This window comes from Sceloporus occidentalis, unplaced genomic scaffold (genome assembly GCF_023333645.1).
Source record: "Sceloporus occidentalis isolate IW3139 unplaced genomic scaffold, rSceOcc1.0.p SCAF_43, whole genome shotgun sequence".
In the NCBI taxonomy this organism is placed as follows: Eukaryota; Metazoa; Chordata; class Lepidosauria; order Squamata; family Phrynosomatidae; genus Sceloporus; species Sceloporus occidentalis.
In genome coordinates, this window is record NW_028317023.1 from 4,936,511 (window position 1) to 5,008,599 (window position 72,089).

The 72,089-nt window shown below is 39.3% G+C and overlaps 1 protein-coding gene across 1 annotated transcript; it reads right to left on the minus strand.

Moving 5' to 3' along the window:
- Positions 1-1,619: 1,619 nt before the first annotated feature.
- On the minus strand, positions 1,620-48,565 carry LOC149289748 (spermine synthase-like). Its single transcript, XM_089490263.1, has 11 exons — positions 48,154-48,565; positions 45,343-45,472; positions 35,802-35,892; positions 35,304-35,368; positions 32,813-32,988; positions 31,797-31,951; positions 30,541-30,630; positions 29,698-29,812; positions 21,728-21,807; positions 7,213-7,328; positions 1,620-1,659 (listed from the first exon to the last, which is right to left on the minus strand). Exons 1-11 carry the CDS (start codon positions 48,563-48,565, stop codon positions 1,620-1,622), a joined length of 1,470 nt encoding a protein of 489 aa, XP_089346389.1.
- Between the last annotated feature and the right edge of the window lie 23,524 nt (positions 48,566-72,089).

The following is a 72,089-nucleotide window of genomic DNA, read 5'->3' on the forward strand; positions in this document are numbered from 1 at the left end:
TCCGCTCCTAACTTCCCGACTACATACATTGTTGTATACTATATTTAGCTTTATCTCTCAAAAGAAAAGTAAATCACTTCCTTAAAAACAGCAGGAAATGAGTAAAGAAAGATGCCTGTTTACTTCCTGGTGACCTGCAATTTATTTTTTTCTTGAAGCCATTTATGCGGGATTGATGTAAGATTGCCATGAACACGTTAAACAGGCTGTAGAGATAGTTATGTCACCAAAATATCACATTGGCCTAATGGCACCATAAATCAATATGGTAATCCTGGTGAGAATGAGTTAAAAGGCACAGGGCCCAAAATATTTATCCTCCAAACCACAAAACCGACAAGACGTCCACTCTTTAAAAACCTTCATCAAAGGCTACGTCAAGCCGAAAGTTTGGATTATTGCTTTTTTAAATAAATATGTGGAAGTACATTTTTAGTAACATAAAAGTTGCTGCATTCACCATTAGTAATGGGACAATGTATAAGGAGGGTGCTTGCAAAACCACAAAATGCGTTTAATTACCTACTGATCATGTGTCCTTCTAAAATGAACTGCATATTTGGCCAAGGGTGCTTTTTTTTCTCATTGCCAACAAAACCCCTTTTTAATAAAACATATAAGAATGAAGAAGTCTCTTTAGTACAAAGAACTGTACAGCACAGTAGAAACAACTACAATGTTGCGCAATGTATGCACGCAACCTCATAAACAAGGACTCAAGTCTTAATGGAAGCACTATGTGCGGTCTGTGCAATAATGAATATTATGTCATAGCACCAATGTTAGTTATAACATAACTAATGTGCATGAAGTGCTACTTAGATCATGGGTTCCCTTTAAGTAGCGCAGTAGATACAATTAACTGCTAGGTTTACTGCTAGGTTGGGCACATATTCTAAATCAACTGGCAGAACATACGTTCTTTTAAGCAGTTGTCATAACGAACAATGGTCTTTACTCAATTTTGTGTGTATAATAAAGGAAGTAAAAGGTTTGCTATAACTGCCTATAATCCCTCACATTTCTTGCGCTAAATGGGTCTCTAGCAATCTATAATTTATAACAAGATTTCCTTTGTAGGCTTAGCTGATAACGTCTTCATCCTGATTTCATACTTTTATTGTTACAGAAATAGTTATGATAACAGCTTGCATCAAGATACGCTAGTGGTAGTTATAGTCTGTCGGATCTTAAGATGTAGAAAGTGCAAAGAGTCACAACCATAGATTTAGGGAACAATACAATTAAAGGAAGGAAAGCTTTCGTATTTCTATTATGGACTTTTTAAGAAGACGTCTGGTGTAACCTAGTAAAACAGAAAAAATAAAAATAATCACATTCTTTAGGTTCAGTGCATCCAGCAGCCTCATATATGCTGCAAATCCCAAATTGTCTTAAAAAAAATTAAAATAAACATACCAGCTCATCAAAATATTCATTTTTTTCAAGCCACTCCTACTTTGTCTAACTTAAGTATTTTAAAACCTCTACATACATTTAGTACTTATCTGAGAATTATCTACAGAGTATAAGTTAAGGTTTTGCAATGCCCACATGCAGCAGGTGCTAAGCGTAGTATGCGCCATGCAGCGTGGAAGATTTTGATCGTTTTCGAAGGTTCAGGAATTGTTTGTCTTCCAAATTGTGTAGAATACCCATCTGAGAGGAGTAGTTAAGGAGATCTAAAAATGAACAGTGAACAAAGCTCATGAGTGAGTCCCATATAAGCCCACCATTCTTGCCATAAACGTTCTATCAAAGTTCCATAAGGGTAGATGTCAAGCTCATGGACAGGGTCCTCAACTCCTGTTGTCTCTGTTTAGGTCAATGTGTATTTGTTATATATATTTGTTAACCACCACATCTTTACATTGTACTGTGCTGCCAAATATGTCAGCACTAAATAAAGGATAAAAGTAATAATAAACTGTGACAAGGTAGTATACCATTTTCTGTTCATCTGCCTAAAGATTACTTATATACGTCAATATTGGTTTTATTAATACATTGCTTCCCAAAATAAAGAAAATAAGCTGAAAATGTTAGACACAAAAATGTGACTTTTGTATAGGGTTAAGTACACATTGGAATACTCGGATCAATCAGCTGTTATACCTGTAAAATCCTTTGATCTATAGCATGGGGGCTAATTTGTCATGTAGATGGGTATAGTGCAGCATGGGGTGGAGCTGGGTGACCATGGTTGTGGGGTTTGCCCTAGGGGGCAATAGATGCGGAAGGAAGCAGGGAACAGGCATGGAAAAATGCTGCTCCCATGGCAGGAGTGAAAAGTGACCTGGAGAAGCGGGAGTTCCCAGATATTCAGATGTGTGCATTATTTTGGCACACAGATCCTTAAGATTAAAAATAATTAAATAGAATAGCAAGAAATAACAATAAAGCTCTTGAATACTACTGACGCTACCTACATGTCTTCACGATAAAACCCAGGATGTTTCAAATTAAAACACACTTTCAACTAATTTTATCAATAAACATATTCTGGCCGTGAAAAGTAAGTCCTCGTGTTTCCAGAATACTTGTAAATAGAACAAAATGAAAATAATGACATCCAGATGTGGAGAAAGAAGACTATAGTAAATGATAAGAGAGAATGAGGAGGAAAAAACGAAGAGAGATAAACACTGTGCCCCCTGACACATCATATCATCTCTAGCCCTGACATTTGGTAATATATGAAGTCTTCCAACCGGGATCATTTGTTTTCACGACAAGACAGATTTCCAGTAATAAAGCAAATTACAGAGCAAGGAAATCCTTGGAAAGAAATATCTCTAAGAATTAAAAATAATGTTAAATTCATTGTTCTTTTTGAATGTGCTTTTTATTATGGTTCTAGTTATTTACACTGCATATACTTGAAGAAGTCGTTGATTTTTTAGCCAGTGCTAGTTTTAGAAAGTTGTTACACTGGAGCAGAAAATGTACAGGACATATTTGCATTCTGGTTAGATATCAGCCTTTAGGAATTTTGTACAGCTAAAAAGCATTAAAATAGTATTCTTGACAGGTTGGGTTGTTTCACTTGCTAAAGATAAGCATAAAAAGAAAAATGACCAAAATCAATTAGTAACTGACAATTTTGGAGTGTTTCTGTGGGAATGTTCGCCCATTTATCCAGTAGGGCATATGTGAAGTCAGGCACTGACCGACTGTTCCAGTTGATCCCAAAGGTGTTCAATGGGGTTCAGGTCAGGACTCTGTGGAGGCCAGTCAAGTTCTTCCACACAAAACCTATGCAACCATGTCTTTATTGGAATAAGGGTTGGGCTAGACCCCTTATAGTCAGTGAAGGAAAATCGTAATGCTTCAGCATACCAAGAGACATTTTGGACAATGCTATGCTTCCAACTTTGTGGGAACAGTCTGGTGAAGGCCCTTTTCTACTCCAGCACGATTGCGCAACAGCCTACAAAGCAAGGTGCATAAAGACATGGTGGATGAGTTTGGTGTGGATGAACTTCACTGACCCACACAGAGCCATGACCTCAACCCCATCAAACACCTTTGGGATGAACTGGAACGGAGATTTTGAGCCAGACCTTCTCACCCAACATCAGTGGCTGACCTCACAAATACTCTACTGGAGGAATGGGCAAAAATCTCCACATAAAACACTCGAAATTCTTTTGGAAACCCTTCCCAGAACACTGGAAGCTGCAAAGTGGGGGGACCAACTACATATTGTCATAAAAGTCCCCGCTGGTGTAATACTTTTGTCCATATAGTGTACCTAAATGTCTGTAAAATATTTTGACCTGTTCTTTAGCAAATATAGAGACTTTCCTCCTACTACCCCATGTGTTGCAAAGTGATTCTGTGAAAATAATTCTGCAGAGCCACACAAACTCTTCCACTTCCATGATCTCGGCTTAGCCTATTCAGCTACTTATTTAACAATATGTTATCTTGGTGAGGCTTAATGCCTAAAGAAAAATAAATAAAAATATTTTATTACAGAAGGCATAAAAACATCTGCAAGATTTGAAAAAAGAAAAAAAAGTTAATACCTATAGGCACTACTATTTTGATTTAAGTTTATCTCTAGTGACTGAGCCACTTTAACGTATGATCTGGCCGCAATCTCTAAGAACAGAAAACCAAAATATGTTGGTGTAAACAAATGGAGAAAAGGGAAAAGAAGCTATCCAGCTAGTTCCTAAAGGTCTGAAGATCAAAGCAATGTGAAATTTGTTGGTTGTTCTTAATCTGAATCTGGAGGAGAACTAGCATTAGGAGAGAATCTTGAAAACTAGCCCTGGCAGGAGCAGTTATCTTCCAATATATATATACATATAGTATAGGTAAAATGATTTATTTAAGATACACTGCTAGACACGTGTTAAATCACACCCTGGATAAAAACATTTGGCAGAGCTAGTAGTCGAAAATATCTAGGTCAGTTCCAGCTTGACAGATGCTGATAATCTTCAAGAACCTTTCTTTAGTAGGAGCAATGCTGATTTTATCTTTCTCTGCCTGTAGAGGCAGTTATATAAAATTGGCTTTAGGGAGAATTTACTTTTTACAATTTAATACATCATACTAGCATTTGGTAAAGGAATAATGCTAATGAAGACCTGTCATGTAGCCCACATTTCCAATAACGCTTAGCTACCGTTTCTTACTTACTTTAATTGCAAATAAAATTCTGTACAAAAAAAACATCTCCAAACTATTTCAAAGATTTCAATGCAAAGCTTATACCACCTTCATTAATGTCGGACGTTAAGCAGCAGGTAAGTTATTGGAAAGCGTTACAGTCTGTTTCACTATTTAAATCCCTGATCCCTGAAAAAAAAAACTGGGATTTCGACTTTTAATTCACAGAGAATATTTAGCAAATTACGAGCATACCTCGGAACTGTCTGGATTTCACCCAGAGAATCCGGGAGAAGCTCTGCTTTTCCGGTTCAACACATTAATTCTCTGGGTAGCAGGAGCCCACCCATTTCCCACTTATATGGACACCGTCGGCTTGATTGCTCACCGACATTAGCAGGAACGCCCATGATGTCACCGGCCCGCCCACTGACATCAGCAGGCAGTCTTGACCGCGTCCCGCAAGGGTAGGCTCCTGGTAGCCCACAAGTTCCCAGGCATATAAGAGTATAAGAATAGAGGAATTATTCTCCTAGTTGCTGATAAATATTAAATGTTAGTAGTACGGGTTTGTCCGTGGTCTTTGTTGAGCTGACTCGACAACAGGGTGTCCCATGCAATTTTATGTCTTCATAAAGGCGAAAATGGTATAGGCACATAGCTATGCTGAATCTAAAACAAGACCATGGACTGATTCAAGTTTGAGTTTTTACATTAGGAACAACGGGCAAACTGGATAGACCGAATGCTTCTTATCTGCTATCAAATTCTATGTTTCTGTGTGTGTGTGTGTTTTCCATGATCTTATCGCCAGATTCTTCCATGTAGCTCTATAAAAAGCTTCTGATGAAAAATAAATGAAATGGATTGACAGCAAAGCTAATAATCTTTACGCCACTAAAGCAAGAGCTATGTGCTAACAGCTTTAAGGATTAACAATATCTTGGAAAAATGCTTTATCTGTGTGAAGCCAGCATTGCTTCCAAGGCCAAATTTAACACTGGCAGAGGCTGATGATTGGGTGCAGGGAAGAAGAACGAGGGATACTAAATTACTTTTCTAAACATAAAAAAATGGTTTCAAGTAGTAGGAAATAAGGGAAAAGTTATCTACCTTCTCATTCTGTAACTGGATAATAAGTAGTTTTTCACACATAGTCTTTGTCTGGAGACATCGGTCTCAAAGGATGTAAAACATGTTTTTAGACATGACTCTGGCATTGCTAAAGTGTGGTTTTTATTTTGTTTTGTTTTTTGTTCTGTTTAGTCAAGCAAAGGTAACTTGTTTTGAAGACATTTCTACCAACATGTTGGTTTACCTGGTCACAGGGTCACAAGCATTTACTAACATGGATTTGCACTTAAGCAGGATTCATTGACTTTTCATTTATTAAAACGTCCTATAACTTAATAAGGAGAAATAATACAGACCCTGAGAGAATGAAGATGGTGGCTCCCATGGTAGAATAGGTGGATTTCTTATACACGCACATTATATATATACACATATATATATATACACACATGGCTTATTAAGTGGACAGAACTGTAAAATGTAGGGAAATTACAGATCTCTTTTAAAAGTACCATATTTAACATTTAATGTAAGCATAGTGAGAAGGCCTGAGTAGGGGATACAAAGCAGAACTAGATGCTCACTTAGCACTTCTGCGACCTAATCTTTGATCTGGCTTAACTCTCTGCATATCATGGATAGGGGCAGGGGCAGACATTTAGTCATTTCTGCTCGTGAAGAGTGGAAATAGAACAGGACTGAGCTTGCTCCTGGTGTTTAATCCTAAGTTTCCACATATAGAATGTGTTCCATAGTTGCAGTGACCTCTGGTAATACCTGGATAGTAGTGAGGAACACAGCTGTTAACACCCTTTTGCCTCCTTTACGTCTCCTAACTCTGCATCTGTAGGCTCAGGAAGACATCATCTGTTTCAGTAGTACTATGGACTTGAGGTTTCCCTTACCTTGTTTGTTAATGCTCAGAAACACAGTGTATTGTTAAAGATCCTGTTATGAAATTCTATTTTAAGTATCATTGTTGCTTGATTATAAGACAAGGTTTTTTCAGAAAAAAAATCATCTGAAAAAATGACCTTGCCTTTAAATCAAGGTCATCTCTTACCAGACCTCAGATTTGTAGAACCACTACGCAACCGACTAAACCCAGGGGCTTGTCACTCACCCTCATTCTCTCTCACGCTCCCTCTCAATGTCTCCCTACCTTCTCTGCCAACCCGAAGAAGCTGCGGAAAAGAGACGGGGAGACTGAAGCGGCCGGCGGAGGAGGTAGGAAGACATTGACAGTGAGCTTGAGAGAGACTGACAGTGAGCTACAAAAGCAAAAACAATGGTTTTATTGTTTTTCCAATAGGGTCGTCCTATATGCCGACATTTTCCTTTTTTCATTAAAAACAGGGTAATCAGGGTCATCCTATAATAGAGCAAATACTGTATATTTTTAATAGCGGAATAGTCTTTTTACCATCAATAACAACACAAGTCTGACATCATTACATAATAGTAAGTACTGGTGCAATATTTCTACTATCAGAGTTTACATTTACAAAAGGATACAATTCCATGTAGGAGGGAATGCAAACTGTTTCCTTGGAGAATTCTACAGGGCAATAAAGCATTTTCAGCTGTTCCTCGTAGAGTGTCAACGCCTCAGTCAGGTTTACACAGTTTCCCTGTGGGGAGAAAAGGAAAGGTGAATTATACGGTTATCGACAAGTATTATAAACGATGGCCTTGTGAAGCAAAACAGCAAGAACACATCCATCACTAAGCATTAAACTAATTCTCTTACGGCAATAACGAGTGGAATACAAGCAGAATTGACCTAGGCAACTCTAGATGGGAATGACACACATACTGTATATATGAGCAGCACCACGCCACTCATCTGGCATTTCAGACATAACCCAAGCCGTGTTTTCAGCTATGTACCATCTTTGGATCTAAATATCCACATCTCAGAAGTTGTCACAAAGCACATAAACACTGGCACTCAGGTGTGGTGATATAATGGAGAAAACAAAATAAAAGTGTCAACTTGTGCGTGCCTAGTAGCAATTACAGAAGCCATTAGCAGCAGATATCATTGAAGGCAAATTCAAAGCAAACACAGTATACACTTTGTACTATAAACCTCTTAAGATGTAGGCACTGTAGACTCTAGTATGTTATACCTCTGGTTATTTTCCTTGAAATCATAGTTTATATCCAAGGACAATTCCACTTAACACACACACACACACATATATATATATATACATATATCTATATATATATATAAAACAAGGCTATTATTATTATTATTATTTTATTTTTTTTACAGAAGAGGTTGTAATTCTACTTTCATACGATGCCGATGGTAGGCAGAATAACTGAGGAAATTTGCTATTAAGCCTCTTACGGGTCTTCAAACACAACCTAAATGACATGCTAGACATGAAAGTTTGAAAACAAAAAACATCCTGCCTGCTGTATCATTTCACGACCCTCCCTGCCTGGAGTAATTACAGTTACATTCTTTATGTTCTGTAATGGGAGTCCAGCCATGGGACGAATGCTGATTCATGCTTTGCTCTTAACTATTTGAGTGTCCAACAGATACGCAACACGACTGCTCACCGCTTTGTATAGGACTAATCTTGTGGTAACCTTGGTTAATATGTATAAATTTGAGCAAATATCATTTATTATTTAATCGTAGTAGTAACTGTTTGATATTACTGAAATATTGCTTTTTTTGGACTAAAAATCAACCAGGACCAGGTTTTGTCATGGCATATAAGTCAGTCTTGGAAAATATGAGGACCTTGAAGAATCCACCTATGCATCTGTTGCCTATGTGGGGGACATTCATTGGTCTTTTGTCTTGTAGAGATAAAACTTGGAAACGGTTCTCATTGTGTGTGACTGCTTTAGTTTCTTCGCTCTTGCTACACTTTCCCCCTAAGCCAAGTTTTACTGTTTTCGTCTTGTATTCTAAAGTTTCTGCTTTCGTGAGAGTGATCACCTTCAGAATAGGGTCATGAGACAATGAGGATTTATATATATATGTTGCAGCTCCTCAGCATTCATAAGGTCATTTTTAAGCTAGGCATATGGCTGGCATCACATGTTTATCCAGTTGGAAGTAATTTACAAATAATGCTGTTCCACATTATAAATTAACATGGCTACACAGAAGATAACCCGTTAAACCTGCTCAGACCACACATTATTTACCCTGTAGCTCTTTAATGTATAGTACACTTATTTAGCATTTGTCCTGGAATCTTACTCCTTGTGTTTGAGTCAAGAACATAAAATATGGTGACAAATGTATCATGTTGTTTTTTAATGCCAGACACCCCTGACATTAACAACCCTAAACATCTGGATGAATGAGCGCACACTTGAACGGATGGTGGATAGATGGACAGATAGAGAAAAGCAGACTGAAAGACATACAATGACTGTGAAGAGCTACATGGATAAGTGAAGCAAGCAAGTTAAGGCATCTGAAGGACCAAAGCCATTTGCGACAAAATAGAATGGGGGGGGGGCAAGATGCTCACCTAGTGGTTTCCCTATCTAGGCAGAAAAAAAATAATTGATGTGGCTGTTCATTAAAAATAATTTCCCCTAAGCACACCGCCATGACAATGATATAAAATGAAATGTAACCACCAAAATGCTATGTAAGCAAAGTAATGCTTAAATAAAGCCAGTATTTATATGGTGTAGCATTGTTACGGATAAGTATATACTTGCATTAAGCTCTGTAAAAACAATTATATTCAGTTTTTGTATTCTTCCTACTAGAACCTAAAAAAAAAAGATTAGTCGTTATTCCTGGAATATTCTGGTCAACATCTTGCCACTTTAAGTAGATGAACACAAATTTCACATATTACAAGACAAACAGGCAAAAGAGAACACAAGCCCTTCTAGGAGCATTACATCATTATACCTTTATGGTATATATGGGGGGGGTGATCATTGTTGGAACAGACCATTAACTTGCATTTAACCATAATAATTTCATTTGTAACTAAAGAACAAAGCACACTGATCAGCAGGACTGATATTAAAATGAGTCTCATGCATGCCGTTTGCGATCACATGGTTACATACACATTATTATTCTGGATTAAACCCGACACAATACAGTCTTCTAATTACAGCGCTGTTTTTTTGGCTGGAGTAATTATACATTCGGAAACTCTCCTTGCATTTGAAATTAAAGTATTTTCCGTGAATCACTTTTTGAGGGTGGCATTTCCGATTAACCATTTTTAAACTTTTGTCAAGAGACACAAGGTACTGAGGAAAAAAGGAAAGGGATTATGGAAGATTTGGTAGATTGTGTGCATTCTCTTTCTTGTCACAAACCATCCATCATAGCTCTGTACTTCATTATGGTTCCTTGAGCAAATTGCTATTAATAGTCCTGCCTTAGGGTCTAGAATTGTGTTATTTGTCCATCTGGCACTATAATGATTAGCATCATTGTAAGGCTACACACTTAGCGTGGTAAATTACACGGTTCTAGGCACATAGGGCTCAATTCAACCGACCTGACTAAAGCTAGTCAGCGTCGGAAAACCCAGAACGGACATTCTATACACAGCATGAACATACCAATTCAATGCCTCTATACTATAAGCAAATGACCATAAGCCGAAATTCACATAAGCAGTAAATGACTACCACATAATCACACCACAACATACATCATGAGAAAGGACTAAAAACCAATTTGCTCAAATGAAAAATACAATCTTTCCAAATAACCTATATAAACTCCTGCAGAACAGTTAGACAATGACCTGTGTATGTAATGCTCGTTGAGCTTCAACACAGGGCTAAGAAGCAGGAGATATTTAGAGAAGGGGGGGGAGACAGAGTATAAATAAACTTTAACAAATACCGCATCTTATTTTATCAGTGCATTTAGCTAAATAGGGATGAAATGTATGTGCAAACGGGTAGTGGTGCATTTGACGTGATGTGATGGTGCTGCGTAAGGTAGGTATTCCATCTAACCTTTACACCACCGGGTGGCTTTTGGGTCACTGGACTGCCTGCCCATGGACATTTGATGCCTGCCTGCTCCTCTCTTGACTCAAACTTATCCCTCAAGCGAGGACCTATTTATCCTGGGCATGACGTCAGCCTCTTTGCCAGATCATTGCAGTTCCTGGCTTTGTTTGTTAATTGCATATCTGATTTTCTAGCTTTGACCTACGGTGTGAACTTTGACCCCTGCTTTCTCCAGTCCTTTGATATTGGCATGTTTCCGACTATGGCTGCCGTCCTCCCCATTCCCCAGACCCTGTTGCTGTCTGCCAATTCCATTGACCCCATTGCTGTTAGCCTGTTCTGAGACTGCCTGCCTCTCCCAGGTGTGTCTTCAGATGATGCAACTAGACAGCCAACACCGGTCTGCCTGCAAAGGCCGTCCCTGCACAAGGACTCCAACCTGACCCGGTACCTGCGACCCTGACAGATGGGACTTGAGAGGTTTAAGCAGGCTTAAGTAATATGTAAGAAGTGCAGGAGTAGATATGGTACATCATTCATATCATGTGTCAGCATTGAATGGTTTTGATTCCTTTGTAAGGTTTATTTTTACTTGATTGGTTTAGTTGGTTCTGTCCACCTTTAGTTTAGTCAAGCCTAGTGGAGGCTAGATGAAAGATTAGGTGGTCTGACATATACTGGCAAAAACGTTTCCATTTTAGGCGTTCAAACAGTGCACCTCAATTAATTAAGGGAATGTTTGCCATAGTTTTTACGTAGCAGTTTCTAAAAGGTGAATGCTCATAAAAATATTCCTAGATCCACCCTTTGCTTGTGCCCTCAAACAAATATAGGGCCCCTGAAAATGTATCACTTGTACCAACGATGTTTCAGATAGGGCTACACAGGTATATTTGAGTTGACTAATTTGAGTGCACATTAGATATTCTAGGGGTTATTTAAATTAAACCCAAACGACTGGGATATTGAGGGTAGGTACGTAAGTAGCAGTAGATCCAGCCGCTCAAAAGGTAGAAATCAGCAGGAGTTCATTACTGGAGCAAAAATATACATTGAAAAGATAAGTTGCATTTTGAAGAAAAAAAAAACAACCACTCAACAACACAATCAAGAGAATTCACATCATAATGGAATCTGCCTCCAGTACTCTGGGTCACTTTACTGTAACATAAAATAAGGATCGAAGTCTCCAATGCTTAAACAGTTAAGTTTGTTACGGTCTACGATAAAATCTATTTTGAGTTGTTACACTACCAGAACACTTCATGTGCTATCCAGAAGTTAAAAAAAGAAAAAAGTTTTGTAATGCCCTGCACTTCCTAAAAACCACAAACAAAGCAAACGTAGCTATTTTCTGAAGCCAAAAATGTGCGTAGTTTGGATAGTATTTTATTTCTAGCCTGTTTGTTTTCCTCGTACGATTTGAGATAGCTCAACGGACGAAGGAAAAAAAAAAAAAAAAAAAAGGGAAAAAGTGTTGGCTTCCGGGCATCTGAACAACCACAAAACATGTAGGAAGAAGCCGGATGAGGCAGGAATGTTTATCCAGGTATATTTCTAAAATCCGCTAAAAAACAAAAAATAATTATTAAATGGGGGGTAGTGAATTCTTTTAAGAACCATAATTAGATAACATAGATCTTTTAGAAAACCATAGATAACATAGATCTTTTGCATTATATCTCAATTTGTACTGTAAGAGCTGAATATTAAGTTTGCTTCCAATTATATTCTCCTCGTGTCTAAATATTCTGAAAATTGACTTGTGTTGCAAATCTAAAGATAAGTTTAACTAGTATAAGATGCAGGAGGTGTTGAATATATAAGTCAAATAGCCTGTATTAAGACAGATGGCACCCGACCCAAGTATGAATAAGTGAAATAGTGGTTTTTAATGTTTTATAAAACAGTACCATTAAATCATCCATAAAAAAAAAAAACCTGCCATCCATTTTTTTAAAGAGCCCTGAGAGTAAATCAAATGAAATGTAATTGCACAACTCACTTTTAGAATCTTTAATTACTTTTACCAGAAGACTCGGTTAGAATGACAAAAGAAAAACAATGATTTTGATTTAAAATGCACATACACCGATTTCGATTGAATTAAGAGCTGAAGTCATAAATTCCCAGGAATGTCCAATTAATGTCTTTATGGTCTATCTAGGGTTCCTGTGGTTCCTCAGCTTCAGTTCTAGGTCTACAGCAGCATCAAACCTTCTTACACCCCTAAATTATCTGGAGCATTAGACCATTAATACAGGACCATATTTGAATATATCATTGCATAAATATGAGACTTTGAGGTTTTTGTCTAAGTTTCTTTATTTGGAATGACCTATTAATGAATGTATGGGATAACAAAGTATTCAGCTCTACTAAGTCACAAAGGAGTTTGAGTGTTGTCAGAGTTTATGAATCCATGATAAATACCCTAAGAGGTATATTATGCCATTGCCAATAGACCATTCAAGTATATGGGGAAAAAAACAGAGGAGAGACAAAAGAGAGAGGGCAAATTTTGTTTAATATAAGCAGTGAAAAAGAAATAAGAAGCTTGAAAATTCCCCCCTCTCTTCTTTATTGCCTTGAGGTGATCGACTTATTTAGGAACGGCTTAACCCCAATGCTGTGAGAGCCAAAAACCCAGGCTGTGCTAGAAGGAAGAAGTTTTATAAGGAAATTTAAAAAGTAGTATAACATTGTGAGGCAGTGAACTTCGCTTCCTTCTGTTCTGTAATGAATTACAAAGAATAAGAAAAATCTGCACAGCTGCATAATGAACTGATTAGACCACAAGAAGAACGGGAACACCAACAGACCTAAACATGTTTTACTCTTTATGCAAAAGCTTTAGTTACATTGCTCCATAACATGAGAACAGACATCCTGTCTACACTTCACATGAATATTCCACTTGATAATGGCTATTAGGGACATCGGAATCATCCTTTATTTCACTTGGGTAAAACGAGCACGTAGATTTATTTTCTTTTTATTAAAAGGTAGCTTATTAAAAGTAGCTTTTTGAATACAACGATATGCCTGGAATCGGGAAAAAAATTACTCGATTTGTAGCCTTTCCAAATTCCATAAAATGGAACACTAGTCTATGCTCAGTTATGCTTCAGTAAAATTATAGATACATAGATTACTGTTCAACACAAACATACCTATATAGTTCTTATGTTTGTTGCCTCTAGGAGAGCACAAAAACAGGGCGTATAAAGGACCACCAATACACCAGGTGATGGAGTCCAACAACAGATTGGATTACAACATACATTCCAAATAAATTACCCCTCTAATTAATTTAGGAACATCCAGTTGGGTGCATAACTACTTGGTTTCTAAATCTTACACAGCTCTCTAAACTTAATAATGAATATAAAATATTCAAACAAAATCTGTTGGACGTTTACAGAATTATGGCAAAGAAGAGGAATGAATTGATTGAAATTTGGAAGGCATGTACCATGCATCATCAGTCTTAAACCCTATGTAAATTTACCGATGAATAAGACGGTATTTCCTCAGCTCCTGTTGAGTAAAATGGGATTCTACCGTGCGTGCGCGAGAAGACACCAGTAGATTCTGTTGCGGAAGAAGTTAAATGGGAAAGAAGAACTCAATATAGATGGTTCTAAAATGCACATGGCAATATTGCAAAAGAAATTATAAAGGATTTTTTTTTTTTACCCAATAACTGATTCGGCACGCTTGCCTCATACAGCTTAGCTATTACATGGGAAGGATCTCCAGAGACTGAATTATTTCCTGCTAGCAGAATGTGATAAATTTTGTTAAGATTCATTGCTGTAATCTATAATACTATTTACCAACTCCCTCAAACGACTGCAGCCATCATTTTAAAATATTGAAGAAAATGTCAGCATTTATCTTTGCTGACAATACTGTTGCTATTTACTACAAGCATAAAATAATATTATACATATTGACTAAACGGGATGGTGCAGCTGGTGTTTTATGTATAATGAAAATAAGGCATAACAGAAGTTGCCGTGATTCATTCGCATGTCAACTGCGTCAATAAATAACTTTTATAACATTTCTTGTGTTTATGTGGACTAAGTAAACATAGGGCTGCAAGTATTTTGAACACAGACCTAAGAATACAGTTTTATAGGATGATAATAACAAGTCAGAAATCTATCCATTATAACATTTCGGTATGTCCTTGGCTTATTATAGAAAGAACATTCTTATTTTTTGTGTCTAAACACTGAAAGCAGATCGTAAGACTTCATGTTGCGGAGTTCCTTTTTCTTCCTATTCTTCAGGACTAAGGGTGGGTATAAAACGGTATGTATATTTTTATTTATAATTATTGCTTTACATTCTCAGTATACAGTAATAAAAGGGTCGGTACAGTAAATGCATATAATATGTACAGCAATCATACAATTTGATTGGGATATCATAGGCAAGAACACATTAGGAAAGGAAGTATCTTCCCCTATAGCGCTTACCATCTCTTACCAGTTCCAACAAAATATATATTTTTTTAAAAGTCCAAAAACATAAAAAATTAAAGTTTATTTTTATGAGCATGTGCTAAAAATTAGTGGTGTATCTTCCCAAAAATCTTGGCATGAAAAAAGTTTAAATACTAGCATTTCAAATAACCATGGGGTGTCTAGTTTAAAAATATGTATGGTTTGATGGGGCAGATTGACTTGGCCAGGTTCAAAGACGTCCCAAAAAGGGCAAACAACCCAACAAACCAATGCATGGTGGGTATCACTGTACTCAGGAGATGTTGCTGAACACATATTGTGGCATTGTTTGATGTATACCAGGAGCTGTGAATTTGTACCTTACATACAGTGTGTGTGTGTGTGTGTGTGTGTGTGTATAGGGGGACACAAAAACATAACCACAACAAAGACTGGTGGTGGAATTAATGCGTGGAAAATACCAGCATTAGATAAAAAAAAAAAATATTGGGTATTTCTAAACTAACGACAAATAGATTCTATTTAGCAAGTTTTTTTTCATTAGCTTTTGTAATCGAGCAAAAAAAGATTTTTCAAATAAAAGTGAGAAAATTGCTTTTTTTACATTTTTCACTATATATATATTTTTTTTTAATAGGAAATGAGATATGATAAAAAAAAATAGTATCTAAAGAAAGCCCTTCTTGCTCTGAAAGAGAAAAAACAATTTATATGTGGGTACACTAAATGGGAGAAATTAAAATTAAAGCTAAACACAAGCACCGCAAAGGTGTTAAAACAGCCTTGGTCACGAAGAGGAAAAAACAGCCTGGTCCTTAAAGTTTATTAAAAATACAATGCAAATCAGCACTGCACAACGTACAATGGAACAAAAACCTCTACTACACTTGTGCTTTTTTTTCCAACGTGCAATATATGGTGACATATATACCATCAGGTTCCAATATGCACAAAGTAGAGTGGCACACATGACCAAGAGTAGCTGAGGAAAAGATGATGGATTCAAGTGCAAAAGTCCAATTGAATAACCCAAAATGTATCAGTTTGGATTTTTATTAAACTTGCTTTTTTCCTTCAATAAAGATTGGGGTTGGGGGTATAATCGTAACATTTAATACCCCACCAATGTAAGCAAAGCGCTGACTAACTCTGCTGTGGCTATAATACCTCCACATTCAGACGGCAACGGATAGCATTGAGTACGGTTGCTTTAATTCAGGCATTTCTCATGGGCACAGACTAAATGTCCTTCTAGTAAGGACCGAGCAGTGTCACGCTACGGCAGATACTCAAAATAGCACTTTTGGATTTTTTGCTTTAGCAGTGGCTGCGGTAAGAACAATGGCCAACACAGGATTTTCCTTGCCAAGTCTGACATCACTTGGTTTGAAATAATATAATAAAGCGCTGCGGGCTTCGATAATGCATTGTATGCACTGACAGCGTTTGTAAAATCCAGAGAGAAATTACACCAAATTTGACAGTGCTAACCTGAAAAGAATGTTTGAGGACCTTTTCGTATATGTTATGCAACAAATTGCTGACCACAAGAGTAGATAAGGTCTCCTGCTCGAAATATTCCTGCCTCTTAGAAACATACAATTACACATAGGAACCATTCAACCCATCTACCCTGTGCATTTGGCCCGCTGTAAAATCTTATATTTTACGGTCTTATAATCAGAATACCCATATGCCTCATATCATGCATGTTTAAGTTCCCTTAGGTACTAATGTATTAGCGTTGGTGAATCGGCTACTTGGAATAACACTGGAGTCTGTGCCCCGAGTTTTTACCAACCTACTTTTTGTCTTTAAGAACATATATTTACCTCTACATCCCACACTGAGCATATGGAGGACAAACAATGCATTGCACTCATGCATTTTAACCTGAGAGCATCATAAACATACAACATTACAACAGCCACAACAGCCTGGAACAGGGTTCGAATCCAGCAATTATTTTGCACCAAACACCTCCAGAAGAATATTAATCCAACCACGGACTGGATTCTGTAACTTGGTAACAGAATACGAGCTTTTCTGTACGATATAATAATACGCCTGAAGAACAGACCTAGAAAGTCTTGCTGGCAGCCTGTTATATACCAGTAAAGGCATCATCTTTACCAAATTTATGGATGTTTTTTTCCCAATAGAACCCCCAAGTATACTTAATATTGGAGTCTTGGACTGGTTCAAGAAATTAACGCAGCATAGTACTGGAATTAAATCCTCTCAGTACTGGAATTAAATCCCTACAAGGAATGGCAGGACTCCTTTCGCTCATTTCCATTATTTGTGCCAATTGTTACTTTTTATTTACACAATATGAATTTGAAGACTACTCATAGTCAATATATCCCTGACAGATTATCCTATGTTAACCATTTAACTCCCTGTAAGAATGTGCATTCACAGCATCAAATATATCCACAACCGCTTCTCTTATTTGCCTGCTCTTTATTTCCAGAAATCAAAACAAGTTCTCAACTGATCTGTTAACTACTCTGACACTATCAATAAAAGCATGTATACATTTAAAATGTTTTAATTATGTGGAAACACGTATTCAAACACATTGCGAAATGCATTAGGAATGTCGGGCTTAAGAAGACCATTATCATCAAAGCAAAGTTTATGGTATTTATTTGATGGTAGTCCTCTTAAGTACCCATGTTGCCCATATTAAAAATAGTTATACTGAAGATCTTCAAGATGGTTTTTATTTATTTAATGTATTACCAGTGTAGAGACTGCACAGTATTACAAATAGATGTTCTATAACACTTAGGGCACATACAATGTGTTAAGGGAAAAAAAAACTCTTGATGCAACGGAAAATAAGTGCCAATGTTAGGAGAGGTAAAATTAACTTATCACACGGAATATGGGAAACTGGAAGATTCATAAAAATGCTTTGAGTACTCAAAAATGCTTGGGCATTACAACTGTGCTGGACAACCACACAGAGGATGGCAGGATTGTCTGTCTGGCTTCTAAACTTTAAATATATTTTCACATCCCTGAATCAAATAAGGTCGTCAATAAACAGCTTATAAAATATGATAGGAGATGATATGTAAGGATTTTAAACATGCTGTACATACAAACAATGCCAACCCCGAGGTGTTTCTTATTCTATGAAACCCAATGTTGGATGGGATTTCTCTGCTCATACTGTGGTCCCGCAGTGATTCCTCATCTTCTTTGTTTAACAATGGTAAATAATGTTTTGATTCTACTGAGGAAAACAATGCAGATGCAACACATTCCAGCCCGGAATACCCTTGATTCCACTATTCCTTTCTGATTAGGGATTTGATGAAGAAAATGCCAAGTAAATGTCAGCTCAAACCACAGAATGCACATGAACAATCTGTCTTGTGAACAGAGAGCGTAAGCAAGCAGGAATCCTTTGTCTAGACGTAAGCAATAAGCACAGGAACTGTCACGGTAGCAAATTTATATGTATGTTAAATCTAATACATTGTAAGCTAGCAAGAGCTAGTATCTCGTAACGTGCATGTAATATTAATTTTCTGTTTCCCCTATTGTAACATATCTGACATATCATTAAGCTGCATATTCTGCTAGCCGTGCAGACAAGGCAATATAAATGATCAACAAGCATTGCTTTCGCCATGTACCATGCATTATTACCGGGCTGATTTCATTTATTGGTGTGACCCATTTCCTTATACATTTAAATGACTACAAACACCAATCTAGTTGTTGGTACAAATGATTATATAAAAAGAAAGAGCTATATAAATCAATCGCAATATAATTTAATAAATACCAGGATCAATATCAGTATATTACACTTAACATATTATTTAACCTATTATTACATCTAACACTTATTCAATACACACTCACTGTCCATATGTTTTTGGGGTTTTTTAACACTAAACTGACAATAAAACCTAAGAAATAACACAAAAAATATCCATATATAGGGAAGGTCCACGGAAAAGTCGGTTCAAAGAGATCATATATTGGCCTAATCAGTCTAGTTATTTCTCACAATACATTCTACAATTAAATGTGCTTATATCGCCCCCTAGTGGGAATAAAAGCAACAACACCGTGTCTTTATGATATACAGCAGAATTTAAATCATGCATAAAAAGTGCTAAACATAGTAAATTAACATTCCTTCAAGACAGGTTGGAAAGACATGATTATTAAATGTTTTCATCTCAGTTATTGTATATATATATATATATATATATATATATATATATATATGTATTATCGATAATCTATAAATATTTAATCTATTTTGTTTTCTAAGTAGTTTGGAAAAAAAAAACAGAGCACATCAAACTGATATAAATGTCAGGCACAAAAAAAAATAAAAAAAAATTGAAGGACTAATACAGACCATAAATGACACTGATGTATAGAAACTCCTATGTTTTTCAGAAGGGAAATACCAGTGGTGCACATGACTTTTGCAATGTGGTCTTTAAGAAGACATATAGAGTATAAAGTATAGGGCTTCCCGGGGGGGGGGGGGGGGCAGGTTTCTGACTAAAACGTCAGGATTTGTAGAAAATGTTATTTAAAAGAGGCAAGGTGGGGGTGTTGGTCCTTGGGACCCCGCACGCTAACAAAGCTGGGCCCAGACACAGATATATAGGCAGCACTAAAATGGATGTTAATAAACCAAAAGATACCTCTTTCTGCTGCCAAATGTCACGAGTACGCTTCTGCTGCAAAACCTCAATTCCTACAAACAGCACAAAGCTGCTTTTCCCTTTATTATTATTATTATTGCTCTATGTATAAAGTAAGCTGCAGAACGATAATGTGAATTGATGCTGACCTTTAAAATAAATAAATTCAAAATGAAAACTTGAGTTTGGTTATACAGGTATTAGCTAGCGACCTACAATTTTCTTTTGTTTTTTGCAGCTCATCAGAAGGCTTAGTATTCTGCCACTAATAAACAACATGGCATTCTCTCACATCCCAAAAAACATGCAAAACAAAAGCGATGCTTTATATTCTACAAATAGCAGCAAAACACAGGAACCTATGAATAGTTTATCTGCATTTGAAAATGTTGTGATGTATTTCACCACTCTTTTCTTTGTATAATGTGTTAGTTTGAAATACATTTCTAAGGGTAAAAATGGACCGGAGAAGCAAAACCTACACACACATACACACACACATTGATGAAAAGATGATCAATCCCATATGTTACATCTCAATGGTTCTGAAAGCTTTTATCACATAACTAGAAGAGAAGTCAAGAAAGAAGGGTTGGCAGGAGATGGTGACTAGCTCTAGTGTTGCTCTGATTTGTAGAATCTGCGGTTATTATTTAATGATTTATATAGCTCCACCATATTCCACAGCACTGTACAACAGGACATGGCAAGTGGTGCATCACAAAACAATTTGACTTGCTCAAAAGAGCTTACAATCTAGACTTTTCACTTGATGTAATCATTTCTGTGTCCCCTGTGTACACTTCCTTAGCAGTTTCTTTTGGGTGTGGAAACAGTCAAGCAGTATTTTCAGTATGCCGTGTTATTCGGCCATACGTTACTTGCCCCTTGAAATGTGCCTGAATCCACACAGGAGGCAGGTTAGTTTTGTGTTCTCAGTATGAGCGGAAAGATGATTTTTAAGGACACCAGAACTGTTCCTTTAACTGCATTGCCTTAAAATATACCTAGACATAGCATTTTACACAATTCAAGAAATAGATCAGGAAAGGTTTTAGCATTATCCCGACACTTGAACCCCAGTTTGACAGATTCAGAGACTGGCTGCTATAACTTCTTAGCTTCTTGGCTAGCAGCTTGTTCAGACCACACATCTGGAACCTATTATTTAATTGTCCTTACAATTAACAGACTATTCCTGACACCCGCTCCTAGGTGCTCCGTTGTTAGTGTCTGAACCTCTCAAACAGCTCTGTTCCTGGGTTTTCCTGTCTCCCCTGGTGCCGATCTCTGACTTTGCCCTCTAAAGCTCCTGACCCCCTGTACAACTTTGCAGACCTCCAGGTGCTAACTATGGCTTTTCATCTTGACAGATAATGCTTTGCCCACCTGGTGCCGAACCCTGGCCTGTCTGACTTATAACCTGTATCAAGTTACCACCTTCAGCCGACCTCCCGAGTCCTGGATGATTATATCTGAGAAGCATCTACTTCTTACTCTAGAATTACTCTACTGTATCCCTGTGTCTTCTGATCTAAGTCCTGAGTGCTGGTCATCTACCATGTCTTCATTTACAAAGGCTGATGTTATCACTTTGTGTTAAAGTGCAAGGTGGTGGTCATTCCTTACCAATTCTTGCCTATCCTTAAATACTTTTGACAGTTTTATGGACTAAATTCCAATAGGAATGTTTCACTCAGCAGTGTAATTCAGCATATTCAGCAAATCGAACACCATGTTTAATTCAGCAGCTTACAACTTTGTAAGCCTATAAAGCTGTGGAATGTACACAAATTGGGCTTTAGCACCATTTGACAATATCATCTGTGACATCTACGTTACAAATCAGGTATCTTTTACATCACTTTCCAAAATGTAAGATTTTACCTGAGTGAAGTACTTTCCATCCTGCTTCAAGACTCTTATGGAAAGATCCAAAATCAATCGCAAAAAATCCCATGTTGAATCTGTGCAAATAATGCAAGAAAAGGACAATAAGCAAAAATAATCTCCAAAATATCTAGTGTATTTGCCTAGCCAAATAATCATTATTTGTAAAGTTAAAATAAACACAGGTACTATTAAATGTGCACTTTAACACAGGGCTCGACAAATCCCAGGCGCCAGGTCACCATGGCGACTCAGAATTTTGTCCTGGCGCCTAGGTGTTTGTCAGCCTGTGATCGCGGGGGGCGCTGCTGCTGCTGCTGTCTGCCCAGGAGTCTGGGCAGACAGCAAAGCCACTCAGAGCCCGCCCCCAAGCCTGAGATCAATTCTGTAGGCTGAAAACGCGGTTGCAGAAAAACCAGCAATCGCGTTTTCAGCTGCCACAGGCAGCTTCAAGAAAGGGGATTGAGCGTTGATTGGGTCCCCACACAAGTGTGGGGACCTGACACCACATCCCCCTGCTGCCTGATCGCTCCATGAGAGCGAAAGTGCAGCGTTAACCCCTTCAATGCCACGATTGCGGCATTTTAGGGGTTAATTCCCGTTTTGTACGGGGCTCTGCTGCTGGTGGTCTGCCTGGAAGCAAAAACGAGCCCCCACAAGCCCTGTGATGACTCCTGTAGGCATGGAAGCCTACAGCAGTCATCAAAGAGCAGTCACCAGCAATTGCGTCCCAGCTGCCAGAGACAGCTTCAGGGACAGGGGGAGAGGGTTCTTTGGTCTCCACATGAGTGTGGAGGCCAGCCCCAACACCCCTCCCGCTGCCCGATCGCTGGGGACTAAATATTAGTCAATGCTGTGCTCCAATGGAACATCAGCATTGAAAGCGTTACAAAAAAAATAAAAAAAATAAAGAAAAAAACAAAAACCAGCATTGACCTGAAAGTCCAGGGTGCTTCCAGGTCAAATGCTGTGAGTTTAGTAAGTGGGCTGAGGATGATCAGATCACTCCTAACCAACTGTTAGTTTAAAAAAAAATCCTGGCTCCTAACTTTTTTAGCTGGCACCTAGATTCACAACAAATTTGTCAAGCCCTGCTTTAACGCATACATCCCCCTACATCCGCAGGATCCCCCTACATCCGCAGGATCCCCCTACACATTTGCCCCTTTCCCACCCCCAGATTTGTTGCGTTTTTGTTTAATTTTAAAGAATGTGTATTAAATAGTTTAATATACTATATTTGGTTAGGCTGTCAGGGACATCAAACTGCCCTAGTAATAAATGAATTTATATTACCAGATATCTACAAGACTAATCAACTATTCATACTGATCTGCTTAAAATATATAGTGTGCTAATGAACGGATTTTTATTTTTTTCTTTTCCCTGCCAATCCCTGGTGACACTGATGAGAGACTCCTCCTCCGTATCTGAGAAAGGGCAGGACTCAAAATGTTTAAAGGCCCCTCCCCCCCTAGGACCCTCAGTGAATATCAAAGACCACACAGGAAAACAGAACTGCTGCAAAAAGTAAGGGAGGGAACCAAACGTGTCACCAGGGATTGGCAGGGAAAAGAAGCTCTCGGTAAGTAGAACTTAATGTTTCCCTGCCATCCCAGGTGACACTGATGAGAGATATAACAAAGAAGAAGGGTGGGAAACAAAAAAACCTCAGGGGGAAAGAACAGCCCCAAGAACCGTACGCATCCTCCTGCGCCATCTGATCGAGTCTATAATGTCTTACAAAAGTACTCAGAGTTCCCCACGTAGCTGTCTTGCAGATGTGTTCAGGCGAGACGAGACATCGTTCAGCCCATGAAGTGGAAACTGCGCGGGTAGAGTGGGCACGAATCCCGGGAGGGGGAACCCCGCCAGCTGCTGTGTAAGCCAAGCTGATAGTTGACACAATCCATTTTGCCATCGTATGCTTAGAAATGCTAAGACCTCTACTGGGACCAGAAGAGGCTATAAACAAAGCTGCGTAAGTTCCAGATAAATTGAAAGACATCTTTTTAAGTCCAAAGTATGCAGCGCATCTTCTTCCGCCGATTGAGGGGATGAGAAGAACGTAGGCAACACAATTTCTTGGTCCCTGTGAAAAGCCGTCTGTACTTTGGGTGAGAATTTTGAGGGCATAGCAAGGATGACCTTACCCGGAAAAAACACGCAGGAACGTTTCCTTCATCGAAAGGGCCTGGAGTTCACTAATACGCCTCGCAGAGGTAATGGCCACCAGGAAGGCCGTCTTCAGAGACAACAGGTGTAAGGAAACTGATTGAAGAGGCTCAAAAGGTGGTAACATGAGCCTGCGAAGGACCAAGTTCAGGTCCCAGGGCACCATCTTGGAGACAGGGCGATGACGAATACGCACCATAGCCTTGGAAAAACGCCTCATGACTGGAACAGAAATCAAATCGAAGCCAAGTAAAGCACTGATGGCAGCAATCTGGACCTTGATGGTAGAAGGCTGAAGTCCCTGGTCAAACCCCATTTGTAAAAATTCCAGAATGGCAGCCGGAGAACTGTCTGAAGGAAGAATTTTCCTGGATCCACACCAGCTACAAAACTTCTTCCACACTTTAATGTATCTGAGGGATGTGACCTTCTTATGACTGCGAAGAAGAGTTTCCGTAACTGACTCAGAGAAGCCTCGAGACCTCAGAATTCTCCGTTCAACCTCCAAGCCGTCAGCTGAAATACCGCAGGATTTGGATGAAGGAACCGACCCTGGTGAAGCAGGTCTTTCCAGGCCGGGAGCCGTAGGGCTGGTGCGTGGCTGAGTGAGACTAAGCCCGCGTACCAGACACGTTTGGGCCAGTCTGGGGCTACCAGTATAACAGACGCCCGGTCGGACTTGATCTTCTGCAGAACCTTGGACATTAGAGGAAACGGAGGGAAAACATAGGCGAGGCTGAAACTCCAAGTCTGGGCAAAAGCATCCACCGCCAGTGGCTGGTCCCGAGGATTGAGAGAAAAGAACGCTGGCCCCTGGAGGCCATAAGATCTATTTCGGGCATTCCCCACTGTTGGACAATCATGTGGAAGGCTGCAGGATGCAAAGCCCATTCGTTGCTTTGAACGGAAGTCCTGCTCAGAAAGTTGGCTTGGGAATTCAAAGCCCCCTGTAGGTGAACCGCGGACAAAGTCATTCGACGTGATTCTGCCCAAAAGGAAATCCTGAGAGCTAGGCGCAGCAGGCGAGGACTTCTCGTACCTCCCAGCTTGTTGATGTAGGCGACTACCGCCCGATTGTCGGAACGAAGCAGGATGTTCTTGCCGAAGAGCTGCTTTTCCCAGTGATGAAGGGCATTCTCCACCGCCAGCAGCTCCAGGCAGTTTGAGGGTAGGAGCTGAGTGGCAGGCGACCAGAGACCTTGAACAAAGCTGTCCCGATAAGTGGCTCCCCAGCCTGTTCTGCTTGCGTCCGTGGTAAGGAGCTCCTTGGATGACCAGGCCCATCGTCTGCCTGAGGCCAGAGTGTTTCATAGGAGCCACCAGGAGAGGGATGCTTTGACATGCGGAGGAAGATGAACCAGTCTGTCCAGGGCGAATGGGTTCTCCTCCAGCAGATGAAGAATATGGTTCTGAAGGACCCTCATGTGAGCCAGGGCCCAGGGAACTGCATACCTTGCTGAAGTCATCTTGCCGAGAAGAGACATACATAGCCTTAGTGGACTTTTGCGTGCAGAAAGCACCTTGTAGGTTAGGGAATAAATATCGCTGATCTTGCTTGAAGGAAGAAAAGTTTTTCCCTCGCAGGAATCCAGGCGAAGGCCGAGGAACACCAATTGTTGAGAAGGAACTAAGTTGGACTTCTCCGAATTTAGAATCCAGCCGAGATCCTGAAGCGTATGGACCACCCGGGAAAGGTGAGACTGAAGGAGAGCTGCTGAATGAGTGTGAATCAGCCAATCGCCCAGGTAAGGGATGACCGAAATGCCCTGACGTCTGAAATGGGCCACCACCACTGCAAGGAGTTTTGTAAACACTCTCGGGGCTGGAGACAGTCCAAATGGAAGGGCCTGAAATTGAAAATGTCTGATTCTTGAACCCCAAGGAATAGCTACCCGCAGAAACCGTTGATGGGAGGGGTGCATAGGGACATGAATCCAGAGCTGATCGTACGGTCTCCATCTTGAACCTTAGGAAACGAAGGTGACGGTTCAGGAAAAGTAGGTCTATAATGAGATGAAACCCCTTTGGTGTTTTTGGAACCAAAAAGACACGAGAATAAATCCCTTGAAGGTGGGAAATCAAAAACTGGTCTGCAGGCTTGCTCTCGAATTGTAGTCGATAACCCTGGGATATGATGGATCTCACCCAGGAATCTTGGGTGATGAAGAACCAATAGTCTATGAAATGCCGAAGTCTTCCTCCCACCGGGATGCATGCCGAGTCATGCAAAACCTTTGGGGTCCTGGGCCGCTTTGGGGAAGGCGAACCTATCATGTCTACCCCTTTCACGATGAAATCTGCCCCGGAAGGCATGTTCTCTTGCAGGGCGAGAGAAACCGGAACCATAGCCCCTGGACTGGCCTGGAAAGTATGGACGAAATGACTGCCGCCTCCTGGAAGCAGTTCTGCGTTGTGGCATCCAATGTTTATCACCAGTCGTTTTCTCAAGCAGGGACTCCAGCTCCTCGCCAAACAGAGACCCTCCTTTAAAAAGGAATTTAAGCAGTCTGTTCTTTGAGGCATTGTCAGCCCCCCAGGCTTTAAGCCATAAGGCCCGTCTGGCCGCCACAGAAAGTGCAGAAGCCCTGGCTGACATCCTGACATTTTCAATTGAGGCATCGCACAGAAAATCCACTGCCAACTTGACAGCAGCAATGTTCTTGAGGATAGTCTCTCTAGGCGTTTTTGCTGCAACATCTTCCTCAATCTGCGACAGACAGATTTTTACAGCTCGAGACACTGAGGCAGATGCTATGCCAGGTTTAAAAGCAGCAGTGGAAGCTTCAAAAGATTTCTTAACAGCTGTTTTTAGCCTTCTTTTCCATTAGATCCGAAAAATGAGAGCCATCCTCCAGCGGCAAGGTTGCACAAAATTTGGCAAAGTCCTCCTCAAACGGAAAAAGGCGTTTCACCCGCCTGGACAGGTTAACTCTCCTCTCTGGATGGTTCCATTCCTGCTTAATGATGTCGGATAAAGCAGGGTGCACAGGAAAAGAAGGTGACTGCTTGGAGAAGACGGAAAAGAAGTGATCCCTCTTAGGTGTCGCTGTATCCTCCAAGTTCATGGCAGACTTTAAAGCAGAAACAAGAGTATCAATTTCTTCCACCGGGAACAAAAAGGAACTTTCCTCCCGGATTTCACCTTCCTCTGAAGAATACTCCTCCAGCTCAGGGTAATCGAACTCGGAGTCAGAGAACTGCTGGTAACCCAGGAGAGATGGTTCCCGTACTGCCGGAAGATGGGAAGGAGCAGGAACCGACTGACGAAAGGCAGAAAAGGTGGACTGCATCTCTTCCTTAAGCAAGGCTAAAAACTCTCTCCCACCAGAGGCTTCAGAATCCGCAACGGACTTTAGACAGGCGGAACAGAGCTTTTTCTTGGAATCCTGCAGAGGTCTGTGACAATCAGAACACTGCGCATTCTTGGTTTTAGCTAAAGCCTTTTTAGGTCTCTCCTCAACAGAGGGAGGCTCAGAATTATCTGGAGCAGACAGAATCCGACAGAATGCAACAGCACTGTTAGAAAAATATATAACAATCCATTCTCAACTCACCACACCGCTTAAATAGCTCCATACCAGGCTACAAGCTGCAACAGCAGCAAATTAGGCGCCAAAATTTTGAATTGACATGAAAACGAGGCTAGGAACGCATACCGGACATGCCTAGAAATCCTAGCCGGAAGAAGCAGAGACGCCATCTTGAAAAACGCCGGTCCGGCGTCTAAGAATACAGAAGGCACCGGTGGCAGTGGAACCAGCGGGAGCTGAGGGAAGGAAGCCGGACGGACCACCGCACAGCCAAGGTGAGTATGCGCGGGGCAGCGCGGCACCAGCCATCCGGCTACGGTGCAGGAATACCCCCACCCGGGGGGGCTAAGCCCTAGGGAGAACCGGCTCAACCTAGAGCCGTATAAAAATAACAAACGGGAGACGAGTCCTCCCTACCTGATGTAGGGCAGGAAAAAACACTGAGGGTGCTAGGAGGGGAGGGGCCTTTTAACCTTTTGAGTCCTGCCCTATCTCAGGTACAGAGGAGGAGTCTCTCATCAGTGTTACCTGGGATGGCAGGGAAATTATATTATTCCTATATAACACAATGTATGAAATGAAACCTTGTGATTTACAGCCGAGTACAGAACAGCATTTTGTTAAGAAATTTCCACACGTCTAAGCAAACATGATAAAACCAAACCGTTTGCAAATTCCAGGAACTAATTTCTCCACATTCGCCCTGAAGCACTGGATACACACATGGAAGCCGTGCTATGACGGCGGGTATAAAATTCACATTACGCGGTATTAATCTGAAGAAAAAGGCGGCCATGGAACAATGGTTATATGTCTATTGTACAAACACAAAAATGACTCAGACTAATACTGCAGATCAAGTAGAAGGAATAAAACAGGCATGGTAAAAGTTAATGAGCAGTGAAATGCCTGGCAACTCATATTATACTGCTGCTGTATAGCGAATCAGGGGTCTACAGAGACCTTTCATTTGAGGACAGTAGTATCTCCAGGAATGGAACTTGGACCTAGTGGCACGCCATCCGAGGTTATCACCAAAACATTTCATCAGATTTTACGGGACAATCTAATTTCCCTGACACTCCCTTGTAAAGAAGAATGCATATTAATATTAATGTTTAATTACCTATCTACTGATCAATTTTCCTCTTTTGAAGCAGGTGTGGTCGTCATAATTCATCAGTTTTCTGTGCCCTCACTAGCATGGTCCCTCCTCTCCCCAGCACTCTCTGACTTACAAGGTGGTGGTGGTAGTGATGATAGGAAAAGGTAAACCCCTGTTTACTTTCAGTTGCAGACTTTTAGTTATTTTGTAGACTTGTGACAATGGACCAAAAACGATTTGGACACGTTTTTCATTTTGTTTTTGAACAATGAATTCCATTTCCTGCCCATTCCTTTCAGACAAAAATCGCCCTTTTCGACTTCTGTGAACCTTCTCAAAATGGTGGAGCTTATAGGCACACTCTCTGTCCCGACTGGAGGAACGGTGAGAGGGTGTGCCCAGAAGATCCGCCTCTTTTACACAAAGTAACCTTATGGTGAACTTCCGCAAAATGGCGGTGAACAGTGAATTTCGCAAAAGGGTGGAGCCTCTGGGCACACACTCTCCCCCGTTCCAATAAGGGGGAGAATGTTTGCCCGGAACCGCCGCCATTTTGCGCAAGTTCAGAGCAAAACCCTTGTTTTATCATCCATTTCACTCAGTGTGACTCACAGCAGTTACTACTTACAGTCCCTCCCTGCAGTCACTCTGATTGGCCAAGCCCCTTCTTTCTACCAGTCCCTCCCTGCAGTCACACTAAAGATTGGCCCCGCCCATTTCCTATAGCTTCCACATGGCCCAGCAATTCATCTAACTGAGTATAAAATTAATATTTGGGTTGCTGAAAGTTAGGGGAGGTGGGGGTTAATTTAGGGGCAGTTATGGGGTGTTTAGGGTTAATTTTGGGGCAGTTATGGTTGATGGGGTGTTAAGAGTTAAGGCTGTTTGTTTTTAACATCCAGTTATTTTAAACAAATGAAAAATTTACATTAATTTTTTTATCCGATTAATCAAAAAAATAATCGGCCAACTAATCGTGCAGGACCCACCTAACACTTTGTTATGTGATGCACTACTTGTCCTGTTTGCCCACTCATGACTGCAGTATAAGATGTAGCTATACAAATCAATAAATAAAAAACATATAAGTAATAATTATTACATGCATAGTTCCTCAGGAACAACAGAACTCACATATACAAGGTTTCATTACAAACCTTCTTCTGGAGATGTGGAGATTGGGACAGCTGTGAGATCATTAATCACATAATCAAACATTCGCCCTTCTTTGGCATACTTCTTCAATATTGGGACACAGTCTTCAACTAAAACCTAAGCGAAGCAGAAATGACAAAACGATCATCCAATATGTCACAGATCTCCAATTAATTTAACACTTAAACCACTTTAAAATATCCCATTTTTAATAAATTAAGAGAAATACAAGTGGAACTGTGCAAAACAAAATCCAGGCAGAGATTGCCTCCAAAGGGAATGCCAATTTTGGGTGGTGGCCATGATTCCAGTATATATTAAATTATTGTTTTAATTGTCTCAGCATATTCAAAAAGTGTATAAAAGTGTATAAAATAATAATACTCATATGATTAAGACATCTCTATTGCGCACAGTTAATGCCCCCAGTGAGACCCATACAGTGTGAAGCTTTTCATTAGACTAATGTGAGTCTTTGCAACTTTGTTACAGTTGAACTGATCTCCACTGTTACTTCTCTGCTGGGTGCAAAGCCTAGAAAGCAAGGAGTCTCAAGTGAAACATTAATTCCAAGATTATTCTTCAAGCTGGAACTGACTGGTATATTCAGAAAAGATCGATATGTCAAACTTAATTTTTTTGTTTTGTTTTACTTGCTAAATATTTATATAAAGACAGTTATGGACATCCCACCTTTCCTCTAGTCGTGAAGTCACTGTGAATGGCCCTATCCCCCTTACTAGGGATAGGGCCACTGCTGGGCCAGACAACAGGCCGAGACTGGTCTACCAAGTCCTATCATAAGTTGTCCGGCAAACAGATATGCATAGCATACAGCCACATACCTGATAACAGTCACCTTTGAGATTGTCTAACACGTCGCCACATGTCTTTCGCATATACTTCCTACATCCGTCAATCACCATTTGGTCTATGTTTAAAGCACGTTAAGGTGTAATGTTGTTTCCATGTTAAATGCCTCATTTAACTTTATCTTCAGAAAAACACCTCCATTTCCCATACAGTATAATAGAATGTTGTGCCATTTTGTGCCTAATTGATAGTTTACTTAGTCACATGACCCCTGTTCTTCACACCACTCGTTCTGCCACTACAAGGACAGAAATTTTGGGGGGCAGGTCCACTTTTAGTCTTTAAACTTCCTCTTGGATTAAGTAGTATTTTGCTAACACTGCAATGGTCCAGTGTCTGATTACACAAGGGCTAACAATAGTATCATCCCAACGGCTTTCCCAAAATTTTCGTTCTATACATTAAATGTAATGGTGTTAATAGATGAAGAATGATATAGCGATGTATTAAAAGTCCACCATATTATGGGCACAACCATCTTAACTTCCCGTTCCAGTTCTGAGCCAACATCATGAGACAAAATTATACTTAATTTCTGGAAAGGGTTTGGAGATCTAACGGTATCAGGAACTACATTTCTAATGTTGCATTTGGTGACAAAAGTCAAATTACGCAGAGTAAGCGGAACTGCACCTCCAAGTTATTTTTCCTCTTTTGTAAGTTGCTTTTGTAAGCATTGGTAAGGAGTTATAACATCAGGCAAAAAAATATACTAGTTCCATCCCCATTGGGTGAAAAGTTATGTTTATAATATCTGCCAAACAATTACAATTATCATTTAACAGACAAAATGCGTGTCTAATAAGATTCTAAAAATATATACTGTCCAGTACCCCCAGTGCTAGTATCTGGAGATGCGTACAGATGAGCGCAAGCATGCATTCCTACCTCCACTCAGCTATCCCTAACAGGCTTGCATGCATACACAGAAAGTGCCCCCGTTGATTCTGTAATGCACTAGATGTAGCACTAGACTGTCCCATTAATAGAAAATAGAACGGAAATGGCTTGGGCGGCTAATATAAAGTGGCTACAGTATATATTAAGATGTACAGCAGGATACAAACTTTGCATTTTGATCATAAAAAAGATAGTGGTAAAAAAAATGGTATGGCAAATTATGCCCCCCCCCCCCGTTTTTTATGAATGTCAATGCAATAAATGTATTTTCTTTTTTTTTTTTTTTTAAATAACAGCATACAAAAGTAAAACAGATTAGAAAGGATATCTCCACCATGGTAGCCATTTTTGGTTTCAGTTTGACCAGCTCATAAAGTATGCCTCCATCACCACCTCCAAGAATCAAAACTTCTTTCCCATAGTAGTCTTCCTTGCCACTGCCCATAATGGCATGGGTATATGGCAGGTCGCTTTCTGCCAAGTCTAAAAGAAGAAAACATTAGATGTATAGTCAGTTACAAAGGACTTTCAACCCCCTCACTTCACTATTCATTATGGCAGGTTGCTCTAGCAAGAAGGTCTTAGCTGTATATAATATAATGTATAATATATAGTTTAACGGGAGAGGAGACTTTGAAGTAAGCCCATGGCGGTGGGCAGAGTGTGGTACTGCACCTACCAGGTTTTCCCAGAGATAAAAAGACATAATATTATTATGTTTTATTTATATAGCGCCAACAATTTACGCAGCGCTTAATACAATACATATATTCAAATATGCACTTTAATGAATGTGAGGTCCCTTTAAATTTTTGCACAATCCATTTGATTCTTTCTCAGTCTGACAGCTCATTGGCTCCTTTACCCACCCCACCACCGTTTTCTGTGCCGCAGATGTATTTGGGTGAACACTTACTGCCAGTCAGCCTCAGCACCGACTCGGCAAACATTGTGGGGAGTCTAATGAGAACCCCTGTGCAAATGTGCAGAAGGAGCTCCCACTGATTTAAGCAGCCAATCAGCAGTGAGAATTGTCAGACCACAGAAGACACAAGTACCTCCAGTGTTGTAGCTTCTACCTACAGAAAGTCTATTATTTACTAGTTTCTTTTCAAAGGATGCATATGACAGTGCTTCTTTAGGGGGCTGTCAGGGATGGTAAACTGCCCCCCTTACACTGTGTATTTTAAATGGCCACCCAAGCTCTTCCTGCAGCAAATGCTTACAGGGGTTGGGCCTTCATAATGTAAAGTGAGGTCAAGGAGTTGAATTCATAACTTTTGTTAAAACCCTATATGTAGTATATTTGTATCGTTTTTTAAATCTAAAGACAATAATACTTACTAACATCCCCATTGAGGATAAGTATATTTCCAAACTGCTTAGAGTGAAGGATCTTTATATTCTGATAAGGCGAATCTTTACTGTAAACAAGTTCATCAATGTCGTATTCAACAAGGCGTCCGTCGGCTGTCGGCCAGTATCTGTCAACCGATGCTCCTCTAACAAGCGCAGGTAATCTAAGGAAAACAGAAAAGAAACAAACTGTACAGTATACATTATATACACAGATTTATCTCATTAATGCTCACCAGGCACTGGTTAAGAAAAGGGGAAAAAAGGTACTAATAAAATGTTGCATTATGTAATAAAACAGATTTCTTGGCCATTTTCTGAACTGTTTAATTACAGGGATAGTCTGGCATCTCATACCAAACAAAGGATTCATATTACTATAGTACTGTAATAGAAAACACAGTTGTCAATCACTAGCAGCGAGGCATTCCTACCGAAATGAACAGCGCTTTCTGTATGAAGAGAGCCATATGTGTGGATGTATCCCTCTATGCACTCAGATCCGAAAACGGTATGATATAAGAATATGAATAGTGGAGTGTATCTTTCCCATATTTTCATCACTTGTAAAAGCTTTACAAGAATATCAGGGAAAATACAAGACTTTACATCTGCTTGTACAATAAATTCAAAATAATCCATTGTTCGGGAATACAGTAAGGTTTAAAGAGAATATCAATATGGTACTTCACAACCAAATTTCAATATTAAAAGTAATTCGATTTCAAACAGGTTTCCAATAGAAAATCCAGTTTATGAAAGCTTAATTTAGTTCTGTGACACATCACAAACATATTAGTATGTTCCCTTTCCAGGGCCGGACTGGCCCACCGGGATACCGGGAAATTTCCCGGTGGGTCGGCAGATCCGTGGGCGGCCGGCAAACTAACATTGAAAACAGCCACTGAGCGGCGGCAAGTGGGATTGGAAGCCTCCTTCGGCGCCAGGGGCGGGCTGGGCAGGGGGACAATTGCCCCCCAGGCCGCCCGACTACTTTAATTCTTCTTTTTTTTTAAATTTAATATGGCAAGCCGGACCGGCTATATGGCAGAGTGGCATATAGGGGGTATAAGGCATTTCTGGAGGCAGAGTGGCATATAGGGGATTAAAAGGCATATCAGGGGGCATAGTGGCAAGCCTGGGGCAGATGTGCATAACTGGGGGGGCAGGTTGGCAAATAAAAGGATATAAAAAAGAAAACCAAAAATGTCTCAATCATAGCTTTTATTAAATATGAAAAAATAGTTTACATGAATTAATAAAGAAATAAAAGTTTCTTACAAGAATATCGTGAAGAATAATGTGATCGCTGTTTTGTTCCACTGAATAAAATGGAACTTTTTCATCTAAAAATGTTTGCAGTAGCAAATGTTTTGATTCCATTATGTGCAATGTATTTCATTTATTAGGGCCTTTTAACACTTTTGCTTTCTGTCACTTTAATACAAATAATGTGATAAAAAGAATGTTTTATAGTTATTTGTACGGCAAATAGTGTGACTCAGATATGTATAAAGGGTGCGTGTGGGTATAAGAGCTCGACCGCAAGATAAACTATATGGGGCTGGTCTCCAAATGTTTCCAGGGCTGCTTTTCAGTCCCAGTCCTGCCTGTCCCTTTCCCCTATAACCCTAACCAAAGAAGATAAAGCAAGAAACCAATTGATCCCATCATCTCTACAGTGTAAGGTTGCGAGCAGAGCCCTCTTTACCCAATATATCGGTTAGTTTTAGTCTGTTCTGTAAAAATCACAGCCTAAATTGCTGCTGCTATATAAATAAAAGATAATATTAGGTCCGCTATTCCATAAGAATTCCATGAAATTAATGCAGTTCATGCTACAAGTCATTGCCTTCTGTTGCCACTAGAGGGTGATAAAACACAAGGAACTTCCAGTACAAGTTCATGGCCCAAATAATACATATACTATATAATTATATATTTACATTCATACATACACACACATATGTGCACACATATAGTCGTGTGTTTTATACTATACTATAGAACTTTGAAGACTTTATATTTCACTGACAAGAAAAATAGGCAGAACAGGCATGATTATAATAAAATGCCTTACGGTGTTTTTATCTTATTTGTGGAGTGGCCACTTGCAAATGCAAAAGAGATGGAAAACGTTCTCATCTTAAAAATTAAATACCAGTAAGTTCATTTTCTTAAAAATCGGTATGTGTCTTCCTAGGTTCACATGCATAATTACTTCCCTGCTGCCATGAAGCAGCTTCCAACAAAAAGGGATACACAAGCAAGATAACACTACAGAAGACACTACAGAAAACAAACACTGAAATTATTTTTCTGACAGATCAAAATTGTGGATTTCAATAAAAATAATATTAACTTGAAAACATGTCATGTTAAACAAATTAAAAAAAGAAATAAGGAAGCTTAAATGCAAAAAATAAGCAAACACAAGGCCGAAAGGAAAGTGTGTGTTCTTGAAAGTCAAACTACTTACCGTTTCACCTGTTTGATACTATTGTGCAAAGTTTCTTTCATTGTCTCCTCTATCTGGTCTAATAGCTGGGAAAATGCAAAAAAAATAGTAGATAAGAAAAATGTAACAACCAAAACAAAATCCAACTGCCACATGAGTTCTTTGTAACCAATGGGATCCTCAATAAATGAACTAAGGTAGGATAAGCACATGTCAGGAGTACACAAGCTATCATCTTCCATTGTATCTCGGTACCAAGTAGGATGCATCATTGGTGCAAAAGCAGCAACAATATACAAGAAAACTGCATCAATTACAAGATTGAGAGACTCAACTTGTGTGACTTTTTGTGTGTATTTCTTTGCAGAGAACGTGTTTCTTTGTGTATTTCTCTACAAGTCTTTGTCCAACTGTAAGGAAACGGCTGAAAACAACTTTTAATACTGAAAGACAATCAGATAATTTCTAATTTTTATTGATTAGTAGCAAAAAAACACCCAAAAACATGTATATACTCACCTGATGAGCGAAATTCTTTTGATCTGGCTCATCATTAGTCTGGAGATCGATGAGCACTAAACCGTGGGGATAAATTCTTACTGAAGAAAAACTAGGAAAACAATGAGGAAAATCAAATCAATTAAACCAGTAAGCATCATAAACTAAATAGAAATCATGAAACCAGAAGCCGGCCTAACAAGAATTCAGGTGTGAACAGATTCCTAAAGTGACAGTCAACAACCCAACACAGCCTTGCCAAACATACATACATACATAATATGGTACATAAAAAGAAGCCACAGAGATGCTTTTGATGGCAGCAACAAAAGAGGGCAAACGCATGGAAGGCCTCTATACATTTCCATGCAAAAAGGTGTTACTTTCATGGTTACATGTACCCATCATAAGTAGGACCGTACCTTTTAATTCTAGATGTTCAACCCAACGGCTGCTGTCCATGTCCATTACAATGCAATAAAGCTTGCATGTTTGGAATTCATGCGTTACCTTGCCCGTTGGCCACTTCAGAGAACGTGACTGGAGCAATTAGTTTTTATCTTTGACTTTCCCATTTAATGGCATATTTCTCCCACCAGCTCATAGAAGCATCAATTTCAACAATTAATCCCTCAGTCAACATAAACTACCCAAGGCATTTCATTTTGAGATCCATAGAATGTAGCATGATTGTCATCATCTACTCCACTAATGGAAATAGTATTCTATTACCGTATTTGCCTGAATATTACATATTCAGATAAATTGTAGCCCAATAACACGAAAACCGAATATCAGCTGTGTTTGCTAAATGAGGAAGTTGAGTAATAATAGCCAGAGTCACAATAAGGATTAGGTTTTAAGATGATAAGTTAGAACTTGGTATGATTGGCATTCATTTACATGCAAGACATTGAACCTCACATGGAAAACTAATACTACTTTTACCACATATTTATATAGAGAGAATAATAAGAGCAATTGATGAAAAACAAAACGTGGTTACACTGCGAATCTCAAGACTTGTATGCATGACTATTAAAGTGATCCCCATATTTTTACCAGACATCATTAAAGCAAAATTTTTCGGCTCACTGATGCCATTTATTCATCAACACACAGCATTACACCCATTTAATTTGTCATTGGCTACTGGCATGTACAGGTATGGGGAGCATTCTCCATGTCCTTTCAGTCCAGAGTCGCATCTGTCTGGTCCAAGGAACACTACTCTGTTGGACAGGCAAATGTGCCCTGGAGCCAAAAGGGGCAAGGAAAGTACCTCTACAGAGTGCCTGGAGGACTCATCGAAATCATACTAAGGAAACGGCTGAAAATAACGGCATGGCCATAGCAATCTACAATCTCAAATGAACATGTCATTGGATGAAAAACCTACATAACTTGTGGAGTAAAGTGCCTTTAAAAAAATGTTATATGTTAACATTAAAATGCAGAACAAAGAAACCTTATTTCCTGTTCAACTGATCCTACCGCAAGATTCGATTTTAATTTTCTTCTTGAGAAACTCAAACTGTACGAGAAACTGAAGAAACATAATAACATAATTATAAAGACTTACCAGAATAATGTATCTGTATATTTCCATTAGAGTAGGTCTCCCATCATTGCATCTGAACGGGGGGGGGGGGGAATCTTTCATCTTAAAATACAATACACTCTCTACTTTAGAATATTAATACTATGGCAAACGTAATTTGGATTGTAACACCAGTCAGCTTAATGACACTTTTGTCATGGTTATGGCAAAAATAAAACTTTACGGGTAAGCCATGTGGTAAGGTATCTTAACTATGAGTGTCAGGGGTTAGGGCACAATTTCCCGTCGGGGTGCATGGCAATTTTTGAAGTTCTGTTTTAATATGCCGAAATATAAAAAAAAAAAAACGGCCAAAAATAATCGTCCGCAGGGGCCAGGCTGCTTACCTGTGCATTGGCCGCACAGTGTGCATCCAGCGTCTCTTGTACCGGTCAGGAAAAGCAGGAACCCAGCAAAGTCATGTGAATGCCCATCACATGACTCCTCTCCGTTCCTTCTTCCCCTGGGGCGGGACAAGAGAAGTTGCTCGCACAGCAACACAGAGGGAAGCAACAGGGCCCTTGCAGAATTCTGCAAGTGAGAGATCTGCAGTTCAGGTAAGGGCGGGGAGGGTGTATGAGCAAGTATGCCTGATTAAGGGAATGAATGAGTATATGAATGAGTGTGTGTGATAGAATGGATGTGTAAGGGGGGGGGATAGCATGGCATAGGGAGCCAACATATCAAATATATATATATATATTATTGTTGATAACGGCAATCACACTCCTATCATGCCCAGGTTTTAGCATGTACTGGCTACCTTGGCATGATAAGAGTATGATTGATGTTATAATATATATATATATATATATATTATTGTTGATTTTTTTGGTCCAATTTGTGTGTTAACCAAAATTGGACAGAAAAATTCAACAACAATATATATATATATATATATATATATATATATATATATATATATATATATAAAATTGTTAACAGTAATCGCACTCCTTTCATGCTAAGTCATGCCAGTACATGCTGGAATCTGGGTATGCCTGGGCATGGTAGGAGTGCAATTGCTGTTAATTAATTATATATATTAATATTAATGTTATTGCATTTTTTGTCCAATTTTGGTGTGTTACTTTTAATAAAAGTGTGGTTATTTTTATTTATCTATTTTTATTAGGTAGGGGGTCATTTTCGGTTTTGGCCAGTATATCCAGTAAATCATATCGGTGCATCCCTAATATTGTTTGTTTGTTTGTTTCCAAGAGATGTTAAGCTATTAACAGATACAAAGCCTAGGGTAAAACAGGCATCCTTTAACATGATGTATTGGTAAATATACAAAATGTCCCCTCCATTATTTCACCATTTATTCCAAACTAAATATTAAAAATAACTTAAATTGCTTTTTTGTTAACCCTTTTTTTTACCCATAATGTAAACGTAAAAAACAGATGGTGGTTGTACATGCATGTAAGACTGCACACAGAACCCATGAAGGTCACAGTACACAATATAGTGTAGGGTAGGCACGAACTAAGTAGAAAATACTGTGCTGGGGAGTACACCAACTTCTTTACACTTCTGGTCCATCTGCTTCAGGAAACTACAAGTCAACAAAAGCTCATCTTTCCATTTTTTGTTTTGTTTAAATAGTTATGCATTTTGGTTTTCCTTTTTTTCTTGGTTGTGGTGAATGGGTTTGGAGGGGACAGGGGCATCTGCAACCAGGCATGCCAGGCAGTTGATCAATACTTGGTACATAGTTGTTTTTTTGGCTCTTTTTGGTTTGATACGTACAACATACATAGCTTGCACTCAAAGAGTTCAACAAACACTCCAGCTATCCTTTCCACAGCTTTAGCCCCTTCGTGACAAAGGCTGATTTTATTTTCTGTACCCTTCGTGACAATGGCCGTTTTAAAATTTCTGCGCTGCTCGTGTTTAGCTGTAATTTTCTTCTTTCCCGTTTACTGAGCCCACACAGCTTATATATTGTTTTTTTCAGGACAAGGAGTGCTTTCTTTAGATGACATTGTTTTGATTGTATCATATTATTTACTATTAAAAAAAGTATAAAATATGGTGAAAAATTTAGAAAAAAATGACTAACTTTTAGTTGAAAAATCTTTTACTCATCTATAAAAGGTAATGAAAAACACCTGCTAAATAGATTCTACTATTCGTCCTGAGTTTAGAAATACCCAATGCTTTTATGGGGTTTTTTTTTGCTTTTTTCTACACATTATGGTAGGGTTTTGCTATTTCAAAGCCATTTTTTCCAAATCTGGTAATTCTTCCTCCCATGTGCCATTTCGGGTATCTTTGAAGCCGGCCAATGATCGAGGCATTCCAGCGACACCATTGAAGTTTAGGAGGTGATCAATGAGGCATTATAGCAATACCGTTTGGGTGCAGAAAGCGAACGTAGATCGCTTTCTGCACCCGTTTAAAGTCATGACGGTCCTGGCACGTCAATTGTCACTAACCGGATGTTAGTGCATGACGTGCCAGAACCGGCAATTGTCATTAAGGGATTAAAAATACTCTCAGGAAGTACTCTTACAAGCATCGTTTGTTGGTTAGCTATACAGGGCATTAAACTGTCCCTTTAACTTCATATTCTCTGCATCTGCATGGCAGGTGGTCATTATCTCATCCCTCCTGTTGAGTTGCTGATTGCTGTTGATTGGTTCTTTGTAGGGTGGCTTAGAAGAAAGAGAACCTTAGGATATGAAATTGACTGAATAATCTTGATGCAGTCAAGCTTGGTTACAAGAATGGTCAGTGACCATTCCCCTTAAATTAGACCTTTAGAACTATGATATGTTAAGGGCATTTCTTATTAAAAGTATCTATTTTTTTATTTTATTTTTTTGCTGATTGCAAGTGTTGTCCTTTATAGCGAAGGACCCAGAAACAGTCTAAATATGCGCCGGTTAGTATAAAGGCATTTGACTCCTTGGAAACAGTAGAATATTTTGAAGATTAGATCAGATTGTTATATTGTACATCATTTCCCTATTTTCAGCTCAACAGGAACAGTGCAACAATAGGCAAACTTGGATTCCAAGAAACTGGCTGTTTAAAGCTGATTATTGTGTTCTGTGAAAAATGAGCTTGGTATAAATATATAAACTACTCCCTAATGTTTTCTGAGGGCGCTGAGATAATGCTGCTTAAGGACATGCCAAGCCAAAAGGTCAAATCTATAATGGTACAGATCCAGGGCACAATGCCAGATAACCAAGATTAACAGTCAAATTAATTTCACTCTGTCTAACTACGTTCCTTCCTTTAACTCCTTTTTAATCCTGTACAGTTGTATGGCAAAGTATTTTCCCTAGTCTGATTTTCTGCATGTTTTGCCACTCAAATTCTTTAGATCTTCAAACAAAACCATGGTAAACAAACAAATATATATTTTGATGCTGTATTTATTAACCCTATCAGGATCAAGGGGTTTCACATCCTAATGGCCTGAGGTTTTTTTTAACCATGTTTGCACACACACAAAATTATACACTATAAAAAAAATTATAATATGAAAAAAATCTATGCTAAAATAGAAAACAAAAGGTTTTGCAATTTCACGGGACATACTAAAACGAATGACAAAATGGAATGGCAATAGACTATAATGGGGAGGAATGCCCATAGACTATAATGGAAGGGGAAAGAATATTGATTCTGAAATAAAAGTTTTAAGACACATTTAACTTGTTTTTTAGAGAAAATCCTCTGACATATCATATAGATCTTTGTCATGTATACTCCCCTAGTATAGTTATAGGTTCTAAACCTCATATTAAGTGGAATTATAGCTGTGTTCTATAGAATGACAGGTGAATGACAGTATTGATGGAATGCCCATAGGATATAATGGGAGAAAAATCAAACCTGTGTTTCAGACAAAACCCTCTGAAATATCACATAGATCTTTGGCACATATACTCCCCTAGTACAGAGACAGGATCTAAAACTCAGATTATGTGGGATTATAGTTGTTTTCTATGGAATGACAGGTGAATGACAGTATTGAGTGAATGCCCATAGGATATAATGGGAGAAAAATCAAACTTGTTTTTCAGAGAAATCCATTTGACATATCATATAGATTTTTTTCATATATACTCCCTAATACAGCTACAGGTTCTAAAACTCATATTAAGTGTAATTATAGTTGTGTTCTGTGGAATGACAGGTGAATTACATTTTTGAGTGAATGCCCATAGGATATAATGGGAGAAAAATTAAACTGGTTTTTAGAGGAAACCCTCTGACATTTCATATAGATCTTTGGCACATATACTCCCCTAGTACACACCCATGATATAAAACTCATATTATGTGGGATTATATCTGTTTTCTATGGAATGACAGGGGAATGACAGTATTGAGTGAATGCCCATAGGATATAATGGGAGAAAAATCAAACTTGTTTTTCAGAGAAATCCATCTGACATATCATATAGATTTTTGTCACTTTGAACACTGGTGACACTTGCAATATGTTGGTCACCAGAATGAGGAATCTGCACACACACCAAAGGAACTCTGGTGCTGAACTGTGCCAGGAAGGGCCAGCTCCCCAGTAGATCAAAATAAATAAAGGCTCCAGGCACTCAAGGGTTCCAGCTCTGAATCAAACGCCTAAATTATGTATTCACCTTGGGACAGCTATCTTTACTTTCTGTTCTTGGAGACTGCATGATTATTTTTTTTTTAAATGTTTTTTTGTGTAAAACAACACCAATATCCATCCAACCCTAATTTTGGACAACACAAAGCTTAGATGTGCAATATAAACACATTCCTTTCATTTTTGACTGTGTGCCACAGCGAGGTTTAGTTAATTAAGACCAACTCCAATAAAATTCACCAAAGCATTAATCAGAAGCCTGATTAAACAAATAAAGGATATCAAACATTTGGCGACATGCAGCGCTTTAAAAACCCAACTGCCATTTCACAACCTCAGTGCTACAAATATATTTTTTAAATGGAGTAATTGATTTTAAATCAGATTATATAATTGTAATTTTTTGTTATTATACTACACTTGTAAATATTAATAAAGAGTCTGCAATGAAAACTCTGTTACTTGTGTTATTGTTATCTTTATTGAATCTACTTAAACTTCCATTTTTTATATGAATATATATATATATATATATATATATATATATATATATATATATATATATATATGTTAAATGAATAGTTCTATGTCCATCAGCACCAGTATGACCCTCCACCAACGCACCGCAAAGCCATTTGATGCTAATGATGCTCATTTTCGATGATCCCTCGATGAAGATTACATTACAATTTTCCTGTCAACCATTGGAGGGTGTTGTAAGAAGCCTCGTTGATTCTGGCTGGATTGTTTTATGTACCTACGCTGCTAGATATGTTTTGTAACTGATCAGCACCCCTGTAAATACTATGATAATCTTCAAGGCTGGAAGAAATATGGTTTTCATGGCAAACGGGATATGCTAGAGGCCAGGATGAGCAAGGAAATGCATGGCCATTAAAAACCTCTGCTCCCTAGGGCAGGGCTCAGCAAACGGAAGAAAGCACTTCCAGATGCCTAGGGTTTTATAGGACATGGGGGCACTGGCTGGGACTACCAACAGGTGGTACACCCAATATTGGTGTATTGGGAGCCCCATTTCCCCGATCTCTGAAGAGCATGGAAGCTGGACTCCTCTGCTTGGCTGCACCCCATGAAATAGTCCAGTAACCAAAGTGCCCAGCGAGGTCACGTAACATGCATTATGTGGCCCCGTGGTAGTACAGTGTGATTTCTGTGTAAGAAAAGGTTTGTAACAGAAAGGCATTTACCTTTCACACAGTTGATAAATAACTGTCTGAATTTCAACAGTAACGCTGCTGGCTGCTAGAATGCAACATATTTGTCTTGATTGCAGCTCATATTGCTAAACTAGACAAGTTTTAGGAGTGTCCGTTCTTATCCGGATTAGCATTGATATAATGGACAAATCAACATGATTCGGAAAACATATCCAGCATAGTTATTTTTCTATGGTTAATTATATGGAGATCTGATTAGACCTGGCAGAAGTGATAACATTTTGAAAGCTTAACTTAAGGACAATGATCTTCTTTCTTGTGCAACATTAACTGGAAAGTGCTGTTTAATCCCTAAATCAACTCTGATTCAGTTAGCAGCTTCCTACTACTGAGCACATTTCAGTCATCTGCCTGCGTTATGGTTACGGTCACAGCATTACTCACAATATAATCTTGGCACCAAGGGATTTTTGGGCTAAATATCACATATAGTCAATGTCCTCATGTGAGAAAAGAAGGACACCAATATCCCTTATATATATTATTAATTAACACCATAGAGATGGCGATGAGCTTTTCTTTGTAAACAGGAAAGGCACTGTGTAAGGTTTATCTTCTCAAGCATGGACATCTGGTCTTCCGTGTAATGGAAATATGTCATCACAATATCATTGCTCGTCCTTAATTTCAGCAGTTTGTTCACCTGAGACACAACACCTTTGCATTCTTTTGAACAAGAAAGAGAAGATGAAGAAGAAGAGACACTAAAGCGGTTGTCAGAGAAGGTAGAGAGACATGTGAGGAGAGAGGGGAAAAAAACAACAAAAAGAAAATTAAAATGCAGAGCCTTCTCCCTCATTTTCATTTGCTTTGCTGGGGCCCATCCTTGTATATGGACATTCATACAAAGTAACTAAGTTTGCCCATTTCATACGAATCCAAATGCACAATTATACAAGCTAGTTAACAAGGCTAGTTCCTTATCATCTGACCCAATTATGATGCAGGGCATAATGCTAAGCTTAACCTACGTAATTAACCTACGGAGTCCACTTCAAATCAGAACTCAGGGCTTAACGGGTTCCACCTGAAGTTGCCCAGAGAAAGACTTTCCCAAGGGCTCTGGGTCAGCATCTTTAATTTCTGGGTGAGAGAGTGGTGTTTGGCAACTAACTTCCCACAACCTACCCCTTGCCCACATCACAAAGGCCAGCCCTGCCCTTGATCACAGCCACAACCTATCCAGACTCCTATAAGAAGCAATAGAAGAGACACTCCAGTCCTGGAAGGTTCCTAGGTATGCTTCTAAATCAAAGGGGAACCACCACCACCTTTCAAATGATCTCACAACGCAATTCTTATAACTATGCACAACCACGTTTTAGCAGTCAGACACAGATCAGTGATGCAAATGCTGGTTGATCAAACATCACCATTCATTAATCATCCCTTTATATCTCAAAGCCCCAATAAACCTTAAGCATGTGAGGCTCAAACATATTCCTGTAACATTTTCCTTGTCCCCCAATGATTCATCCCACCACGAGGCCATCATTTTCAATTTCAATATCAAAGAGAGTCATTAAATTATTTTGGTATATGGAGCATACAAGTTCCAAAGGGATAAAGTGCGTTATATAATGCAGTCTGTTAAATGGTTCATTGACGTCATCAAGGGAACTGTTCAATGGGAAACAGCTCAATTCAATGAGAAAATACCCCAGGGCTTTAACATGACCTAGAAAGCTCACTGTGGCCATCCCGTTAACACACATATCGACGTAACAGCACATTCATTATGTCTCTTTAATCCCTTCCATAGTTAAAGAGAAGGCAATGCACCAGACATACTGTACACTGCAGCACAAAATTATATTTTGGTTAGACAATGACTAAATATATGACATAATCAACCTAATTGCAAAAAAACAGTCCAAAAAAATAAGGCGGCATGTGGTGGATATCGTTCAGCGACATTGATTTTGCCTCCCATAAGTCTTTCCTGAGCAAGATCACAAAAATCACATCGGATCAATGCAGGTAGGTAGTAAGAGCTGAGCCCATGCTGTGTGAGATACTCCTTTCTAGGCTCGATGCAGCTTGATGGTGCATCAGCCCGTTTAGCATCATGGTGGATGTGATAAAACGACGTTTGAGTCTCTGAATACTTTGATAATTGACACGTACCTCCCGTTTTTCGCAGTGTATGTGGCTAGGTAACCATGGTCTTCCCAACTATGCACCGTTTCTGTCATTTCTTGCTCTTGAAAAATAGGCTGTAGCGCTTTAATGATGTCATTTCCATCAGCTACAGAAAGCAAGACAGGAAGGAAAATGTGTTATTAATGGGAAACTGTCACAGCTCTTGGCATATATACATTTATCGGCACCATCAGTCAGTCAGTGCAATTATTTACGTTTACACACTTGACAATGATTTCTACAATCTACTCCCCTGGCCCCCATGAGTCACAGTCATAGTCATGAGATGGCGATGGTGACTCTCCAAAAGGGTTTTTAAAGCGAGTTAACAGCATAGATACCCCAAAAGGTATTTCATTTATTTTTAAACCCCTCATCCTACTGGGATGGGGTCTGTGATTTTCATAGTTTATTTTACTATATATTTACCCCCCATCTCCTGAACAAGGGGGATATTGTGGAGTCCTATACCCCCTGAATTGTATTTTAACACCCCCATCCCACCCCAGTGTACAATGGGTGTGGTAGGAAGATAAACATAAGTAGGGCTGAAACAACAAATTGATAAAATCGATAATAATCGATAACGGAAATCGTTGTCGACGATTTCCGTTATCGATTAATCGAGTGATCGATTCGTTGTTGGCTCCTTTTACTTACCTCCGCGAGCGTTCCCTGCTTCCGCTACACGCTCTGCACTGCGTGACGGATGTGACGCGTTCCGGAGGTAAGTATTCTTCATGTCTGTGCGAATCGCTCTGTGCGAGTGGCTCCGTTCGCACAGAGCGGTTCGCTCTGTGCGAGTGGCTCCATTCGCACAGAGCGGTTCGCGGGGGTGGGGGTGGGGTTTCAGGGGATGCAGGGCAGAGTGGGGGTGGGGGGGCAGGCCAGGGTAGAAGACTGAGTGCAGGGCAGAGTGGGGGTGGGGGTGCAGGGCAGAGTGGGGGTGGGGGTGCAGGGCAGGGTGTGAGTGTGGGGGCAGGGCAGGAGACTGGGTGCAGTGCAGAGTGGGGGTGGGGGTGCAGGGCAGAGTGGGAGACTGGGTGCAGGGCAGAGTGGGTGCAGGGTGTGAGTGTGGGTGCAGGGTGTGAGTGTGGGTGCAGGGTGTGAGTGTGGGGGCAGGGCAGAATGTGGGGGCAGGGCAGAGTTGGAGACTGGGTGCAGGGGCACAGTGCAAAGTGCTGGGTGCAAAGTGCCAGGGCTGGGTGCAAAGTTCTGGGTGCAAAGTGCCAGGGCTGGGTGCAAAGTGCTGGGTGCAAAGTGCTGAGTGCTGGGTGCAAAGTGCCAGGGCTGGGTGCAAAGTGCCGGGTGCAAAGTGCTGGGTGCAAAGTGCCAGGGGTGAGGCAAAGTGCTGAGTGCTGGGTGCAAAGTGCCAGGGCTGGGTGCAAAGTGCCGGGTGCAAAGTGCTGGGTGCAAAGTGCCAGGGGTGGGGCAAAGTGCTGGGTGCAAAGTGCCAGGGCTGGGTGCAAAGTGCTGGGTGCAAAGTGCTGGGTGCAAAGTGCTGGGTGCAAAGTGCTGGGTGCAAAGTGCAAAGTGCTGGGTGCAAAGTACCAGGGCTGGGGCAAAGTTTCTTGAACAGTAATAGTCCACCGCTTTTCAGAATGTTTGGGGTTATTTTGTTTCATAAATATTGTGTTTGGGTTTTTGTACTTTGAAAATATTGTTTTTTTATTACATCATAACAAAATAAGAATGTTAATGTAAATTTTAAGTTGTTTTTTAACATCCAGTTCATTAAATTATTTTAAATAAACAAAAAATTTGCATATTGTTTTTTTTTATCCGATAAAATAATCGTTAGTTGCAGCCCTAAACATAAGCCTCCTTGCTTAAAACGGGTCACAGTGACCTTGAGTGTAAGTGAATAACAAGTATGTTTGTAAGGCGTTTTGATGTGAGAACATGCAACCTTAGTCGAGTCTGGTCACTTAACCCTTAAATCTGCTGACCCCTTAAATAGACCCAAATGTGGAAGACTAATCATTCACATTCTTCTCCATCCTCCTCCTATGATATACACATACTTTATAATAGAGAATTACATATTTGTATTTAGTATACTCAACTGGGAGATGTAAGATTACTAACGTATCAGATGAAAAAGAGTAAATCATTAAAATCAAATTTATATATATAGTGCACACTTTTGAAAATGTGTATATGCACTTAAATCCTTCTGTAACATGCTATTATTATTAATAAACGGACAGCTATCCATCTCCGTTTTCATCCCTCATCCTTTGCTTGTTGTACAGTCACCTTTATGTCAAGTAGGAGACCTATAGTATAGAGATGTTTCTTATGAGAATGTCTACCACCACCCAAAGAGCTGTATAGTACAATTATATGGAAACAAAGGACTATTGTATGTTTCATTCTGTGCGTTCTGTATTATGGAACAAAACACACATGTACAAAGTAAATCAAAATCCAGCTTCATCTTCAAATTTCCTCTATCACTAATATTACACATATCCTCTAAAAGTTAGGCTTCTCTTACTAATAATAGCTGGAACAAGTCAAGTCTGGACATTAAAAACGTTTGTTTTTTTCTTACTGCCAAATTGTAATTACACCAAGCAAACAGGCAGGGCACACAATGGCACACAACAGCCTCAAAAATACTTGTACCTTTATACTTTATAAACACAGAGGAGTTTTTTTTTTGTCTCAGTCTGCAGTCTAAAGAAAAAAACCTGGGACGCCAGGGGGATGATGCGAATGACGTAGGACGTACGCGTCTACGAGGGGCGTGTCCCGGGCTTTGAGCTGCATGTTTGGCGGAGGTTTACCTACCTGAGCGCCTGAATCCCCGCGAACCGAGACCCGGGAACTGCCCTGTTGTCCTCCAACCCGGAGTTAGTATCCCGTATAGCGGGACCCGACAATTGAACTCGGGGACCACCCGACTGGGAGCTGATCCCCGGAACTGGGAGACCGATACCCGGGAGCTGAGTCTCGTGATCCGGGAACGGACCATCGGAACTTTGAGAGCCCGGGAGAGGACCCCTCGGGAATCAGGAGGTGGACCCCCTGAGCTCTCGGAACCCGGAATTCGAGGAGTGGATACCGGGAATCGTGATCCGTGCCTCGCAAAGCGGGAGATTTTATTAAGGATAGGCCCAGAAACCTGGTACAAGATCTGCAGAGCTGCATAGCGGCACCACACCAGACCATAGCAGACCAAACATATGGGTCTAGGCCCCATCAGTGCACAGCAAGTATATCTAAATAAAGAATATGAAGATTTGATGATTTGATAGGAAAACATATTATTATTTTTTTTTTATATATATATTAATTTTTCTGTGTTTTTTTATGCTGGACTTTTTTTTTGATGTATTACAAGCTATTAATCTTAATAACTTGAACATGCTTGAACATGCTGATCGATCTTAGAATGTAAGAATACTGAATGAAATCTGGTATATCTTATATTTGGTATTATCATTAAAACAAAAGCCGGAAGAATCCATCATTGAAGTGATATAATTCACTATGCCACCTAAGAATGATAAGACTGAGAGAATAGACAAAATGGATAAAGGCGATAAATCAAAGAATATTAATAAATCCAAAAAACCGCAATCTATTAGTACTTTTTATTCTCCTCGCAGCCAAAGAAGCCTTTCTGACTCACCGGATAAATCCTTGTTAGATCACGGTTTGGAAGAAACAGATTTTCCTCAACAAGCCTATATATCTCAAAAAGATCTAGTAGTGGCTCTGGAGTCATTATATCTGAAAATAAAGTCCGATTTAGATAACAACCTTAGAGACTATAAAGAAGAGATATCTACTTTAAAATCAACACTCCTGCACCACAATGAAGAGATTTCCTTATTACAATCAACAGTTAAAGACTTAAAAATTCAAAATGGAAATTTAAATACGGAGATTAAGAAAATGGAATATAAACTGGCTGATTTAGAAGATAGCTCTAAAAGGAAAAACTTGAGAATTAGAGGAGTCCCAGAGGAAATAACTTATCTTGAACAGTATATGAAAGAATTTTTAGCAACGTATATAGATCTTAAAAACTCTGGCCCGCTACCAATTGAAAATGCCTATAGACTTCCTATTCCCTTTAATCTAAAACGAAAGGATATCGAAAGAGATATTATTGTTACCTTTTCTAATCTATCGATAAAAGATCAATTTCTTAAAGAATGGAGGAAGAACCAACAAAAAAATAAAAAGTTTGCTTCCTTAACTACTTTTCCAGATCTTTCACAAACTACAAGACTGAATAGGAAGAAATTTGCTGAATATACAGCATGTTTAAGAGAAAATAATATACCATATGTATGGGGTTTTCCTATAAAAATCCGATTTACATACAAAGAAAAAATTTATACCTGCTTAGACCCAGAACAGCTGAAATTGAAGTTAAACAACTGGGGCTTATTAAACTAAAATCCTCTGTCACGATTCTGGAGAGTTGATGTTATATATTACATATTATTAGTTTGTTCTTCTTTTTTTTTTTTTTTTTTTTTTTTTTTTTCTATTACACAATATCACTCATAGTAACATAGTAACATAGTTCATAAGGTTGAAAAAAGACCAAAGTCCATCAAGTTCAACCTATATACATATTGTGTCCCTACTGTGTTGATCCAGAGGAAGGCAAAAAACCCTTATGAAGCAGATGCCAATTGCCCCATACCAGGGGGAAAATTCCTTCCCGACTCCAAATATGGCAATCAGAATAAATCCCTGGATCAACGTTCTGTCCCTATTAATCTAATATCCATAACTTGTAATATTATTGCTTTCAAGAAACACGTCCAGGCTCCTTTTGAACTCTTTTATTGAGTTTACCATCACCACTTCCTCTGGCAGAGAGTTCCATAATCTCACCGCTCTTACTGTAAAGAACCCCCGTCTGTGCTGGTGTAGAAACCTTCTTTCCTCCAGCCGTAGAGGATGTCCCCTTGTTATAGATACAGTCCTGGGTATAAATAGGTCCTGGGAGTGATCTCTGTACTGTCCCCTTATATATTTATACATAGTTATTAAGTCCCCCCTAAGCCGTCTTTTTTCCAAACTAAATAACCCCAATTCTGATAATCTTTCTGGGTACTGTAGTCCTCCCATTCCCCTTATTACTCTGGTTGCCCGTCTTTGAACCCTCTCCAGCTCCACTATATCTTTCTTGTACACTGGTGCCCAGTACTGTACACAGTATTCCATGTGTGGTCTGACTAGTGACTTGTACAGGGGTAGAATTATTTCCTTGTCGTGGGCATCTATGCCCCTTTTGATGCACCCCATGATTTTATTTGCCTTAGCAGCAGCTGCCTGACACTGGTCGCTACAGGTAAATTTACTGTTAACTAAAACTCCTAAGTCCTTTTCCATGTCAGTCGTCCCCAGTGTTTTCCCATTTAATACATATTCCCAGCCTGGATTTTTCTTCCCCATGTGCATAACCTTACATTTATCTGTGTTGAACCTCATCTGCCACATCCCAGCCCAAGCCTCCAACCTATGCAGATCCATTTGTAATCGTGCGCTGTCCTCTATTGTGTTAACCACGTTACAGAGCTTAGTATCGTCTGCAAAGATTGATACTTTACTATGCAATCCCTCTACAAGGTCATTAATAAATATATTAAAAAGAATAGGACCCAAAACTGACCCCTGTGGTACCCCACTAGCAACAGTCACCCACTCAGAGTATGTACCATTAATAACCACCCTCTGTTTCCTATCACTGAGCCAGTTACTTACCCACATACACACATTCTCCCCCAGCCCAAGCATTCTCATTTTATGTACGAGCCTTTTATGTGGCACCGTATCAAATGCTTTGGAAAAATCAAGATATACGACATCCAGCGATTCACCCCGATCCAGTCTTGAGCTCACCTCCTCATAAAAGCTGATCAGGTTAGTTTGACAGGACCGATCCCTTGTAAACCCATGCTGATATGGAGTCATACACTTATTTTCATTGAGATACTCCAAAATAGCATCTCTTAGGAAACCCTCAAACAGTTTACACACAACAGAAGTTAAACTAACAGGCCTATAATTCCCCGGGTCACTTTTTGTCCCCTTTTTGAATATTGGCACAACATTTGCTATGCGCCAGTCCTGGGGAACAGACCCTGTCACTATAGAGTCCTTGAATATTAGAAATAGGGGTCTGTCTATTACATTACTTAACTCCCTTAGAACGCGGGGGTGAATGCCATCTGGACCTGGTGATTTGTCTATTTTGATTTTTTTTAGGCGGCACTGCACTTCTTCCTGCGTTAGACAGGCGACATGTACTGGGGCATTTATCTCATCCTGCTGTATATTACCTGGCATTTCATTTTCCTCTGTGAATACAGCAGAGAAGAATATATTTAATAGATTAGCTTTTTCCTGATCCCCGTCTATAACTTCTCCCTCATTACTTTTTAAGGGGCCAACGCTTTCATTGTTAACCTTTTTACTATTTATATAGTTAAAGAACATTTTGGGGTTTGTTTTACTCTCTTTGGCAATGAGTCTTTCTGTCTCCAATTTTGCTGCTTTTATCTGATTTTTACATATTTTATTTTTTTCCCGATAGCTTTTTAGTGCTTCCTCACTGCCTTCCTGTTTTAGTAGCTTAAATGCCTTTTTTTTGCCATTTATTGCCCCCTTTACATTTTTATTTATCCACATTGGTTTTCTCTTGTTCCTGACTCTTTTATTCCCATACGGTATGTACCTTTCACAGTGAGAATTTAAGATATTCTTAAAAATCTCCCATTGAGCGTCTGTACTCTTGTTTTTGAGGACATTTTCCCAATTTACAGTGTTAAGGGCTTCTCTTAGTTGATCAAACTTTGCCCTCCTAAAGTGCATAGTTCTTGTGGCTCCTCTAAGAGTTCCCTTATTGAAGGACAAGTTATAATGTATCATATTGTGATCACTATTTCCTAGATGTCCCCTGACCTGCACATTAGTTACTCTGTCAGGTCTGTTGGTTAATATTAAGTCCAGTAGGGCGCCCCCTCTGGTCGGGTCCTGTACCATTTGGGACAGATAATTATCCTTACTTATAGTCAGAAACCGGTTTCCTTTATGAGATTCACAGGTCTCGGTTTCCCAGTTTATGTCGGGATAGTTAAAGTCCCCCATAATAACCACCTCATTGTGATTAGCTGCCTTGTTTATTTGCTTTAATAATACACAAAATTATCTTACAGGCATGTTATATATTATATATACACAAATTTTATGTAAATAGACACTATATTATTGGTACTATTGGGAATGTCAATTAATTAAATTATTATTAATATTAAGGATAATTTTATAATTTAACAATCACTAATTGATACTGCACTGTATCACATTGGAAGAATGATCCAGATAATATGGAAATTATATACATCACTTTATTAATTACTATTCAATTAAGTATATTATTATGTAAATATAAGTAAAATATATATATATATATTTTTTTTTATTTTTTATTTTTTTTTTATTTCTTCTCATATGCTCGTTGGCGTTTTCACTATACACACACAATATCACGTCGTATGTAAGTTATGATATATCATGTAAAGAGATACTCTACTATTGATATTAAAAGGGACTAATATTAAGGAGACTTTTATAAGTACTGATTTGTATAACACTGAAAGAAAGAAAGATTGGTTGAGACAATATGAAATCTAAAGTGCATTTTATAGACCACTATTTTATTCAACTATGTAAAGTATAATCCACATATAATATATATATGTGTATGTGTATAGCTAAATATATATACGTTTTGTTTTTTTTTGTTTGTTTTTTTTTTTTTTTTTTTTCTCTCTCTCTCTCTCTCTCCTTACTTTTAAAAAAAGTTGGTACACGCCCCTAAACGCCCTGATGGTACAGGGACTTTATCTCCACATAGTCAGGTCGATTAACGACCTTTTTCTGAAGGTTGGAGATAGTATGAATGTTTTAATGTTTTTTGTGTATTTTGTAATGTTTGATTTATGGTTTATGTTTATGTTGTGCCCTATAGACCTATCATTGAGACCTGGAGAAAACTCCTACTGGGAGTACTACTTCGATATGTTAAATATAGACCTTTCTGAGGTCGATCGGATAAGACTTTTTGAAATAAAACTATGACTCTTAATTTAATGACATTGAACACGCAAGGGTTAAATTCACCTTATAAAAGATCCTTTTTGTACGAGCTCTTACTTAAAGAAAATATAGATGTAGCACTTATCCAAGAGACTCACTGGAAACAACATCAATCCTCCCTATGGAAATTTCGTAGATATCCATATATATATATTTCTTCTATGGTTAACAAAAAGAAAAGAGGGGTAGCAATTATTATATCTCAAAAACTTAAATTCGAGTATATTTTCCATAAATCGGATAAAGAAGGCAGACGGGTAATTCTAATCTGTAAAATAAATGATATTACCTACACATTGATGGCGCTTTATGCCCCATCAGAGCGTACCTCTAAATTTATAAACGACTCAATGGAAGATTTGGAAAAGATAGCAAAGGGTTTAATCATTATAGCTGGAGATCTAAATTGTATTCAAGATCTAAAGATTGATAGGAAATCATCAAAGAAAACGAAATTATATGAGGATAAATTAGAAAAAAGAGCTGAAGCTTTTACAGCATCTCTATTTAAACATAATCTTTATGATGTATGGCGGACAATGCACCCAGAAGAGTCAGATTACACTTTTTATTCGGCTCCTCATAAAACATACTCACGAATAGACACTTTTTTTATGTTAGGACTAACTCTGGATAGATGCTCTTCATCAAAGATCGGCAATATTACTTGGTCAGATCATGCACCAGTGCTTATACAAATATTAGATAATCCCCATTATAAGAAGCGATTTAGATGGCGCCTAGATGAACAAATATTAAGCTTAGAAACAAATAAGCAGGAGCTTTGCAATTTTGCCAAGCAATTTTTAGAAATAAACGATACGGGAGAGACATCAGTGGGTACATTATGGTGCGCAATGAAATGTTACTTAAGAGGACATTTAATTAAAAAAGCTTCTTGGATTAAAAAAACAAGGGGGAAAAAGCTGACTGATTTATATATTGCTTTAGCAAAAGCAGAAAGAGATAATAAGATTAATCCTAACGAAGTTAAAATAAATATAATAAACTCTATTAGAACAGAAATAATTGAAAAACTTCAAATTAAAACGGATGCCGCTCTGACTCGATTAAAGCAAAGGTGGTATTGTAGCAATAACCGAATATCGCGAGACTTAACTAACAAGCTTAAGACTCAAAATCAAAATTGTAGAATAAAACAAATAAATTTTAATGGTAAAACCTGCTTATCCCCAGCTCAGATAGGAGATGCCTTTAAACTTTACTATGAATCACTCTATAATTTAGAGGATTTAAATGTTTCAGAATTCTCATTATCCTCCTATCTAGCAGATTTAGATCTTCCACAAATTATGCCGGATCAATCAGATTTATTAGCTCAACCATTCTCCCTTACCGAAATTGAAGAGGCCATACGTAGTTTACCATCAGGGAAAGCACCAGGCCCCGATGGATTCTCAGCATTATTTTTTAGAACCTTAGAACCAATTATATTACCAATCCTTAAAAGACTTTTTGAGGAAATAGGGGATTGCGGTGAATTTCCACCTGAAATGCTGTTGGCCACGATATCTCCAATTTTAAAACCAGGGAAAGATCCAACAATAGTCACTAGCTACAGACCAATCTCCTTAATAAATTTAGATGTTAAAATGTACTCTAGGATTTTGGCTCTTAGACTTCAAAAAATTATTCCAAATATTATACATTCGGATCAATCAGGATTCATATCAGGTAGGTCAGGAGGAGATAATACCCGCAGAGTCTTTAATATACTTGAAGAGATTGATCGGAAAAAAATCCCATCTGCTGTGTTTGCATTAGATGCAGAAAAAGCATTTGATAGGCTTAGTTGGAAATTTATGAGAAAGACTCTACAAGTATTTGGTCTAGGCACTAGATTTATAAAACTAATCATGGCGTTATATTCTACCCCCACGGCCATGATAAAAGGAGTAGCCTTTGAATCAAACCCTTTTTCTATCAGTAATGGTACCCGTCAGGGCTGTCCTCTAGCACCCCTTATCTATGCCTTATCCATCGAACCGTTTGCGGCATCTATAAGGAAGTCACATGAGATCCATGGTATAAAAATTGGTGCACAGGAACATACAATAATACTTTATGCAGACGACGTATTACTAACATTGTCTTCTCCTACAAAGTCATATCATTTTCTTTTAGAACAGATAAAGAACTACTCGTTTTTCTCTAATTATAAGATAAATTTAACTAAAACCCAAGTGATTACGTTAAATCTGAATGAAACTCAACAACAACTTTTCATTAAAAAAATTAATCCGATAAAAATTCAGAAAACGGTGGACTACCTGGGTATTAAAATAACTAAGAATATATTCGATATAATTTCACTTAATTTTGATGCGCTACTGGAGGAATTAAAATATCAAACTAACAAATGGAAGAAATTAGAACTATCATGGATGGGTCGAATTAATATTATTAAATCATATTTATTACCAAAAATCTTATATTTATTTAGATCTATACCATATACGATTCCTAAATCTATATTGAGAGCCTTTGATAAGCTATTTTCTTCATTTGTCTGGGCAGCAAAGAAACCCAGAATCCCAAAAAATATCTTGAGGAAGAGTACCTCCCAAGAAGGACTAGGCTACCCAGACTTATATAGATTACAGGATGCTACACAAATTTCAAACATTTTAGCATGGGGCCTAAAAAATAAATATAATGTAGGTTGGTATAAAATAGAGAAATTTTTATGTAATGGAATAAACCCATTTAATTTAATCTGGCTCGATAAGAACATAATTAAAAAATTGGGTATAACTAGTTTTATAGTGAAAGATCTACTTAAAGCTTTACGCAGAATTCGGAAAACATATGGATTATCTTCAACCCTATCTGAATCTTCCCCAATTGAAACTCTCTGTATATACCTAGAAGATTTGAATATCCATGAATGGACTCGCTGTGGAATCTCCAACATTGGCGACATTATGGAGGACCAAAAAATGATACCATTCTTGGATATACAATTTAGATATAATATTTCAAATAGAGAACTATTTTCATATCTGCGTATAAAAAACTTTTTGTTAAAAAATCTATTAAGAAAACGAGATAAATGGGATGACTTTTTTCTGAAACCACCTCAAACAAATATGATATCCAAAATATTAAAATTATTAGTAAATTCGTCTTCATCCTGTGATAAAGTTAAAACAATCTTACTGTGGGAAAGAGATTTACAGAAAGAGTTTCCAATACAAAACTGGCACAAAGCTTGGCAACATACTAGGAAAGCAGTTCACTGCTTAAATCTTCACGAGCAGTATTATAAGTTGCTGCATCGTTGGTATATGGTTCCATCCAGACTCAATAAAATATCTAATAATACGACTGATCTATGTTGGCGATGTTATAGAACAACTGGAAATCACTTTCATATATGGTGGGAATGCGACTATCTGCAACCAATTAAGGAAAAAGTAATTTCTTTATTTTGTTTAGCTACTGGGATTAATATAATTCTTACTCCACAGATTTTCTTGTTTCATTTAGATATACCTCAAATTTCGAAATACAATAAAATATTATTACTTAATATATTATTGGCATGTAAAATCTGTATCGCTCGCTTTTGGAAACAACAAGAAATCCCTCCATGGAAAGAAATTTCCAATCAAATAAAAGTTCAATCAATATCCGAAAAATATTTCTACCGGAATAACTTAGATTTCTATATTAAAATTTGGGCTGGATGGAACCAAACGAATTACTCTATTTCTTAGAGGGGAATACTCCTAATGTTTAACCCTACTATAATATTAAGCTTTCGAAGTTAGATACTCCCGGAACTCTATGGTCTCATTTGGATAGCTATATAGGGCATTGTGTAAATTTCGTATGTAGAAGGTAAATTATGCGAATCTGTTAAATTATTATTTGAAGATATGTATCTTCAAATATTCTTATTAAGTATACTACAGATGCAAGGGGTATAAAGATAATGTATTAACTACCTTCATGTCTATGTATGTCATAGAAAGAATATGATTGTTTATGTGTTTAAGTCTAATTGTTTTTTTTTGTTTTATGTCTTATAAAAGAAGGAAAATTTAATAAAGAATAATTAAAAAAAAAAAAATAAACACAGAGGAGTTACAGTGATTGTGAAAATGCCACTGTGGAGGAGCTGCCGGATAGTGTTGTGTGCATGGGGGGGAAAGAGGACAAAAAAACCTCTCTCTCTGTTGTGAACATATTACACATTATACCTATATATGCATTAACATGGTATATTACTATAGTTTCTGCTACATAACATTAGCAAGGTATTATCCAATTGCACGGTGGAAAAAACAGGCTTATTACCTTAGACCATTTCCCCAATGATGGTCTTCTGAGGAAAACATTTAATGCACTCTGCCATAATGCCAAAGGGAAGGTATGGTCTAGGAGGCCATGCTTGCACAAATCAAAATCCCTTGTTACAAAAGACCTATTTGTCTACCCTGCTATATATTTATATAAAGCTATTTGTGGCCCAGGAAATAATGGACTGATTAGTGCCAAAAATATCTGAAATGTAGCATTTGTATTTAATACACATTTGTGGGAAGGTTTTTCCCATGACCTTGGTATAAACCGTTTTCAGCACGTACCTGCAAACATATAAACCTCATGTAGTTACTTTCCCCTTCTATCTCAACTGTTTGGTGAACAAATTAACGTACCAAAATAATCACAATAAACATGCTACAGAACATAAGAAAAAACATCGTGGGAATCCAAGGAAGGGAGAGTCAGATAATGTGCACGGAAAAATAACACTAATGCTCTCCAAAAGATAACTCCATGCCAACATTGTTCAGTGTACATTTTTGGCAGCTTTGCAATGGATATAACCGACACAAGCAATTACATTATTCAGCAATTTACCAAATTAGGTAAAATAAGCAGGCATACATATATTTTCAGTTATGTAAGAAAGTAAGTACACTCTTCTTTGCATTCTATTACATATCAGGACATAATAACAATCATATGTTCCTTAGCAGGTCTAAAAAGTAGGTAAATACGACACATGACACATTACACCAAGTCATGATTTAGCCAACAGAAATGGGGCCAGAATGGAGATGCCATGCGTGAAAAACTAAGTACTCCCTTAATGCTTCCACGTGAATTAAGATGGTAAACTGCAGACAGGTGTTAATCCAACATCCTTGATTGATTGATCGATCAACTGACCACTTAAAACAACAACAAAGTTTTAGCAGTTTGCCACACAATGCCAAGGAGGAAAGACATCAGTCATCATAGAGAAGGAATTATTGCTGCCCATCTATCTGGGAAGGGTTATAAGTAGAGTTGGTAAGGTCTGGAAAAAAAACCCAGAAAGGGTTATAAGTAGAGTTGGGAAGGTCTGGAAAACCCCCCCAGAAAAATACAGGTTTTTCCAGAAAAATTGAAACAAAATGGAGTGTGGAATATCTTCTTTTACAATAATAAACATGTTTATGACATGGCATTCAAACTATATTACATCCTTTATGAACTATGTGATCACATCCAACTTCCACAAATAAGGCCAATTACTTAACTTTTTCATTTGCAATCGGTGCTAAGGTGAAAAATCCAATTGGGTGATTGTGATCGCTCTCCCCGTCCAGTTCATGTAGGGAGGATTAGAGGAGATCTTTTGTTTTTTTGTGTTGATGGTTTTTTCATTTATTTGTTGCATTTGAGGGGAAGGGGGGGTGTTACCTGTTCTCATGTATAGTTAAAATGTTCTCAACATATACAGACAAAAAAATAAAGTTACTTGCTTTTATACAGCAGCAAGACTGTATACGCAAGCGCCAGGAACAGCCATGCACATGGCGGGGGTTGCACCATATAACCTTGAGTTAGGCAGAGAAGTGGAATTACAGAACACTGTTCACCTGCCAAGAGGAATGTGACCCAGAGACCAGGGGAAGCAGCTCTTCAAACCTGGCGAGTCACGTCAAATGCATGCTGTAGTAATGTTTGCATGGACTTCCATACATTTTACTGCAGGGAAATCTGTGCATCCATGTCTTATATAACTCCTCCCCCACCTACCGCTACTGGAACCAGGAAGCATTTGTGTGTACAGTTCTTGCACATGCTCAGTAGCACTCCCATTGAAATTAATAGTAGTGGTGGTAGCCAATGACATAAGCTACCTGAAGGGTGATATTTGCTAGCAAACATGTAAATGCCTGCTGCTGCTCCTGTTGATATCAATGGGAATGGTACTGAGCATGTGCAGGAAATATGCTTCCTGCTTACTCTTCGGGTTTCAATGGAGGCAGCCAGAACTTCAATAACTAAAAGAAAATCCCTGCATTGACTTATATACAGAAACAATCGAATCCATCCTAAATGAAAATAGAGAATATAAGGAAATACCAGTGCACATTTACACAACGCTGCACCAAAAAAAGGTACTGTAAATCACAGTAATGTTTGGCTCACAGACCCTAGTCTGAGTATTATCTGAGCAGTATTTTCATAATACTAAGATATAAATTCCCAGTGCTTTTCCCTGTGAGTCTCCATTCTAAATGCATAGGCAATATGGATACCCACAAGCTATGCCCCTGCCCTCGAGGCATTTACTCTACATGTGAACTATATGGTGGGAAAGGGAGAAAAACAAGACAGACTAAGAAAACCAAGTATTTTAAACAGAGATGTGTCTACAATACGCACCCCTGCTCTTGTAACAACACATTGCCTGCGCTACACTAGTATTAATGTGCAAATGTTTGGGTTTTTTCCCGAAGAGTTCGCTCCAGTGCACCTACTGTCTTCTACTTACTCCAGAACATTACACCATTATCCTAATATCCCAGACTATTTACTTCTCAAGAACAAAATGCTTCGGGGGGCCTCTTAAAAAAAACCTCCAAATAAAACGAACCATACTCTTCCCCAGGGAAAAAAAACGCAACGCCAAATGCCAGGTGTCCTACTTACAGGACGGTAAACACATATGCCCATTTGTACACTACTGCAGGATCTTATACCGTGACTAAATGAAAGCTGCTTATAAAATAGAACACTAAGCGTAGAATGAAAGTCCAGAACCTTTGTGTTAAAGCCTGTATCTGGAATCAATTCTGGTCTATAGCAGATTTGTAAGGGACACTACGGAGAACATTTGTACTTTAATGCGCAAAATAGCTGAGAGGTCCCTTTAAATTTACATGTAAATGCATTGGAGGAGTCTACCGAATACCGAATTGCCCCTCTCTACGGGTATTTTCTGTATGGGGGGGTGTTCGGCTGAAGTGATATAGTTACCGCAAGTCAGCTCCAGTGCTAGCTGGGTAAACATCGCACTGAAATACCTCCCAAGCACATGCATGGAAAGCTCTCCAATTGATTTTGAGCACTTTCCTGACAAGGATTGGCTTCTTCAATCAATCAGTGATGATTAGTGTAGTGAAAAGCTGCAGCTTTAAAATATTTATATAATTGTATATTAAATACTCCCTTTACTAAAATATGAAAATAAAAAAAACAAATCAATTACGTGTGCCTAGCTTCAAAACTGAATTTACCTGTATTTCAAGGTCATCGGCGGTACTTTAAGTAAAATGCCCTCCAGACTCATGCAAATTATGCAAAGCTCTGTATCCAAGCACAACAATTAATTGAACATGTGCATTCTCAGCCTTACTGCAAGCTTTAGCCTATGGCAATGAGCGTGGAAACATGGAAAAAAGTGATCATCAGATGATGACATTAACACAACCTTCATCACACGGCCTACCCAATGCCTAGCGGACCTGTATGTGCTGCTCGTCACAAGACCTGCAGATGCTGCCAGCAAAGTAAATAAAAGAATGACATCACCGAAGCAACATCTATTTCCTTCGCTAATCCCAAGGGGAAGAAATAATCGGACATGATCGTCCCTTTCAGTCTCCTATAACAACTTAAATGATTCCTCACTACATCATCAGATGCACAATAATGACCCTGGTCTCATGACAACAGTAAAGCAGCATTCTTTTTAGCAGGTTTCAATAAAAGAAACAATCTCTGCTTTGCTATCCCCTGTCATCTACTAATCAAGCAGTGTTTTTCACCTCCTGACATCACAGGTTTATTCACCGGTGGCCAATGCTGTTAATCAGGAGCGTGCATGCACAAGCCTTGAGGGAGGGGGGCCGCACATACACAGAACCTACTGCATTTCCAATTTGCAGACAGAACCCATCAACATCATTTTAAGCCACTGGCATGGATACCTGCCAGACAGGCTTGATTACCAAAGAACAGGGGAGAGAGTTAAGCTGTCTGCACCGAGTGGCTGGCAGAAACATTTTTGATAGCATGGGAAGTAGAAAGTTCACCAACTATTTCATAAAGACATAATTAAGAAAAGAAAGACACATTAAGGAAACCGATAAGGATGAGAATACAAGGCTTTAGATCTGTGTTTTGGTCATTTATATCAGCAACCTTGCACACAATCCCAAACCCCCCAAAAATACACTGCAGCCAGCCCTCATATAGAAGCATGCTGGCAATTTATAAAAGGCAATTGTTATAGCACCTTATTGTTTATCGTGACATGGAGTAGGAAGCTATCCCTCGAAGCTCCACGCCTTTCTAACAGCGCAAATATGAAAATGCATTTTTTTGTCTACGCCATTCTGTAACTCATCAATTCATTTTAATGAATAAATAAACTGCTCTGAATCACAGCAATTCGTCAGTACTCATCTAGCAATATGTTAACTAGGACAGGTTTATTTCCATTTTCTGCTTAACCCCTTAAGGACCAGGCTATGTTTTACCTATTGTACCATTGGGACCGAGGCTTTTGCGGTGTTCGTGTTTAGATGTAATTTTCTCTTCACTCATTTAGTGAACCCACACAAATTATATGTTGTTTTTTTCAGGACAAGAAGGGCTTTCTTCAGATACCATTGTTTTAATCATATTATCTAATTTCCCATAAAAAAAATAATAAAATATGATGAAAAATGTAAAAAAAAAACCACATTTTCTGACTTTTACCCCAAAAATCTTTTACTCATCCAAAAAAGCTAATGAAAAAACCTACTAAATATATTCTACTATTTGTCCTGAGTTTAGAAATACCCAATGTTTTTATGTTTTTTTGCTTTTTTCTGCACGTTATGGAGCATTAAGTACAGGTAGCGTTTTGCTATTTCAAAACCATTTTTTCCAAATCTGGTAATTCTTCCCCCCATGTGCCATTTCGGGTATCTTTGAAGCCGGCCAATGCAATTTACCCCATCAAATCATATATTTTTGAAAACTAGACACCCCAAGGTATTTCAAATGCTAGTATTTTAACCCTTTCCATGCATGAGATTCTACCACCAGCCTTTGCCACACTTTGTGTTGTATTTTTTTGGTATTTTTTTTTACACAAATTGTACTTTGGGTATACATTTATAGCTCCAGGTATACGTCACTATCAAACAACACCCTAATATGTGTTCAATAACATCTCTCGAGTACAGTGATACCACCCATGCATGGGTTTGACTGCTGTTTGGGGTTAAAAGGCCACATTTGGGAAGTGCGCTTTTTTTCCCCTATTTTGGTCAGTCTGTGCCTATGCCCTATCTTTGAGCCTGGCCACTACAATTTACCTCATAAAACCATATATTTTTGAAAACTAGACACCCCAAGGTACTTAAAATGGTAGTATTTAACCCTTTCCATGCATCAGATTCTACCACCAGCCTTTGCCACACTTTGTGGTAGTATTTTTTTTTTTTTTTTTTTCACACAAATTGTACTTTGGGTATAAATTTATAGCTCCAGGTATACGTCACTATCAAACAACACCCTAATATGTGTTCAGGAACATCTCCCGAGTTCATTCATACCCCACATGTATGGGTTTGTCTGGTGTTTGAGGTTAAAATGCCACATTTTGGAAGTGCGCTTTTTTTTTCCCCCATTTCGGTCAGTCTGTGCCTATGCCCTATCTTTGAGCCCAGCCACTCCAATTTACCCCATCAAACCATTCATTTTTTTAAATTAGACACCCCTTGGGTATTTGAAATGCTTTTATTTAAATTTTTCCACGTCAGGATTTTTGGGAAGATACAGCGCTAATTTTAGCACTTGCTCATAATAATAAACTTTATTTTTTTATTTTATTTATTTTACTCTTTTTGGACTTTTTTTTTACATTTTGCTGGAACTGGATAGTTCCTCTAAAGCATAATAATTTTTAAATGTTACCATGTTTTTTTTAAGCTTTTTCTTTTTTTTTTTAAATATTTTACTAATCACATAGTGATTAGAAAGCTGGCCTCCATTGACTTGTATGGTTGAATGCAGTACCTGTATTCAACCAGCAAGTGGAGCCAGAGTTCTCTATAAGGTCAGGAGACCGTCTAGCGAACTTTTTCAACTTTATTATTTTTTTTCCCGGGCCGCCGCCATCTTGCGGATGGTGAAGACTGCGTGCAGCTGCGGCTGTGACCGCTCTCCGGAGCAGTCACAGTCCATCAAGAGGTAAGTGTTTGGTGTCGCTGGATGCCTCCTGATCGAGGCATTCCAGCGACACCATTGAAGTTTAGGAGGTGATCGTTGATCGCCTCCTAAACGCTTTTAAAACGTGGGCCAGACATGGCCCATCATGCCGATCTCGGTGTTGCTGAATGCCTCGACATCGAGGCATTACAGCAACACCGTTTAAGCTTAGAAAGTGATCATTGATCACTTTCTAAGCTTGTTTAAGTCTGATGACGTGTCAGGCACGTCATAGGTCGTTAAGTGACCGTTTTGCATGACGTGCCTGACCCGGCAATGGACGTTAAGGGGTTAATCCCAGGGATTTAACCTATTTTTCAACTTGTCTCATTTGTGTTTTGTTGATTATTACCTCGGTTGTCTCAGATTTGTCTGGGCGGTTTTTTCCATACACTGGATAATTGCTGGGCTCCACTCATGTTAGGGTTCATTTATAATCAATTTAAATACACCGTACATACATTACTACCAAACACATATAGCATCTCCTTTTACTATTTAATTGATGTTATTCACATTTTAATTACATTCCACAATTCATCTGCCCCTTTGCCTCATACTCGGCATCTTGCCTTCTTCCTGTCTCTATGAGATTGGGCATTCCTTGGGATACCTCGGATTGCTTCGGAGAGGTTTATTTACTTCCACCTGTTTAATATGAAATGTTAATTGTATTTAAAAGGTACAGTCTACTGACCCACTGATGAATGTATACTGACGCACGCACTTTTATACATATTCTTTATCTAGAATACAAAACACTTATGAGAAAACGTAACTGTTACGGCCCCAGCGGTTAGACCTCCCGGTCAGCAACCGCAGCAGCCGCGAGGTAGGGGGAGACCTTCCGCTTCGGTCCGGCAGCCGCAGCTGCCGCGAAGAAGGGGGAGACCCCCGCTTCGGACCAGCAGCAGCAGCCGCCGCGAAGAAGGGGGAGACCCCCCGCCTCTGCACGGCAGCTCCAGCCGCAACTGCCGCGAGGAAGGGGGAGACCCCCTGCCTCCGCACGGCAGCTCCAGCCACAGCCACCGCGCAGAAGGGGAAGACCTCCCTCGTCTACTCAGCAGCCACAGCCACCGCGAAGAAGGGGGAGACCCCCCGCTTCTACACAGCAGCCGCAGCCGCCGCGAGGAAGAGGGAGACCGCCTACCTGCACGAGGTCTTCGCAGCAGCTGCAACCGGGAGACAGGTCCTCCTCTGGAGTCCGGACTCGTTCTTCTGCGCGCCACCTAGTGGCGCCGGCAGGTACTACCCCAACCTATATGGGAAGATTACGGAATCGCCAACCACAAGATGGCCGCACAGGAAGTGACGCAACGGTACCTTGAATATTTGGCGGGAAATCTCCAATTAGTGCCTAACTTCCTGTGCCTATTTAAGAGACTTCAGAACTCTGAAACTTTGCCTTCTGATGGTCGTGCCTATCTCGGTAGTGCCTTCCCAGTACGCGTTATTTCCTGCTTGTCCTTGTTATTGACCTTGGCTTGTTCCTTGACTCTCCTGATCTCTGGTATCCTGACCTCGGCTTGCTCCTCGACTATCCTGATCTCCGGTATAATGACCTCGGCTTGTTCCTCGATTATCCTGCTCTCCGGCATCCTGACCTCGGCTCTCTGGACCATCCTTGCCAGTCCTACCTGACTACGGTGTCTCCTCTGTACGCTGTGTCGTGACAGTAACTTGTTAAAATGAGCATGCGTTCTGGTGGTCATATAAGACCCCCTTGAAATGTCATGCAAGCCCGCACTGGAGCTGGCTGGTGAGTATAACATGTGTGTGCTGGTAAGCAGGAAATTCATTAGCAGCATCAGAAACTGAGGAAGGAACTACCATTGAGCAGCAGGTACTGATATAGCTATAAGCGGTTTATTCATTAACCTGAGAGTTTGGAGGTAGGATGTCCATTTATAATAACCAAACTCACTGTACATGGAGGGCGAGCATCAATTGGCTTCTCCAATATGAAGGGGTGACTCTGTATAATGCTTAATGGCGTCAGCAACTGAAACGTTGAACTCTACTGGACGTTCAATGGTTTCTGAAATAAGATAACTGAGATTTCACTAAATATCATACATGGGACCAAGCTCTTCCTGCAGCAGAAGCTTTTTGAGGTTTCATTAATATATAGTGAAGTCAAGAACATTCCTGTCAACTCTACCTTCAGCCGAATACAGCCCAATGTGTAGTAAGCATTTATCTAAGGGATCTCCTGAACACTTCTGGCTTATTAGAGACACTTTATGTCAATATGACGTTCATCCTTCTTACGCACTGCGGCCTAAATTATAGCATGCTCACTATGCAAAGACACAAAGTGTGCCTTCCTGACAGTGGCGTCTCCAGGTTTCATATTTAGGGGGGGCACATGGGGGGCCAGGGACCAAAGTAGGGGGGCCAATTATAAAACGGTACATATACACTATATATATATATATATATATATATATATATATATATACACACACACACACGTTAGACGTGCATTTTTAACTACATAATATGCACTTATCTCTTTGAAGTAAAGACTGTGATTAAAATATGATTTCAAAATAACAGCTAAAGTGACAGTTATTTTTCATTCTTTAATATTAGCCCCTGCTGACAATATATATAAATATTAGACCCTGCTTCCGATATATATTAATATTAACCCCTGCTGCGGATATATATTAATATTAGCCCCTGCTGCGGATACATACTTATATTATACCCTGCTGCCGATATACATAGAAATTATACCCTGCTGCCAACATATATTAATATTAGCCCCTACTGCCGATATATAGTATTAGTCCCTGCAGCCAATATATATAAATATTAGCCCCTGCAGCCAATATTTATTGATAATAGGCCCTGCAGACAATATATATTAATATTAGCCCCTGCTGCTGATATATATAAACATTAGTCCCAGCTTCCGATATATATTAATATTAGCCCCTGCAGCCAATATATATTAATATTAGACCCTGCTGCCAATATATTTGCCACACTGACTGCAGATCAGGGGAAGACAGTGAGAGTCAGTGCAGTGCTCCCTCCGTCTGACTGCACCGTGACATTGAGAGGTCCTCTCCCCTGTAATCATCCCCAGAGTCCCGTTGTCCCCTCATTCACTAAACCATAGCGCTCTTTTACTTACACCCTGTAGTTCAGGTATAGATCAAATAAACAACACATGGAAACGGCACATGCAACTGAATGAGATTAAAAAAAACCTTGTATTTGCAGGTATACATAAATAATGTATGGAAACATAGCATTGCAGGTATAAACCAACAGAACACACAAACCCAGCATTGCAGGTATATATCAACTGGAAATCACATGTACACTCAGCACTGAAGGTTTAGATCAAATAATCAACACATGGAAACAGCACTCCAGGTATTGATCAACTGAATAAGACATGCAAATCCTATATTTGCAGGTAAACATTAATAATGTATGGAAATATAGCCGATACAGATGAACAGAATGACACAAAACCCAGCTTTGCAGATATAAATCAATTGGAAATTACATATAAACTCTGCATTAAAGGTATAGATAAACCCCCCTAAATTACAGGCATAGATCACTGGTCACACACCCCAAAGCCAGCCCTGGTGTCCACACTGCCCATATAGAACCTGACCAGCACCTAAGTTACACATTATGTCAACTTTGTCCCCAAACAGCTGAACGTACGCCGTTTTTGTCCCATAAAGACCTCTCCCTCCCAATCTATCCTATCTACCCCCTCTCCCTCCCAATCTATCCTATCTACCCCCTCTCCCTCCCAATCTATCCTATCTACCCCCTCTCCCTCCCATCTATCCTATCTACCACATCTGCCTCCCAATCTATCCTATATACCCCCCTCTCCCTCCCAATCTATCCTATGTACCCCCCTCTCCCTCCCAATCTATCCTATGTACCCCCCTCTCCCTCCCAATCTATCCTATCTACCCCCTCTCCCTCCCAATCAATCCTATCTACCCCCTCTCCCTCCAAATCAATCCTAACTATCCCCTCTCCCTCCCAATGTATCCCATCCACCCCCATCTCCCTCCCAATCTACCCCCTCTCCCTCCCAATCTATCCTTATCTACCCCTTCTCACTTCCTATCTACCTCTTCTCTCTAACCCCCTCCTAACTTTCTAACCCCCCCTTTGAAGTTCACTTACCTTGGGCTTGTCCAGCGGTGAGATCGCGAGGTCTCTGTATCCCTGGTTCTGCCGGCTTCACTGCTGGGCGCCGGATATGACGACATATACCGGCGCTCGGCTTGAAATGCCGGCACTGCGAACCAGGAAGAGGCCTCGCGGTCGCGGAGAAGAGTGAGAGGCGCCGAACGGTTGCTGAGAACTTATTCCTCAGCAACCGCTCGGCGCCTCTCACTCTCTCCTCCGGGTCTATTAAAAAAAAAAAAAAAAAAAGACGGCGTTTCCATTGGGGGGGCACACCGGGGGGCACAGCATGATGTAGGGGGGGCCATGGCCCCCTCTGGCCCCCCCCTGCCGACGCCACTGCTTCCTGACAAGGCCTTTGAAAAACCAAAACAAAGCTAGAATAGTTGTTTCCCTTGTGTAGAGGACTTCTTGTCTGGGCATTCTAACCGGATATTCTAAAGGAGCTTTCGGCATTCAAATACAAATATATAAATACACAAAAATGGTAGAACGCAATTACAATAATAAACCCACAAAACAAAAATTAAGGGCTAAAAATAGTCATTCATTGCAAATCTGTTTGACAGAAGCTATGCCAGCAATACAGTATAGCGTTCATATATCGTATCGGAACATATTTAAACTAATAAATTCCACCTGTATAAAAAGCCAAGATAAGGTTTTCTGCAATCACAATAGTTTTTTCAGACTAGACTGCCTGACCAAGGCTGATTATCAAGCCGTAAGGTGTAACTGCAACACTAAAGCTTCCGGTATCCAAACGATATTGAACTACTGAGTAATAATGCTTCAGGCCATTTAAAATGCCAAGCCTTTTACCATAAACAGAATGGCAGTTATCAGTGAGACAGACATGTACATAAAATTAGTTGGCTTCAAAATCAAAAACTAGATGTTTTTATTAAACAGAGACTGAACTAATTGGGTCATTAATGAAAAACATGACAACATGTAGTCATGAGAAAAATTTAATTTTGCCTAATTGATTACCCAAGACACATGGTATGAAGTACATTACATGTGTACACCATTCACTAGTAATACTGGACAAACTGGTAACTTACTCTTAGGAGTAAACTTTGGAATAATTGAAGACAAATTGCCCAACTAGGCAAACAGGTTCCCCAGCATGTCACAGCTCCACGGATCTGCTTGGGAAAACAGATGTCTTTATTGTAGCCAGCCCATAAACGCTATGGAACGCATAGCCTCCATAGCAAACTCGCTCAAAGAAGCACAAGGGCATTGGATGTCATAACCCAGCACTCAGCGTAGAGGACAGCGGCCACAGAGGTAAGCAGTGGGGGGCTAGGGCTGTACCTAGCTAATAAACCACCGTCCATACCACAACAACACATACGCTGGAATGGGTAGAGATGGAAGCAGCTCTGCAGATGCTTCACACATTGGCAGGTGGACTTAAAGAGGGCTTTTCTAGGAAAAGTTAGCCTTAAAAGGAAACATTATCATATTTATATTTTTTGGCCTATGGATCGTGTTCTTCGGGATCTTTAATGTGCCGATAGGAATACTTGAACACTAGTGGTTTATTATAGATCATTATTCGTCAAGATGAAGCATTCTAGAAGTTGATTCTCATACGTTCAGTTATATTGCCACTGGTGTGCTGCACTAGGGCCTCAATCTCTGGTTTAAAGGGGGAGTCTCATGAGAAAAGTGTCTAATATATAGTCGCAAAGAAGTATTCTGCTTCCAGAATCTGCTTTTCCTAACCCAGAATTCACTAGTGTATGCTATTGTCTGATATTTCAGCACCACCTCCCAGACAAACAATGATGGACCGGTTGCTTTAAGGCAGGGATCCTCAAACATTTCAGTACGAAATGTGCCAAAGGAAAAAGATCAGTTTTATAAATGAATGAAAAATTTTTATTTGGATGAACTGAATATCACACGCAGTCCCTGCATTCAGGGGAGGGCTGGCAGCCTAAGGCCTGGGGGGCAAGTCTAGTCAAGTGGCCCATTGCGCTACCGAATTATCCCACCATCCATGCCCAGCTTTTCCTGATTTTCTAACGCATATTGATGTACACCCAAACATACACACACCAGGACAGGCTCTGCCACACCGACACCCACGCCGGGATCCCTTGCGATCAGGTATTGCTGCAGGCCTTTACCCTACATTAATGACGGCCGCATCGGTCACTTTAGTGCGCGGCTGCATGGCCGGCCGTTTTATTTAGGGCGGCAATTGCCCCCAGTCCCAGTCCGCCCCTGCCTGCATTGCAGGTTTAGATCAACCGAGAACATAGGTTAATAGATTGCCTATAACATATTTTTTTTAATAAATATCCTAACAACAACTTCAATTTCAATAAAAAATGTTTCTATATATAAGTACCGTATTGGCCCGATTATAGGCCGCACTCCCCCCCTTTAAGTCTTTAAAGTGGGGGTGAGGCCTATAATTGGGTTTAGCACAGGGATTCGCAATTCATATCGCCTGACGCCCAGGACATGCAGTTCAGGGCGCGTGTTTTTTTTTTTTCATTTAGCTCTGCTGCGGGCCAACAGCAGGGTTAGGATCCAGATCCCTGCAGCGCTGCAGTGCGACAACCTCTGCTGCCAGAACTTATATGACTGTAAGTATACAGTGCTTGATTGGCTGTGTGGCTGTATGTATATGTATGGTGATAGGTTGAGTGTATGTGTAAGTATACAGTGCTTGATTGACTGTACGTATATGTAAGGTGCCAGATTGTGTGTAAGTGTAGAGCTGCCCCAACCATCATCACACCCAACCAAATCATATTTCCCAAGATGGTCCGCGGTGAGGCCTTGCTCTGCATGTCTGCCCATCAGCGCTGTGCCGGATATGATGATATATACGGTGCTGCACGGACAGTAAAGCATTTTACTTATCAAGCCCATGTCTGGTAGTTCTTTTAATTTTAATTAATGTTCAGCAACGCACAATTTATTAAGCTGTCAAGTCTGCTGAACTAGCTTATTAGATGGCTCGGAGAGACCCTGCACACGTTGGCTAAGGATCGCCACATAAGGGCAGTTAGAAATGGGTCGCTCTAAAACTTGGGACGGCATTTTTAAGACCTGAGTCCAGATAGTCGCCGACTATTTCCTGCCATTTTTATACATAATGTCTGGGTATCAATATAAATAACATGCGCTTTTTTTTATTGTGTTAGAAAAATCAATGCTGGATAACTCTTGTACAAAAGTTTTCATCAATTTCAAAGTAACTTTAATTATATATATATATATATATATATATATATATACACACACAGAAACATCATATATGACATGATACTTTGGACACCCTAAATTACGGAAGAACCTGGACTTTATGGTAACCATCTGCTGGGGTGTCATCATAGATGGCCTCTGTCCCGTGAACAGTCCTGATTAGACCGGTAGGAGGTGAATTTTTTTTTAGAAGCAGGAAAACCTCCACTTTGGTTCAATGGCGCAGAATGGTGTCTCTGCGGAATCAGATGACCTCCATTCTCAAAGTGACCAATCGCGTCACGACCATTTCATGATTCCGAAACCGTTATCAGTCAGCAGAAATGTTCCCCTAAATTAATTCACTGTTTAATAAGACCACAGCTTAATGGGACGGTAACTTTTTAAAAATGTGTGTGTAATATATATATACGCACATACATACATACATACATAGCTACACATCATTTATGTGCATATTTATACATATAAAATGATCTCCATATCATGTACACATACTATTCCTACCAGTATCTCATATATATAAGTGTGTCTGTATCATGTAAGCACGCTATATCTACCAGTATCTGTTATATATATATATATATAACAGATACTGGTAGATATAGCGTGCTTACATGATACAGACACACTTATATATATGAGATACTGGTAGGAATAGTATGTGTACATGATAT

Excerpts from the sequence above, each read along its gene's own strand:
- LOC149289748 (XM_089490263.1), bottom strand. The coding sequence starts at position 48,565 with ATGGGGCCTAGACCCATATGTTTGGTCTGCTATGGTCTGGTGTGGTGC. Across the intron at positions 21,808-29,697 it reads CTCCACATCTCCAGAAGAAG|ATTCAACATGGGATTTTTTG; the intron begins GTTTGTAATGAA and ends TTATTTGCACAG. Across the intron at positions 7,329-21,727 it reads ATGGAAAGTACTTCACTCAG|GGAAACTGTGTAAACCTGAC; the intron begins GTAAAATCTTAC and ends TTCTCCCCACAG.